The sequence below is a fragment of the Somniosus microcephalus genome, chromosome 7 (assembly GCF_052327205.1).
Source record: "Somniosus microcephalus isolate GS21.2 chromosome 7, FLI_Smic_1.0, whole genome shotgun sequence".
In the NCBI taxonomy this organism is placed as follows: domain Eukaryota; kingdom Metazoa; phylum Chordata; class Chondrichthyes; order Squaliformes; family Somniosidae; genus Somniosus; species Somniosus microcephalus.
The window spans coordinates 196,233,553-196,305,641 of NC_140993.1; positions in this window are offsets into that span (position 1 = coordinate 196,233,553).

The following is a 72,089-nucleotide window of genomic DNA, read 5'->3' on the forward strand; positions in this document are numbered from 1 at the left end:
TCGGCTGCTGGCGACTTTCTGTTGGCAAAGTGATAAAATCATTTGCCCAAGAAGCAAGTGATGTATGCAGCTCCTGAGAACAAGAGGAATACCGATGCTACCAATTTAGGGTGCTTAACAATAGAGTTAAACTTCCTATAATGGTAGAGATGAAAAAGAAAACACAACAGATTCAACTGGAAAACCAAAAGAAAATCTAGGTCGATCCAAACCAAGTCAAAATTTAAAAAAAATCTCACTCTTAAAGTGAGTTTCAAAATGTGCCAGTTTTTTACTTGCCTGGAGCGATGATTCTGCTTCTCTGGAGCAAACCATGCAAAATGAAGGGTAGGGAAATGTCTAATGTGCTTTTGCTCTGCTGCCATTGAGAGCCTCCACGGACAGCAGTGCAGCCTGATCCAAAAAAGCCAGCCTGCACAGCTGCACTATCCTGGCACTGAGTGGGTGCTAGGCTCACTCCCAGGAATTTCCAACTTCTCTGCTCTCATCACACACATGTGAGGTTTACCCATTTATGTTTAGAACTAAGCTTTGGAATGTGTGGTGACTTTTCCTTCATTTGAACTTAAAAAAATCTTTCTTCTAAATTTTTGGAATAGATAGTAGAGCAGAACCCAAGAAGAAATTGATTCAGTGTGGGTTGTGATGGAAGCAGTGCTCTGTAATGCCTCAAACAGGATAATTTATGTTTTTTTGTTTCATATATAACTTTAGATACAGCAATGCCTTTTAAAACTGACTTCAGTTAACTGTGGTCAAAGCATATTTTTATCTGGGGCCTCTATTCAGGTGCATGTTGGGCAATGCAATAATAGCACTTGCTCATCAATTAGTACACTGCACCTGCCTCTGTTTCCAGGTTCAGCCTAATTTGTATTGTGTAGGTGAGTCACAGCATCAGTGATGCCTTTTATTGAGAGCTCACCCATTAGTAGGCAGGATATTAGATGGTGCTACACTTTATAGGGTCAATCCTATTTCTGGTAGCAAAGGTCACAAATTTGTCTACAAGCACTTGTGCTGACAGCAGAGTGACAGCTTTTGGATGGTGAAATTGAGGTCTTGTCGAAGCAAGTGTGACAGAGGAAGGAGGGTCTTTTTCTCACTGATGGTCACCACGTGACCACATGAATGGCTCAGACTGTGTGGCAGGAGGTAGCCTCAAAGATCAATGTCAGTGTTACTTCTCAGTGGACATTGCTGCAATGCCGAAAGATGTTTAATGATGTCACCATGTCACTAAACTAGATCCTGCTATTACTTTATAATAATGTCATGTATTAAGCATGTATACCATGTTCAATTACCTCCCAGCTGGCCTGACAGTATTTGGAACATTTCCCACAAATGCCTATTATGCAATACAGTACTCTTTACAGCAGTTTCCTTCCCCTTTAAGTGATCCTTCTCTTGCTGTCTTAAATGCTAATATCCCTGACAAATTCTTCAATCACTGTGTCTGCCTAATGCATTTTCCTGTCCGCACATTGACTATTAACTGTACACTGATGCACAGGTATTATTGTATGTGCTCCTGGCAATTTCACATTTTCACCTCTTCTACTATGGTTGCAGGAGAAGGCTGCTCATAAGAAGAGGGAGAGATGTCATATGGGTGGATTCTCCAACCTCTATTCTCTGACCAGCTATGATTCATGGATACACATTTGTTGTGTGCAAGGGCATGTCTGTGAGTGCAATCAATAATGCCTTGGACTTAAGGAATCCTGCAATTTGAAAAAAAAATGCAGTACCCTCTCACGCTGTTGCTGAGTTTTCCACGAATGCATCAAAAACCTGCTTAATACATTTGCACACTGCAGATTGACTATGTTGTTGATATCTCCTGTGAAAGCCTGAAATGAGCTTGAGGCATAAAACTTCACGGCTGAATTGATCTTGACAGCCACTGGCAGTATTATGTTAGTGAATCTTATCCAATACATACTTTGTTCCTCTGACAAGTTCAGGTAAGTGCAATATGTGCAGTACACCCATATATGCGATTAGAAGAGTAATCATGGTGGTTACAATCTTCATCTGCTGCAATGTGATGTATCTGAACTCCTTTTTCCCCATCTTCTTTGTCCAAATAGCATAGTAACATCCATTTATAACAAAAATGAAACATTTTTGCTTAGTTTTAGCATGCTAGCAGTATATTTAATTCAGGCACACAACTGTTAATTAACATTTTTAATTACAAGTCACTTCTTGGGACAGACAAAAAATAGCACATGATTTTAAAAACTCTCGTTGACTTGTCATTTTTCATTTTTTCTTGTTAATTATGGGTCCTGAATTCCCTTGAGGCCTGGAGCATTCTTCTGGTTTAAAGCAGCCAGTAGTTCAGCAGAAGGGGCTGAAATTTAGGCAGGACCTGGAAGAGCACTCACTGGCAATTCCTACTGCATCTTGGGGTGGATGAAAGTTATAAGAAGAAGGTGGGTCTTCCTCCACCAGAATTCCTGTAGCTTCCCACTTCCTTAGCACCAAATGATCTGGGCAGCCAGATGGGGGACACAGTTGGGACCCTTAAGGCTCTCAAGGCTGGGGTCATGGCTTGGAAGACCCAAAATTGAGTCTCAAAATTTTTTGACATTGGTTCTTTTAATCTTTCTCTATAAAGCACCTTGTACATTTTGTACATTAAAGGCCCTATGTAATTGCAAGCAGTAGTAGTATTATGGGAACAAAAACTCATATTCCATCATTAAAAGAGTTACACAACGATTAACCATTAAAATTTAATTCTTGACAAAGAGAAAAAAAAATGTAAACTGTTTAAGTGACATGTAAATGTGATTCTGACACCACTGGCAATGACAAAAAATTGATATGTCCTCTGGGGTAGAAATTGGACTGGACTCATTTTCAGATCCAGACACAGTGCTGCATGACCAGCATGTGCCTGAAACAAGAGGCCTGAGGATCGATAGAAAAAATCCTGGGTCCTCATCAGTGTACTTGACATGGACTGTTGGCGTTAGTCGCACCTCCACAGGCGGCTCGCCTGATTGAAGACTTTAATTTCGGCCGCCTCCCTCGCCAGCAGCGGCCCTCAGGTAGGTCAGAGGAGGGAGGTTTGGAGTGGGCTACCTACCTTTGGTTGGCGGCTGTTGGGGCCACCGAAGACCCCTCATTGGAGACAAATTTCTAAAAGGTGTCCTCAAAGAAATGACCTCAATGGAAATGAAAATCGAGAGTGATGTATAATGGGCGGCTGATCCGATATCGCCCATTTTACACTATTGCCCAAAGTCAAAGTTACCCCAGAGAGTTGGGGCTTTAACTTTAGGAAAGCATAGACTTCGCGAAGTTATGATTGTGGTTCTTTAAAATAATGAAAGGATTAGACTTGGTCCATTTAGATTTGATTTGGATAGTTTAAGGAGATCTAGGGGAACATAAGAACATAAGAAATAGGAGCAGGAGTAGACCAATCGGCCCCTCGAGCCTGCTCCGCCATTCAATAAGATCATGGCTGATCTGATCCCAACCGCCAATCCACTATCACAGAACCATCTCCTGAATCTAACAGAATTAGACACACGAAATAGGAGCAGGATCAGGCTATGCGGCCCCTGGGCCCACTCCGCTACCCACAGGGCCATGACCGATCCGAACCTAGACTCATGTCCAAATTCCTGCCCGCTCCCCGTAACCCTTAATTCCCTTTACTTCTAGGAAACTGTCTATTTCTGTTTTAAATTTATGTAATGATGTAGCTTCTACAGCTTTTTGGGGCAGCATATTCCATGGACCTACCACCCTCTGAGTGAAGTAGTTCCTCCTCATCTCAGTTTTGAAAGAGCAGCCCCTTATTCTAAGACTATGCCCCCTAGTTCTAGTTTCACCCATCATCGGGAACATCCTCCCTGCATCCACCCAATCCAACCCCTTCACAACCTTATATGTTTCAATAAGATCGCCTCTCATTCTTCTGAACTCCAATGAGTAGAGTCCCAATCTACTCAACCTCTCCTCATATGTCCATCCCCTCATCCCCGGGATTAACCGAGTGAACCTTCTTTGTACTGACTTGAGAGCAAGTATGTCCTTTCTTAAGTATAGACACCAAAACTGTACGCAGTATTCCAGGTGCAGTCTCACCAATACCTTGTACAACTGAAGCAATACCTCCCTATTTTTATATTCTATCCCCCTAGCAATGAAAGCCAACATTCCATTGGCCTTCTTAATCACTTGCTGCACCTGCATACTAACCTTTTGAGTTTCGTGCACCAGGACCCCCAGATCCCTTTGTACTTCAGTACTTTCCAGTTTCTTGCCATTAAGATAATAACTTGCTCTACAATTTTTCCTGCCAAAGTGCATAACCTCACACTTTCCAGTATTGTATTCCATCTGCCAAATCTCTGCCCACTTACTTAGCCTGTCTATGTCCCCTTGCAGGTTTTTTATGTCCTCCTCACTCACTACTTTCCGTCCCATCTTTGTATCATCTGCAAACTTTGATATGTTACACTCGGTCCCCTCCTCCAAATCGTTAATATAGATTGTAAAGAGTTGGGGACCCAGCACTGACCCCTGCGGAACACCACTAGTTACTGATTGCCAGTCTGAGAATGAACCATTTATCCCAACTCTCTGCCTTCTGTTAGATAGCCAATCCTCTATCCATGCCAGAATATTACCCCCAATCCCGTGATTTCTTATCTTAAGCAATAATCTTTTGTGTGGCACCTTGTCAAATGCCTTTTGGAAGTCTAAATACACTACGTCCACTGGTTCCCCTTTATCCACCCTATATGTTACTTCCTCAAAGAACTCCAGCAAATTTGTCAAACATGACTTCCCCTTCATAAAACCATGCTGACTTTGTCCTATTAAATTATGATTATCCAAATGTCCTGTTACTGTCTCCTTAATAATGGACTCCAAAATTTTACCTACCACAGATGTTAGGCTAACTGGTCTATAGTTTCCAGCCTTCTGTCTACTGCCCTTTTTAAATAAGGATGTTACATTAGCAGTTTTCCAGTCTGCCGGGACCTTTGCTGAGTCCAGTGAGTTTTGGAAAATTATTACCAATGCATCCACAATCCCTACCGCCACTTCCCTCAAGACCCTAGAATCTAAGCTATCAGGTCCAGGTGATTTATCCGCCTTGAGTCCCATTATTTTACCGAGTACCACTTCCTTAGTGATTTTGATTGTGTTTAGCTCCTCCCCCCTTTAACCCCCTGTTTGTCCAGTGTTGGGATATTCTTAGTGTCATCTACTGTAAAGACTGATATAAAATATTCATTCAGTATTTTTGCCATCTCCATATTTCCCACCATTAATTTCCCAGTCTCATCCTCTAAGGGACCAACATTTACTTTAGCCACCCTTTTTCTTTTTATATAACTATAAAAACTCTTACTATCTGTTTTTATATTTTTTGCTAATTTACTTTCATAATCTATCTTCCCTTTCTTAATCAATCTTTTTGTTATTTTTTGCTGTCTTTTAAAGTTTTCCCAATCCTCTATCATCCCACTAGATTTGGCTACCTTATATGCCCTTGTTTGTATTCGAATACTATCCTTAATTTCTTTACTTAGCCACGGATGGCTGTCTTTTCTTTTACACCCTTTTCTTCTCAGTGGAATATATTTTCTTTGGAAGTTGTAAAATAACTCCTTGACTGTACACCACTGATCATGTATCGTCTTACCCTTTAATCTATTTTCCCAATCCACTCTACTCAATTCCACTCTCATACCTTAATAGTCTCCTTTATTCAAGCTTAGCACGCTTGTTTGAGATCCAACCTTCTCACCCTCTAATTGAATATGGAATTCAACCATGTTATGGTCACTCATTCCAAGGGGATCCTTTATTAGGACATTTTTAATTAATCCTGTCTCGTTACACAGGACCAGATCTAAGGTTGCTTGCCCCCTGGTCGGTTCAGTTACATACTGCTCAAGAAACCCATCCCTAATACACTCAATGAACTCATCCTCAAGGCAGCCCTGCCCAATTTGATTTGTCCAATTAATATGATAGTTAAAATCCCCCATAATTATCGATGTTCCCTTATTACAAGCCTCAACTATTTCCTGACTGATAGTCCGTCCAACAGAGTTGCAACTGTTCGGAGGCCTATAGACTATGCCCACTAGTGTTTTTTTCCCCTTATTATTCCTTATCTCCACCCAAACTGTTTCATTATCCTGATCTTTTGACCCAATATCATTTCTCTGTATTACAGTGATTCCTTCCTTTATTAACATAGCCACCCCACCTCCCCTTCCTTCCTGCCTGTCCTTCCTGGTCGTTAAATAACCTGGTATGTTTAATTCCCAGGCATTGTCACCCTGCAGCCATGTTTCTGTAATGGCCACAAGATCATACCCATATATAGTTATTTGTGCCATTAACTCGTCTATTTTGTTATGAATGCTACGTGCATTCAGATAGAGAACTTTCAAATATGTTTTGTGACACTTAGTTCCTGCTTTTGCCCTTTTTATTACTTTACCTTTTACTCCATACCTTCTGCCCCTTCCTGACACGCTCTGGTTTTTAATTTCCCCACTGCTACCTAAGTCTATGACCTTCTCTGTTGTCATTTTTATTATTTGCTCTCTCGGAACCTCCCCCCCACTAGTTAGTTTAAAGCCCTCTCTACTGCCCTATTTATATGATCCGCCAGGACTCTAGTCCCAGCACTGGCCAAGTGACGCCCGTCCCAACGGAACAGCTCCCTCCTGCCCCAGTACTGGTGCCAGTGTCCCAGGAAGCAAAACCCATTTCTCCCACACCAGTCTTTGAGCCACGCATTTAACTCTCTAATTTTATTTGTCCTAGCCAAATTCGCTTGTGGCTCAGGTAATAATCCAGTGATTATTACCCTTGTGGTTCTGCTTTTTAATTTGGCCCCTAGCTGCTCAAACTCCCTTAGCAGAACCTCCTTCCTTGTCCTATCTATGTCGTTGGTACCAACATGGACCACGACAACTGGATCCATCCCCTCCCACTCCAAGTTTCTCTCCAGTCCAGAGGAGATGTCCTTAACCCTGGCACCGGGCAGGCAACACAGCCTTCGGGACTCTCGCTCTCAGCTGCAAAGAACTCTATCTATCCCCCTAACGATACTATCCCCTACCACTACAACATTTCTTTTAACTCCCCCCACTTGAATGGCCCCCCGCTCCACAGTGCTGTGGCCAGGTTGCTCATCCTCCCCGCAGTCCCATCCTCACAGGGAGTAAGAGCCTCGAACCTGTTGGACAAGTGCAAGGGCTGCGGCTCCTCCAACACTACCTCCTGGATCCCCGTACCTGCCTCACTTCTAGTCACACCATCCTGACCCTGGCCACGGACTACATCTGAATTAATTAATCTAATTGGTGTGACTACCTCGTGATACACAGAGTCCACGTAACTCTCCCCCTCCCTGATGTGTCTCAGTGTTTGAAGCTCGGACTCCAGCTCTTCAACACGGAGCCGGAATTCCTCGAGCAGCCAACACTTACTGCAAATGTGATTACCGTGAGCATCAATGGTGTCTACCAGCTCCCACATATTGCAGCAGCAACACATCACCTGATCTCCCATTCTATGTAATTAATTAAATTTGATATTATTTTTAAATACCCTCTGTCCCGATTCTAGATGATGAATATCGCACCTTAGAAACTATAAACCAAAGAGATTTAAGCTTAAAAAGGGAGAAATACTTACCAACCAATCACTTACCCGCTTTCTGGTGACGTCACACTTGGATTACTTTTTACCTCTCTCCTTCCCTCCGAGTTCCCAGACTGGAGACTGGTAAACCTTACCTGGTCTCTGGGGCCTTTTATAGCCCCGCACTGCCGCTGAAATTCCCGCCGACGCTGTGAGGCCTTACCTGGGTCTCTGGGACTTTTATAGCCACGCACTGCCACTGAAATTCCCGCCGACGCTGTGAGGCCTTACCTGGTCTCTGGGACTTTTATAGCCCCGCTCTGCCGCTGAAATTCCCGCCGACGCTGTGAGGCCTTACCTGGTCTCTGGGACTTTTATAGCCCCGCTCTGCCGCTGAAATTCCCGCCGACGCTGTGAGGCCTTACCTGGTCTCTGGGACTTTTATAGCCCCGCTCTGCCGCTGAAAAGGACTTTGAATATGCATTAAGTCAAATCAGAGACAGATCAAAACCAGTTAGGCCTATACTTAAGGCCATCAAGTTGTTTGCATAAATAATTGGAAACAGCTTAGGGAAGCCATCAAGGCTGGTCAGGCCGATTAAGATGTATTAATAACAAAACAACTCAGACATCGGGTCAGTAGGTGCGATTACCGGCCATCTAAACACAGTTAGTTTAAATTGCTACAATTATTTAAACTAGCCCGCCAAGATTGGGACAAAGAACTACCTGATTTGGCGCGCAGATAAGGGCCATCTGAAGGAGTATAACTGTAGGCCCACTGGCAACCGACTCTCTCTCTGCTCTCTGCCCTTGCTCTTGGCCCCTGCTCCGGCCCCTCGCCCTTGTGGCTGCTGCTCTTCCCCCGTCCCGCGCTTACTGCCTGGCCACTGCCCTTGCCCTTCCCATCTCATCAGGAACACCCGGCATTGCACCAGGTAGACACGGACAAACCAGGCCAGGCCAGGCGGGACGAGATGAGGCGAGGTGGTGAGGAAGACGAATTGGGAAGACAATTGAAGAAACGCTTCGAATAATCGGGCCTTCAATCCAGCTCACCTTCGACTATCTTCATGCAAACTCCAACTGCCGGCCGAGGAAGAGGAACCATCATCCTTGCGAGGTAAAGTACCCAAGCAGAGACTTTAACTTTGGGGTACTTGTACCTGGACGACGCCCTTGCAGCACCCCGAGACCACGTGACGACGGCAGGCCCCGGAGAGCACAAAGAGCGAACCCCAAGCCCCACCGCTGTTTGAATTCAGCAGATCTGTGATTGGTGAGCATGAATTCTGGCCCCTCATAGCTTAATCTAGTTAGTTATAGGGGGTGGGATAAGGATAAGGGGATTATTAAGATAATCATTTTCTCTCGATGTGCCGTGTGTTCCCCATTCCCTGTATAAGTGTAGTTATTTTGTATTTGCCTGTAATTTTATATTAGTAACTTTTTCATAAGAGTGTTAATTTCTATTTCAATAAAATCTTGGTTTTCTCACATCCAAACCACCTGTCTACTCGAGTCGGGGTGCTGCAAGGGCCTGTACCTAAGTCCGATGTCTAGAACCCAGGGGCGTGGGAGCAATTCGAACCGCTCATAAACAGTCAGAGGCATAACTGACTGGGCGCACGTGCCACCCCACACCACCCCCTACAATTTACTGCAGGCATTCAAAAGGGAGCTGGATGAATTCCTGAGTGTGGCTGACATCACTACATATAGAAGATAGGTGGGTATTGGGGATGTGTCTCCTAGTTACCATGGTCTCCTGGAGCTTGCTTGATCATTTTTGGGTGTTGGAGAGGAATTTTGCAGAAGATTTTCCTCAATTGGCCTAAGTTGTTTTCTGGGTTTCTTTTGCCTCTCCAGAAGATTGTATGGCTGGTAGGTGAGAGGGAAGGCAGATGGGGGTTATAGCATGTGGGAGTTACACCTGACCGTAAAGGACAGGCTCGCTGGACCAGTTGTTCTTCTGTCCTTCATTTTCATATGTTCGTATATTCTGCCAGTGTCAGAGCAGTGGGAGGCACTCAAGGAAGAGATCCGGAGGGTTCAGACCAAATATGTGCCCTTCAAGAAAAAGGTGGGACTAACAAACCTAGAGCCCCCTGGATGTCTAGGGACATACAGGGTAGGATAAAGAAAAAAAGGGAGGTATATGACAGATACCGAGGGCTAAATACACCAGAATCTTTAGAGGAGTACAGAAAGTGCAGGGGTGCAATTAAAAAGGATATTAGGAAAGCAAAGAGAGAGCATGAAAACTTCTTGGCAAGTAAAATCAAGGAACACCCAAAGATGTTTTATAAATATATTAAGAGTAAGAGAATAACTAAAGAAAGGGTAGGGCCTATTAGAGATCATGAGGGTAATCTGTGTGTGGAGGCGGGAGACGTCGGTAGGGTTCTCAATGAATACTTTGCGTCGGTTTTCACAAAGGAGAGGGGCGAAGCAGACATTGCTGTCAGGGAGGAAGAGTGTGAAATATTAGATGAAATAAACATAGTGAGAGAGGAAATATTAAGGGGTTTAGCAGCTTTAAAAGTGGATAAATCCCCAGGCCTGGATGAAATGTATCCCAGGCTGTTAAGCAAAGCAAAAGAGGAAATAGCAGAGGCCCTGACCATCATTTTCCAATCCTCTCTGGCTTCAGGTGTGGTGCTGGAGGACTGCTAATGTGGTACCCTTGTTTAAAAAGGGAGAAAAGGATAGACTGAGTAATTACAGGCCAGTCAGCCTAACCTTGGTGGTGGGAAAATTATTGGAAAGATTTCTGAAGGACAGGATAAATCTTCATTTAGAAAGACACGGATTAATCAAGGATAGTCAGCACAGATTTGTTAAGGGAAGGTCGTGTCTGACAAACTTGATTGAATTTTTTGAGGAGGTAACGAGGAGGGTAGATGAGGGTAGTGCATTTGATGTAGTGTATATGGACTTTAGCAAGGCTTTTGATAAGGTTCCAGATGGCAGACTGGTCACGAAGTTAAAAGCCCATGGGATCCAGGGCAAAGTGTCAAGTTGGATTCAAAACTGTCTCGGAGGCAAGAAGCAGAGGGTAATAGTTGATGGGTGTTTTTGTGACTGGAAGGCTGTTTCCAGTGGGGTTCCGCAGGGTTCAGTACTAGGGGCTAGAAATTCAGTTGAGTGTGCGACCAGTTACCGCCCAAAGAGGGCTTCTGCGCCAGTAGAGGAGTTTGCGCTGATATTCAGCGCTGCGGTAATGGCGGCGGTAGCCGGTAGCGCTGCGCCGGCACCGATGACGTCATCGGTGTGCGCAGTGTCCCGGTTCCGCCCCGCTACCGGCCCGACCCCCATATTTAGTTGCGGCCGCCTCTTCCGCAGCGGCCGCAAACAACGTTGTGAAGACCGGGCCGTGCTGCAGCCTTAGTGGCGCTAGTTAAGGCGGAGGTGCGGCCGGCCGCTTTTTCGGCGGCCGCCTGGCCGCACCTCCTTCCCCGGCCTCCTCCACCCCCCCCCCCCGCGGCATTGCTGGCTGCTTTCCGTGAGCCCGGCACTTCCCCGTGGTGCAGGGCTCATTTGCCGGCACTATCAAGCGGCGAGCTCCCCGTTACAGGCACCTCCCCCTTAAGAGAAGGAGGAGGCCTGCAGTACCGCAGCCTGCCGCTCCGCAGGGGGTGGCGCAGCGGCACCTACAGCGCTGAAATTCAGTTTCAGCGCCCCAAGCGGGGGCGGGCACACCCTGGAATAGCGCCCGGTTCCGACTTGGGGCGCAAAAACTGAATATCTGACGGGCGCAACTGGCTCCGCGCGCAGCGCTAACTTTTCGGCGCTAGCCAGCTGGCGGGGCCTTACTGAATTTCTAGGCCTAGGTCCCTTGCTTTTTGTGGTATATATCAATGATCTAGACTTGAATATAGGTGGTATGATTAAGAAGTTTGCAGATGATACTAAAATCGGCTGTGTGGTTGATACTGAAGAAGGAAGCTGTAGACTGCAGGAAGATATAAATAAATTGGTCAGGTGGGCAAATGGAATTCAATCTAGAGAAGTGTGAGGTAATGCATTTGGGGAGGGCTAACAAGGAAAGGGAATACACATTAAATGGTAGGACACTGAGTAGTGTAGAGGAACAAAGGGACCTTGGAGTGCATGTCCACAGATCCCTGAAGGTAGCAGGCCAGGTAGATAAGGTGGTTAAGAAGGCATACGGAATGCTTGCCTTTATTAGCCGTGGCATAGAATACAAGAGCAGGGGGGGTTATGGCTTCAACTGTATAAAACACTAGTTAGGCCTCAGCTAGAGTACTGCGTGCAGTTCTGGTCACCACATTACAGGAAAGATGTGATTGCACTAGAGAGGGTACAGAGGAGATTTACCTCTGTTGGCAGGAGTAGAGAATCTTAGCTATGAGGAAAGACTGGATAGGCTGGGTTTGTTTTCCTTGGAACAGAGGAGGCTGAGGCGAGACCTTATTGAAGTGTATAAAATTAGGAGGGGCTTAGATAGCGTGGATAGAAAGGACCTATTTCCCTTAGCAGAGGGGTCAAAAACCAAGGGGCACAGATTTAAAGTAATTGGTGGAAGGTTTAGAGGGGATTAGAGGCAGAAACCCTAACCACATTTAAAAAGTACTTCGATGTGCTCTTGGGATGTTGTAACCTGCAGGGCTATGGACCAAGAGCTGGGAAGTGGGATTAGACTGGCTAGCTCTTTGTTGGCCAGCGTGGACACGATGGGCCGAAATGGCCTCCTTCCGTGCTGTGGCTTTATATGATTCTATGAACATTTAGGAAGTGCTGTACATCATTTTTAGGGACTTTTTGATCATTTTTCCTTAGAAAAAAATGTGACATTTAAATGCTGGGTTTTTAAAGCAAGGTATGTTCACACAAGTTAAAAAAGGTACTGATCAATTAATGGTTAAAAACCTAACTAGTTAAGCTTTGACATAAAAACAGAAAATGCTGGAAATACTCAGCAGTTCAGGCAGTATCTGTGGAGAGAGAAACAGAGTTAACGTTTCAGGTTTGATGTTGTTTTTCCACTGACTGTAAATAATAAGCAATTTGTTAACCTTCTCGGCAATCGATAAACACCTCAAACTCATTGGGGGGAATTTTAAACAGAGACACAGATGGGCAGTAGGGTTTAGCAAAGGCTTTGCAATCAGTCAGGTCTTGAAACAAAAAGCTGCGAGGGAAGGATTTGGCCAGGCTCTAAAGTAGTATGCAGGAAGTAACGTGACCCATCAATGTGGGGAAGCATAGCGTGGTCATTATTTTATATTATTTCGCAAGAACAAGCTGTACTGATTCAACTAATGAGTCTGTTCATAACAGTTGCTCTATGTGTTCACTTGCTGTGAAATAAAACCGCTTAGCACTTCATACCTCGCCTCATTTCACTAGTTTTCTCAGTCTGCTTTGCAATAGATTGAAAAATTACGAAAGACATGACTATCCTATTCACATCACATGGGGATACTACTGCTGCATTCCTGAGTTACGCTATTGTATAGTTAGGTATTGAGCTGTACAGGCACATCCCTAAGATGTTCAGCCCACTTACGAGAGTGACTAGAACAGCTGTACCCAAGAGAATATCTAAAACCAGACCTGAATTGTTAATAGTATCTCTTCTTGTTAAACTATATGAATGTATTTTCTACTGGCACTCTGATAGCTACATAAATACAACCTTACAAAGCTGAAAAATTCCAATCCCCTCTGACACATTCAGAGCTTGCCAGAGGGCCTCAGCAGCTCTACATCCAATGGGACGGGGTGGACAACTCGCAGAGAACGGTGTGGACGAAGGCTTAGTGGTGCATGACCCCAAGTCACTTTCTGCTCATACTTGTCACATTTACACTGGTTTTCAGGCAGACAAGTAATGGAATATCCAAGACTATTGTTACAATGTAGATAACATTCACAACTTCCATAAGTCCCTCACCATAAATTCTATCCCTTGCCACAAACTCCATACCTATTGCTAGCCAAGTTTTCAGGATAAACCAGCCTGTGCAGAACCTTGCAGTCCCGTTCATCCCTCAGCTGAGCTGAAAAGTTACTGGGGCCAACCCTGCTGGTGCAAGTGTGACAGAATGCAACCCTTGCCTGCCCTAACCAGATACCAGAGACTCAGTCCTAAATCCTGGCAACAGGGTCATTGGCATGACTGGGGCAGGCCCTTCAGTGACACCCACCCGGATATTCTGTGAGAAGGTGGAGCAGCCCACAGCCACTCCAAATTAGGTGCTCACAGGCTCATCTGGGCTGAAGGAAAAATTATTGAGAACATTTTTCAGCTCCCAGCGGAGCCATTGTCCGAACATATTAAGGTAATCAATCCCTCCAGGATTGATTATCTTTGTCTAGTAAATGTTTGTGGCCTTTTCTCAATGTGGAAATCTGTTGTGGCCTACTGACAATAATAATGGGAGGAGCTCCCCCAGACACACCTCTTCATATGAAGAGAGATGGTAGAGCATGCACCCTTGGACCCTCTGACTAGAATTTAAAAGGCCAGTGACAATTAGGCAAAATCTTGGTGTAACCGCGTTCTACTCCAAATTACTGGTTTCCCTGAATATCAGGAATTCTGGGGCTACTATTTTTATTATTCCTAAAAACATTTGTATGAGCCCATTGATCAATTACTTATCCCTGCCAGTGTGATCAGAACCACAAGTTACGTGTCACTTGATCTGTTAACATTGGCAGCCGTGCCTTCAGCCGTCTAGGCCCTAAGCTCTGGAATTCAATCCCTAAACCTATCCACATATCTCTACTGCTTTCAGACACTCGTTAAAACCTACCAAGCTTTTAGTCACACTTCCTAATATTTCCTTCTTTGGCTCAGTGTCAATATTTATCTGATTAGACTCTTGTGAAGCACCTTCGCACGTTTTCCGATGCTTAAGGTGCTTTACAAATGCAAGATTGTTGTTGTTGTATGCTTTTCTTACTGTGAAAATCAACGTAAAGAGTTTAGTTTTGATGGTTATTTGCTGTGGAGCACCTTTAATAAGTTTAGTTAACGCTGGTACAGTTTTATAGACCTTTTATTTTCCTCATCTGAAGAATCTTCGTTCTTTACCGTAGCTGAGATGAGAAGACATGGATACTTGTGAATCATGGAGAATGACTTCAAAGAGTAAATACGTGCAATTATAGAAGTTCTTCTTTGTTCTCACATCAGTAACTGAAGTTGCAATCTCAAAATTAGATACCAGGCCATCTGCTGCTTATAATTAATATTTTTTCCTTTTCAGTCGAGAAGATCCACTTAAAAATATTAAAAGGAATAAATCTCCTCTCTTTGACTGCCACCAAGAATTTTAAAAAGCTCACTTAATATACTAAGTAAAGCACTTTGGGATGTCCTGAGGTCATGAAAGATGCTACATAAATGTAATTTCTTTCAAAAGCAGCCTCCTGCCACCTGAAGTTTCAAAGAGAGGGTTTACTGTCTTTACCAGTCTCTTTAACCAGAACATTGCTGGTGTCACTCAGACAATATGCACTATTACCCTCCAATTTTCTCTTAAGGTGATTAACACTGTAGTTTGAGTTTTTCCTGCATTCAAAAGTAGAGTGATAATTGGAAGAACACAGGGCACAGAGGTGTGACAGCTGTAAGGAACAGCAACACAGACAGGAGTGGCAGTTGGAAGGATATTGATGAGGAGAGGAGAGACAAGTAGGAGGGATATAGACACAGAGAGGAATAGCAGCTGTAAAGACAGAGACCCAGAGAGAAGTGACAGATGTAAGCAATACCGACACAGGAGCAACACCTGTAAGAGACATGAATCCAGAGAGAGGTGGCAGCTGTAAGGAACATGGATTCAGAGTGAAAAAACAGTTGTAAGGAACATGGACCCAGAAAGGAGAGTCAGCTGTAAGGGACATGGACCCAGAGGAGAGTCAGCTGTAAGGGACATGGACCCAGAGGAGAGACAGCTGTAAGGGACATGGACCCAGAGGAGAGTCAGCTGTAATGGACATGGACCCAGAGGAGAGACAGCTGTAAGGAACATGAACCCAGAGGAGAGACAGCTGTAAGGAACATGAACACAGAGGAGAGACAGCTGTAAGGGACATGAACCCAGAGGAGAGACAGCTGTAAGGGACATGGACCCAGAGGAGAGACAGCTGTAATGGACATAGACCCAGAGGAGAGACAGCTGTAAGGAACATGAACCCAGAGGAGAGACAGCTGTAAGGGACATGAACCGAGAGGAGAGACAGCTGTAAGGGACATGGACCCAGAAGAGAGACAGCTGTAAGGGACATGAACCCAGAGGAGAGACAGCTGTAAGGGACATGGACCCAGAGGAGACTCAGCTGTAATGGACATGGACCCAGAGGAGAGACAGCTGTAAGGAACATGAACCCAGAGGAGAGACAGCTGTAAGGGACATGGACCCAGAGGAGACTCAGCTGTAATGGACATGGACCCAGAGGAGAGACAGCTGTAAGGAACATGAACCCAGAGGAGAGACAGCTGTAAGGAACATGAACACAGAGGAGAGACAGCTGTAAGGGACATGAACCCAGAGGAGAGACAGCTGTAAGGGACATGGACCCAGAGGAGAGACAGCTGTAATGGACATAGACCCAGAGGAGAGACAGCTGTAAGGAACATGAACCCAGAGGAGAGACAGCTGTAAGGGACATGAACCGAGAGGAGAGACAGCTGTAAGGGACATGGACCCAGAGGGGAGACAGTTGTAAAGAACATGGACCCAGAGAGGAGTGACAGCTGTAAGGGACATAGACCCAGAGGAGAGACAGCTGTAAGGGACATGAACCCAGAGGAGAGACAGCTGTAAGGGACATGGACCCAGAGGAGAGACAGCTGTAAGGGACATGAACCCAGAAGAGAGACAGCTGTAAGGGACATGAACCCAGAGGAGAGACAGCTGTAAGAGACATGGACCCAGAGGAGAGACAGCTGTAAGGGACATGAACCCAGAGGAGAGACAGCTGTAAGGAACATGGACCCAGATGAGAGACAGCTGTAAGGGACATGGACCCAGAGGAGAGACAGCTGTAAGGAACATGGACCCAGAGGAGAGACAGCTGTAAGGGACATGAACCCAGAGGAGAGACAGCTGTAAGGAACATGGACCCAGAGGAGAGACAGCTGTAATGGACATGGACCCAGAGGAGAGACAGCTGTAAGGGACATGGACCCAGAGGAGAGACAGCTGTAAGGGACATGAACCCAGAGGAGAGACAGCTGTAAGGAACATGGACCCAGAGGGGAGACAGCTATAAGGGACATGAACCCAGAAGAGAGACAGCTGTAAGGGACATGGACCCAGAGGAGAGACAGCTGTAAGGGACATGAACCCAGAGGAGAGACAGCTGTAAGGGACATGGACCCAGAGGAGAGACAGCTGTAAGGGACATGAACCCAGAGGAGAGACAGCTGTAATGGACATGAACCCAGAGGAGAGACAGCTGTAAGGAACATGGACCGAGAGGGGAGACAGTTGTAAAGAACATGGACCCAGAGAGGAGTGACAGGACCCAGAGAAGAGACAGCTGTAAGGAACATGAACCCAGAGGAGAAACAGCTGTAAGGGACATAGACCCAGAGGAGAGACAGCTGTAAGGGACATGGACCCAGAGGAGAGACAGCTGTAAGGGACATGGACCCAGATGAGAGACAGCTGTAAGGAACATGGACCCAGAGGAGAGACAGCTGTAAGGGACATGAACCCAGAGGAGAGACAGCTGTAAGGAACATGAACCCAGAGGAGAGACAGCTGTAAGAGACATGGACCCAGATGAGAGGCAGCTGTAAGGGACATGGACCCAGATGAGAGACAGCTGTAAGGAACATGGACCCAGAGGAGAGACAGCTGTAAGGAACATGAACCCAGAGGAGAGACAGCTGTAAGGGACATGGACCCAGAGGAGAGACAGCTGTAAGGGACATGGACCCAGAGGAGAGACAGCTGTAAGGGACATGGACCCAGAGGAGAGACAGCTGTAAGGGACATGAACCCAGAGGAGAGACAGCTGTAAGGGACATGGACCCAGAGGAGAGACAGCTGTAAGGGACATGAACCCAGAGGAGAGACAGCTGTCAGGAACTTGGACCCAGAGGAGAGACAGCTGTAAGGGACATGGACCCAGAGGAGTGACAGCTGTAAGGGACATGGACCCAGAGGAGAGACAGCTGTAAGTGACATGGACCGAGAGGAGAGACAGCTGTAAGGAACATGGACCCAGAGGAGAGTCAGCTGTAATGGACATGGACTCAGAAAGGACAGACAGCTGTAAGGGACATGGACCCAGAGAGGAGTGACAGCTGTAAGGAACATGGACCCAGAAAGGAGAGTCAGTTGTAAGGGACATGGACCCAGAGGAGAGTCAGCTGTAATGGACATGGACCCAGCGGAGAGACAGCTGTAAGGAACATGAACCCAGAGGAGAGACAGCTGTAAGGGACATAGACCCAGAGGAGAGACAGCTGTAAGGAACATGAACCCAGAGGAGAGACAGCTGTAAGGGACATGAACCCAGAGGAGAGACAGCTGCAAGGGACATGAACCCAGAGGAGAGACAGCTGTAAGGAACATGAACCCAGAGGAGAGACAGCTGTAAGGGACATGAACCCAGAGGAGAGACAGCTGTAAGGGACATGGACCCAGAGGGGAGACAGTTGTAAAGAACATGGACCCAGAGAGGAGTGACAGCTGTAAGGGACATAGACCCAGAGGAGAGACAGCTGTAAGGGACATGAACCCAGAGGAGAGACAGCTGTAAGGGACATGAACCCAGAGGAGAGACAGCTGTAAGGGACATGAACCCAGAGGAGAGACAGCTGTAAGGGACATGGACCCAGAGGAGAGACAGCTGTAAGGGACATGAACCCAGAGGAGAGACAGCTGTAAGGGACATGAACCCAGAGGAGAGACAGCTCTAAGGAACATGGACCCAGAGGGGAGACAGTTGTAAAGTACATGGACCCAGAGAGGAGTGACAGCTGTAAGGGACCTGGACCCAGAGGAGAGACAGCTGTAAGGGACATGAACCCAGAGGAGAAACAGCTGTAAGGGACATAGACCCAGAGGAGAGACAGCTGTAAGGGACATGGACCCAGAGGAGAGACAGCTGTAAGGGACATGGACCCAGATGAGAGACAGCTGTAAGGACATGGACCCAGAGGAGAGACAGATGTAAGGGACATGAACCCAGAAGAGAGACAGCTGTAAGGAACATGAACCCAGAGGAGAGACAGCTGTAAGGGACATGGACCCAGAGGAGAGACAGCTGTAAGGGACATGAACCCAGAGGAGAGACAGCTGTAAGGGACATGGATCCAGATGAGAGACAGCTGTAAGGGACATGGTCCCAGAGGAGAGACAGCTGTAATGGACATGGACCCAGAGGAGAGACAGCTGTAAGGGACATGGACCCAGAGGAGAGACAGCTGTAAGGGACATGGACCCAGAGGAGAGACAGCTGTAAGGGACATGAACCCAGAGGAGAGACAGCTGTCAGGAACATGGACCCAGAGGAGAGACAGCTGTAAGGGACATGGGCCCAGAGGAGTGACAGCTGTAAGGGACATGGACCCAGAGGAGAGACAGCTGTAAGGGACATGGACCCAGAGGAGAGACAGCTGTAAGGGACATGGACCCAGAGGAGAGACAGCTTTAAGGGACATGGACCCAGAGGAGAGACAGCTGCAAGGGACATGGACCCAGAGGAGAGACAGCTGTAAGGGACATGGACCCAGAGGAGTGACAGCTGTAAGGGACATGGACCCAGAGGAGAGACAGCTGTAAGGGACATGGAGCTGTTGCGGAGTGACAGTCCCAGAAAGGAATAATCCTTGTGCTAGATACAGTATTATTTTTCTCCAGAATTATATTATTATACTATGTTTATTAACTCTTCATTTTTTGCAGTTCTGATTTAATGTGTTATCTCAGTTATAGCAGCTTGTTTTTGCTTTTGATATTTTGTTCTTTTGCACCATTTGAATTGTTTTACATTTTGTGATTCTGCATTGTTAACACTGATACATAACACTTCCAAACACACATTGTGCATGTATGCCCTTGAATATGGATCCTGAGCTAGCTGATTACAGTTAGGATTGCTATAGGGAATTACAATTGGCCTTGGTGCACTGGACTACAAAGTGAAAAATCAGGCAAGGTCCCTGCTCAATTGTTATCCAAAGACCGTGCTTACCAGTGAGTAGGTGAGGACAGGGTTGGCTTGGTTGTGTTATCCACAAAATGTAAAACAGCCTGCCAATGTACACTGGGGTTGATAATGCAGTCCTAGTACATTAGGGCGAGGATCACTGCACATCAGGTGCTGGATGCGCCATGCAGTATAATGCAAGTTCAGCTAATTTAAATACATTTAGTGCATGATGTGCTGGGAGTACATTTTAGAACATGATATAATGGAATGTAACAGGAGCCACATTATAGAATGGGATAAACTAAAGGGATAAAGCCACTTAAAAGTTAAATGGTCATATGGAAGATCCTCTAATTTAAAAAAATATATATAACAGACCTGATTTTAACCCTGCTGGCCATATGGGAATGGGGCAAGTGGGTGGGTAAAATGGAGGTAGCGTGCTTCCGACATAGTACCGCCTGCCGCCGGGGACCTCATTAATATGCAGGAACAGTAGCATAGTGGTTATGTTAGTGGACTAGTAATCCAGCGGCCAGGACTAATGATCCAGGGGCATGTGTTCAAATCCCATGATGGCAGCTGGGGAATTAAAATTCAGTTAATTAAATAAATCTGGAATAAAAAGCTAGTATCAGTAATGGTGACCATGAAACTATTGGATTGTTGTAAAAACCAAAAACCCATCTGGTTCACTGATGTCCTTTAGGGAAGGAAATCTGTTGTGCTTACCTGGTCTGGCCTATATGTGACTCCAGGCCCACAGCAATGTGGTTGATTCTGAACTGGCCTAGCAAGCCACTCAGTTATACAAAACTGCGACAAAGAAGTATCACTACATGGACTGCAGCGGTTCAAGAAGGCGGCTTACCATCTCCTTCTCAAGGGCAAGTAGGGATGGGCAATAAATGCTGGCCTTGCCAGTGACGCCCACATCCCGTGATTGATTTTTAAAAAAAAATGTTGACATACTATGACACAATTAGGATCTCAACGCAATTTTTACGCTGGATCGCGCAAGTTGCAAACACAGTGAAACCATGCGGCAAGCAGGAGCTGAGTCAGAAGAGGCCCAGGAAGACAGTATTTAATTTTTTTTAATGGTTTCCTTGTAGGCCAGGAGTAGCAGGAGTGCTCCACCATGCTCCACAAGGATAACCATGGGCCTCGACGTCCCCCTCCACCTCCCCTCACCCTGATCAATGTGGTAAGTGTGGAATCACTGCGTCAGTTCAAAAAGGACCTGGATGAGTTCCTTACTCATGTCACTGTGTACAAAGGGCAAATGGGACGTTAGGTACGTGTCTCATGGTCACTGTGATCGCCTGAAACTTGTTTTGATTGTCCTTGGGGTTTGGAGAGGAATTTTTCCCCCTCAATTGGCCTAGGTTTTTCTATCTGTTTTTTTGCCTCTCCCAGGAGATTACATGACTATAAGTGGGTTGGTATACTGGGATTTATAATGCTTCGTTGCATCGTGATTATTTGGGACAGGCTTGACAGACCAGACGATCTTTTTCTGCCCATCTTTTTGTATGTTCATAAGGTTCATATGTACTACTCGTCAATGAGAATCCTCACTTGAAACACAAACTCAGAAAATGGTAATTTAAAAGGTTTCTTTCAATTAAAGAATTTCCAGGATCCCAGTAGCACAATCTGGCAAAATTAACCCCCTTACTATCTTTTAATATTTTTAAGCTAATATCTTTGCAATTTTATTTATGTATGCTAGGCAATTGCCTGTGGTGTTACACACAGGGAGTCAAGACGAAGTGCATTGTTCAAAGGGGGAGATGGAAGATAAAGGGAGGGGAAGGGGCAGATTGAGAGGGAGATAGCAGGGTAAGGGGGAGAGGAGGGGAGATGCGGGAGAGAAGGGGATGGGGAGCGGAAGGGAGGAGATGAGATATGTGGGAAAGTGAATGAGACAGTGGGCAGGGAAGATAAAGAGGAGGCAGACAGAGAGGTGAAGCTGGGTGGAGAAGGTGAATTGAAGGAGATGGGGATGGGGATGGGGATGAGTCTGGGGGCAACAAAGGCAGGGTAACTACCTCAGCATGAGATAGGTGGGGGCTACCCTTTCCACGACCAGGCCTGGATATTTATCGTAGTGGGGGGTGATGGTGGGAGAAGGAATGTGGTGAGCTGGTCTTGATTCCCATAGAGCTGTGGAGGGGGAGGGCTTTTGCTGGGCCCAGCTTTGCTACCATAGGGGTGGATTTGGTGTTCAATGATGGGGAAAGCTGGGCTTCATTACCTCATTGCGGGGGGAAGGGGTTGCAATGCAGAACCATTTTTGTTGCTTAGTGAGGGGAGGGGTGGTTGAAAGCAGGGCTAACAGTCATGCTCTGTGGGGTGCAGGGCCAAACTTGCTGCTAGTTGGGGGGTGAGGGGAGTGAAAGGCCAACCATGCTACTCAGTGGGGTGGGGGGAGGAATACAGAGTTCAGGCTCCCTCAACTGCTGCTCACTTGAATGGGAGATTGGTGCAGAGGATCAATCTGCCGCTGAGTGGGGTGAGGGGTGTTGGGGTGCAGCACCAAGATTGTTGTTGAAAAGGCTACGGTGGGGGTGCCAATGTCTGCTCATGGTGTGGGGCAATGTTCCCTTCAATTTTTGGGGGGGTCACGCGGCCCCTGTAATGAGCTACATGACCCATTCAAAATTCCGCGTATGTGCGGTTTTGTCAGTTTAAAAGCCGGCTCACCGGCTGCATGGGACCCCTGGAGCACTGCATGGCCAAGTGGCCATACAGCTTAAAGGGAATATTGTTGTGGGGCCAGCTGATTTATCTATATCCATCATGAGCATCCCCTATTTTAATCGCTCCACTATTGGCGGCTGTTTCTTCAGCTGCCAAGGCCCTAAGCTCTGGAATTCCCTCCCCAAAACCTCTCTGCCTCTCTAGCTCTCCCTCCTCCTTTAAGATGCACCTTAGAATCTATCTGCCCTCTCCTTCTTTCGCATGGTAGTAGCAAAGCAAATCAAATGTCAATATCTAAGTTGGATATCCAGACCAAAGCTTCCAGTGTAACAGTGTGGATATCTTGTAGGCTGCCTGTAAATTTCCTCTGAGGGCAGTGCTCAATGATGTGCTCCAGGGTCTGATTAGGAGCTCCACAGTCGCATGATGGGGATGCTTTAATCTTCCATCTATAGAGAAGGTGGCAGCATCTACCATGACTGGTTCTGAGGCAGTTGATGGTTGTCCACTGTTTGCGAGGAAGGTTTGATCCTTCAGGTTGTACTGTGGGGTCCTCTATAAGGAATCCATTCCGTATGTCGCAGTTCTTCCAAGCATTCTGCCATCGGTCATCAAGGCTGAGGGGAGATCGCTGAAGGGCTTTGGCGATGGTCCAAATGGCCTTCTAGATGTGAGACGAGTTGGTGGTAGGTTGTTCAAGTCGGCCTGGATCGACATGTCTTTGCTGTTGTAGCGGTTGTGTTCCCTGGAGGCTGCATATCTGCCCTAATACCTCCTTTGTTAAGTCCGTGAATGATTGAGACACGGACTAGCAGGAGTGAAAACAAACAGATCTTTACTGGTGAAAGGCAATAACGAAACTAACAAACAGAGGCTCTCTAGCGCCTTTTATACAGGGGTGGTCACTGCCGGTACTGCAGTCTGAGACCAGTTATTCTCTTAAAGGTACATACACAACAATTCCTCCCCTTTTAGATAAACAGTACATAACATTCATTTAACAACTAAAGGATAACGAATTACAATCACAATTACGGTTGCTAGATACATTGGTTAAGTTTAAGCAATTATAAGTTCAGTCTTTGAGGAGGCTTCCTGATTCTGTCTGGATAACGATTCTTTGGTTTCTCAGGTTCTTCTGGCAATGTTGAGTCGGAATCAATGTCGTTGTTTGGTTCATCTGCTTCCAATATTACCGGTTCTGCGGTAGCTGCAATTGGAACGTCGATTTCATTACCAGGTGTATCAGATCATGGTGTGGAGTTGACATTTTCCAGTGACTCTAGAATCTGGTCACCATGGCGTCTTACAATGCTCTCCCCACCATCCACGGTATACATGAGAGGTCCTTGTCGTGTACAAATCGTTCCTGGCTGCCATTTCTCAGTGCGGCAGTCCCGGGCCAAAACTGGCTGACCTATATTAAAACTCCTGGTCGGCCTTTCATTCATATTCTGAAACTGCCTGTTCTCCACATCTCTTCGAACGTTTGGCTTAACCAAATCCAAGCGGCATCGTAGTCTTCGATTGAAGAACATCATGGCTGGAGTTTGGTTGGTAACCGCATGTGTCGCATTCCGGTAGGCAAACAAGAAGTTGTCCACCTTGTGTTGTAGGGGTATATCTTCATTACACATTGCCTTGATAGCCTTCTTGAATGTTTGGACAAACCTCTCGGCCAATCCATTAGTGGCTGGATGATATGGGGCAGATGTGTAATGCTTAACACCATTGTTCTTTAAGAACCTCCGGAACTCTTCAGACACAAACTGTGGTCCATTGTCAGAGCAAATCTGTTCAGGCAGCCCATTCCTGGCGAATATGGTTCGTAAAATTGTGATAGTTTTTTCCGCGGTGGTTGAGGACATTTTTATTACCTCTGGCCACTTTGAATGTGCATCCGCCGCAATTAAAAACATCGAGTCCATGAAGGGACCAGCAAAATCAATATGCACCCTTTGCCATGGAGATGAGGGCCACTCCCATGGATGCAGAGGAGCTTGTGGTGGGGCGTTTTGGACCTTCTGGCATCCTGCACAGCTCTTGGTCATCTCTTCGATTTCTCTATCGATTCCCGGCCACCACATAAACGCTCTGGCTAAGCTCTTCATTTTTACCCCAACCAGATGACCCTCATGAAGCTCATTGAGCACTCTATCCGTCAACTTAGGTGGAATTACTACTCTGGATCCACACATCAAGGTTCCTCTGCACACTGACAGCTGTTCTCTTCTCGGCGAGAATGCTGGCAGCAGTGGTTTGCCATGTGCTGGCCATCCCTTCACCGTTAAATCATAGACCCGTGATAGTGTCGGGTCATTCCGTGTTTCCTTTTCTATGTTTGCATTCATCACAGGGAGACATTCGACTATGGTCGAGTGGAATAACTCCATTGGATCCACTGCAAGGTCTACTTCTCCCACCGTCGGTAACGGTAGACGTGACAATCCATCAGCATTTCCATGCTGTTTAGTTCCCCTGTACTCGATGTCATATTGGTGTGCCCCTGGGAAAAGGGACCATCTCTGTAGCCGTTGTGCTGTCATTATCGGTACGCCCTTCTGAGGGTTGAAAATGGAGACAAGAGGTTGATGATCGGTTAGTAGAGTAAATTTTTGACCGTGCAGATAGTGATTGAACTTCTTCACCCCCCACACTAGGCTGAGGGCCTCTCTGTCAATCTGGGCGTAGTTACGCTCGGCAGAAGTTAATGAGCGTGACGCAAAAGCTATCGGCCTCTCCAAACCATCAAGGAATTTATGTGACAGTACCGCCCCAATGCTGTAGGGAGACGCATCACACGCCAGCCTGATTGGGAGTGCTGGGTTGTAGTGAGCCAATACTTCCTTTGAAGTGATTAAGTCCTTACTCTTCTGAAAAGCACGTTTACAATCATCGCTCCATTTCCATGCTACCCCCGTTCGTAGCAGGGCGTTCAGCGGGTGCAGAATTGTCGACAAATTCGGCAAAAACTTATGATATTAATTCACCAACCCGAGGAATTACCTCAGTTGCGACACATTTTCAGGCGCTGGGGCCTTAACAACCGCTTCAATTTTGTCAGGGGACTTATGTAACCACACGTGGCCACAATACGATATCTGTTTCTTAAAAAATTCGCACTTGGGGTGGTTGGCTCGCAGCCCATGTTCCCGTAGTCTAGTGAGCACCTGTTCTAGGTTGTTAAGGTGTTCACTGTCATCTTCACCTGTTACAAGGATGCCGTCCAAGTAACACTGCGTCCCCGGAATCCCTTGCAGGGCTTGTTCCATCGCTCTTTGCCATATCGCCGGAGCCGATGCTACTCCGAATACCAATCGATGATACTGGTAAAGACGTTTGTGAGTGTTTATCGTGAGATACTTCCTAGAGGACTCTTCAACCTCCATCTGCAAATATGCTTGTGCTAGGTCAATTTTTGTAAAACGCTTCCCTCCAGACAGCGAGGAGAAGATGTCTTCTATCCTTGGAAGAGGATATTGTACTGTGTGAAGGACAAGGTTCACCGTCACCTTGAAATCCCCACAGATGCGAATCTTCCTTGGCTCTCCGGACTTATTGCTTTACGTTTTCTTCATGATAGGAACGATGGGTGTCGCCCACTCGCTCCAGTCGACCTTAGACAACACGCCCGCCTTCTCCAGATTCTCCAGCTCTGCCTCGATGGCTGGGCGAATTGCATATGGTACCGGTCTCGCTTTGAAAAACTTGGGAACTGCATTCTCTTCTATTTTTAACGAGGCCGTTACGCCTTTAAGCGTGCCCAGTTCTTGTTGAAATACCTCTTTGGTGTTAGCTAAGATTGTTGACAATCGTCCAGGAGTGACGTCTTCATCTTTTTTACTGTCCACCGTCATTGCATGAATGGAATGCCAATCTAAGTTTATCTTCCTGATCCATTCCCGTCCCAATAACGGTGGTCCACCATTTGGCAGTATGTAGAGATACAATTTCCGTATTTTCTTGCCATTGTATTCGACAGGCACCCTTATTTTTCCTCTGGGGTATACTTTTTGCCCCGTATACGTCATCAAGACGATGGATGTCTCTCTCAAGGGTATGTGTGAAAATAGCCGCTCGTAGTCTTGTCGATTCATGACGGTTAGCGCTGATCCTGTATCCAATTCCATTTTAACTTGGGACCCTGCTATCGTGAGAGTGACCCAAATGGTTTGGTGATCCTCTTTTGCGATTACATTGTGAAGTTTGAGACAGCTTAGTCTCCTGTTTCCGGATTCACTATCGCTCATCTGGTCTTCGGAACTACTGCCCGTCATCTTTTGTACTTTCTTGTACGGTTCCTTAGTAGCCTTTTTGTTGTCGCTGGTCTTCTTCCCAGACCTACAAAATCGTGCAATGTGTCCAATCTTCCCGCATTGTCTGCATATTTTGTCTTTGGACCAGCAGTCCTTCTGGTCATGGTTAGTTCTGCCGCAGCGATAACATTTTGCAAATCCCCGTGTCATTTCGTGGGTGCCGTATTCCTGTGGCTTTTGTTGAATTTCTGCAGCTCCCCTGGCTGCTGCTTCATACGATACTGCCACGCTGAAAGCCTTATCTAGCGTCAGCTCTTTTTCTGAGAGTAACTTCTTCTGTGTTCCTTCACTCAGGAGTCCACAGACAAATTTGTCCCATAGGGTATCTGCCAGTCCTGCTCCGAACTGGCAGTGCTTTGATAGCTTGCGTAGTTCCGTAAGATACTCAGCATTGCTCTCATCTTTGTGCTGAGTTCTCCTGTGGAATTTAAGTCTTTCTGCTATCAACAGCGGTGCAGGGTTTAAGTGTTCCTGTAGGACAGCAACAATTTTGTTAAAACTCTTCGCCTTCGGTTTGGCTGGAGTAATCAGGTCCCGCAATAGGCCGTAAGTTCTAGCGCCCATTAAGTTTAGCAATATCGATGCCTTTTTCCCCTCCGCTATATCGTTTGCCTCTAAATATACCTCGACTCTTTCCACATACGTGGTTCAGTCCTCTAATGTATTATCAAAAGCAGTGATACAGCCAGTCTTCGGCATCTTGCAAATCTAAAATGGCGCCTCCCGCGCTTTGCCTTCTTCCCCGATTTAACAAAATGGCGCTTCCCGCGCTTTGCCTTCTTCCCCGCTGTTGTTAGCGCTACTTTCCATGGTTTCTTGCGTGTATCCTTTTTCTTTTATTATTTTCCCGTCGTGGAGCAGATCCTCTGGGACACTTCCCTCCCTCTTCTTAGGTCCGAACGCTGCCCGGCTTCGAAACACCGGCCGCGCCCTGTGTGCTCCACCCTCTCTCTCTCTCTTTGCTTCCTGACTCACTGCCCGGCCCCGTTGAAAGAGCACCCGATCGAGCTTCAGCCCGCCGCAGCCCAGGAAGGATCAGAGCACTACCTGCCACCAGCCCGATTAGCTGGGAAACCACGGACCGAGGAACCCAGCCTGGCTCTGGAAAGTCGCTCCTGCAAGTTTTTAACCCGATGATTGACGGTCGACGCCCATTTCTCGAGTTTCAATGGACTCTATTTTTTTTTTCTTTCTTACCTTCAACAACGTCGTCGGAGCTGCTGCCGAGTTGCAGGTAAGTACGTTTCTTACTCGTCGCCAGTGTTAAGTCCGTGAATGATTGAGACACGGACTAGCAGGAGTGAAAACAAACAGATCTTTACTGGTGAAAGACAATAACGAAACTAACAAACAGAGGCTCTCTAGCGCCTTTTATACAGGGGTGGTCACTGCCGGTACTGCAGTCTGAGACCAGTTATTCTCTTAAAGGTACATACACAACATCCTTATGAGGCTCACTGTCAAATTTTATTTTATAATGCTCCTGTGAAGCGCCTTGTGATGTTTTGCTACATTAAAGGTGCTATATAAATACACGTTGTACTTCAAATACAAACTTACTTTAAGCAGTAAAAAAATAGAAGTGCCCCAATTGTTTCTGAAATATACATGAAAAATATAAATATCAAAAATATGGGGACCCAGCACTGAACTCAACACTGGGTCCTAAGCTCGCCATGAAAACTCAGTGTTCAGCAGACTCACAGAGGCACTGTCAGCACCTCTTAAAGGGATACACACATCTTTCAAGTAAATTTGCATTTAAGCTTTTGGAATGGATTTTTTTGATTTTATTGAAGTAGTGGCTTGCTGAAATACACGTTAAAAGTTTTTTAAGTGTGTATGGAGTTCTGCTGGACACTTGCAAGGCTTCGGATGGTAAAGGAAGGCCTTTGAGAAGACAGAAAATGCTGGAAATACTCAGCAGGTCAGGCAGCATCGTGGAGAGAGAAACAGAGTTCACGTCTCAAGACGCTGCCTGACCTACTGAGTATTTCCAGCATTTTATGCTGTCATTTCAGATTTACAGCATCCACTCGCAGAGGGAAGAGGAAGACACAAAAGAGGAAGAAGCCAAAGAGGAAGAAGCAGAAGGAAGGATGCAACCCAGACAGCTCCTTTCTGGCCGAGATATCCAGGATGGAATCAGCCGCCTGTGGTACCAGTGACCACAACCCCAATTCCCCTTTCAGCATTTGTCCCACACCTTACCTTCCCTCTGTTACTGACCATCACAGCGTCCTCTTGACCACAATGCTGAAATAAAAGCCACCACAAAGCAAACTTTCCAGTCCAACTTTATACATCTATCCATTTAATATGACATCAAGATATCACCTCATTACCCTTATGCATTCCCTTAGTGACTGTCTTGTGTGTGCCTTTGCCTATTCTACTGATGTCATGCAGTGCTACCCCAGTGGCTGCAGCATGGCTGGTGGAAGGCTGCTGACTTTCAGTGGGGGAAACTGCAAATGGCCTTGTTGGTCAACCTTGAGGAGCTGGTGGCTGGGAGTGTGAAATCTAGTGACAGTGTTTCTTCTTCTTCACTCTCCTCTCCCTCTTGGTCAACCATTGGCTGGGCAGGTTGCATTTCTTGGGTGTGTGAAATGAGGAAGGCACAAGGGTGGTGTTGTGGTGAGGGGAGATCGAGAAAGCAAGAAGTGCATGCAAGAAGGAGGCTAACATATGAGGATAGCAGCATCTTGTATCCTTTCTGCCCCGTTGCTGGCCAGTGGCTCAGCCAAGAATGGCCAGCACCGTCTCCTCCAATGGGGTGAGGTGTGGCTAGGAATGGGAGGTGTGCCTCGTGATTGGTCCAGATTGTTGGTAAGTGAGTGATTGGTGGGGTGGGGGCGGGGGGGGGTGGAGTCATGCACTGAGAAGTGTGTAAGGCTAGTGATGCAGTTGGTAGGAGACGGCTTTTGAAGATGCATTCACTGACCTTGACCAGTGGTCTGAGTTCATGAAGCTTCTTTGGGCACTGGAGCCAGGTGGTGGGGGCGACACTGCTGGCAGTGACAGCCTCAGTGATGTGGTCCCACATTGTTCATTCTGGAGGGCCTCCTGGCCCCTGTGGGTAGAGGACCTCTCTTGCAGTGTGGACTCCGGCACAAGGCTGGAGTGCTGCGTACAAGACCCTGGGTGCCCCTTCCCTGGCTTGCTGAGCCATTTGTGTTTGTGCTGAAGCACTTTTCCCATGTTTTGAGGTGCAGAAGGGAATTCAGCTTTAAGAGCTGAATACTTCCATTTGGGACTTCTTTTTAATGTTCATTTTTTGAAATGCAGTAAGGGCTGAAAACTGCATTCTTTTTGCTTCATTTTTATTTCCATCAGTTCAGAAGGCATTGCCATTTTAATACATTGCCCTTTTAATGTCCCACAGTGCCTAGCAATCACATTGCCTCAATTCCAGAGGCTGTTGGAAGATGGAATGCTGCTTCTGGATGCCACTTGGCTACCAATGCCTGCACTAACGCCACCAGAAGGACGTTACATGGTGAGTTAGCGCTGGGCTAAAAATCTTTAGACCCCAGCATGAATTTTTCTCTCCTACCGCAGCGACCATTTTCAGTGGCCGTTAACCCGAGGCCGCGGTGACACCAATGAATTTTGAGTGGCCACAAGTTTCTAGTCCAAAACTTTTACCACTCATGCACCCATGGAGCTTTATTTGCTCCTACTGGTAATGGGTGCTGAAGGAAGAAATAGCAAAGACAGCACAAATACCACATTACAGTGCTCTGTGTGCTTTTAAATACTTTTGCACAAAATCTGAAGCTTAATGAGATTTGTTCATGACTCATGTGCAAGCCCTTAGCACAACTGGTGCTTCCCCACTGTATTATACCGCTCAGGTCTCAGGCTTCTGCTCCGGATAATGTGACAAGCCAGCTGCTATAGGGCAGCAGTGCTATTGTTGCACATCAGTACACTATTGACCCAACTCGCCTAGAACTTGCACAGGAGTTCTCCTGATCATCCACTGCGATTTTCAACAGAGTGCTGAGAGTTGGGTGAGTCAGGGAGTCTTAACTGGTTGCTGAAATCAAACTTTTGTTTGTTCCACATTTACTGTGTACTGTTTACTGTTTAAAATCTAAATTTCCCAGCTTTAAGCAGGGTTAAAAATGGATAAACAAGTCCTACAACTCAGAGCAGCTGAAGGCAGTTAACAAGGGAAACTGGAGTAATCTGGTTAACCTGGTTCTGCTGTAGCTGGGCTCAGCTCAGCAAGTCTTTGTTTCAGGGCCTATAAAAACAGGCTTTGAAGTGCGATTTTCAACAGAGTGCTGAGAGTTGGGTGAGTCAGGGAGTCTTAACTGGTTGCTGAGAGTTGGGTGAGTCAGGGAGTCTTAACTGGTTGCTGAGAGTTGGGTGAGTCAGGGAGTTAGGTGAGGCAAGGCCTCAGAGCTACGGCGGGTGCTTCAGCGGCAGAGCGGGCCTACAAAGGGCTCCAGAGACCAGGTAAGGCTTACTTTACTGGTGGTATTGAACTAAGTTAACTTAAATTGATTAAAGGGGTAGGCCATGCCAGGAGAGCCCAGCCCCGTGATGTGCTCCTCTTGCTCTATGTGGGAATTCAGGGACGCTGCCAGTGTCCCTGACCAACACGTGTGCCAGAAATGCATCCAGCTGCAGCTACTAACGGGCCGTCTTACGGCGCTGGAGCTGCGGGTGGATGGGTTGTGGAGCATTCACGATGCTGAGAGGGTCGCGAATTACTCGTACAGTGAGTTGGTCACACCGCAGGGTAGGGCTGCACAGGCAGAGGGGAAATGGGTGACCACCAGGCGGAACAATAGAAGCAGGCAGGTAGTGCAGGGGACCCCTGTGGCCATCCCCCTTTCAACCAGGTATACCGCTTTGGATACTGTTGAGGGGGATGACTTACCAGAGGAAGGCAGCAGCAGCCAACTTCCTGGCACTGGGGGTGCTCCTGCTGCCCAGGAAGGGAGGAAAAAGAGTGGGAGAGCAATAGTGGTAGGGGATTCTATAGTAAGGGGAACAGATAGGCATTTCTGTGGCCGTAGACGTGAATCCAGGATGGTTTGTTGCCTCCCTGGTGCCAGGGTCAAGGATGTCACTGAGCGGCTGCAGGGCATTCTGGAGGGGGAGGGCGAACAGCCAGAGGTCGTGGTCCACATTGGTACCAACAACATAGGTAAAAAGAGGGATGAGGTCCTGCAGCAAGAATTTAGGGAGCTAGGTAGAAGATTAAAGAGCAGGACCTCAAAGGTTGTAATCTCTGGATTACTCCCGGTGCCACATGCCAGTGAGTATAGGAATAGGAACATAGAACAGATGAATGCGTGGCTAAAGAGTTGGTGCAGGAGGGAGGGCTTTAGTTTCCTGGATCACTGGGTCTGCTTCTGGGAAAGGTGGGACTTGTACAAGTCAGACGGTTTACACCTGAACCAGAGGGGGACCAATATCCTTGTGGGGAGGTTTGCTAGCACTGTTGGGGGGGGGGGTTTAAACTAACTTGGCAGGGGGATGGGATACAGAGTGGAGCTATAGTAGGGGGTGAATTACAGCCAAATACGGAGGAAAAAACAAGTCAGCTGGGAAGGCAGAGCAAATATGTGAAGGCAAAAGGGAATATGGCAAGGCTGGAAGGCATTTATTTTAATGCAAGGAGTCTTGCAAATAAGGTGGATGAACTGAAGTTGTTGTTGAACACATGGGAGTACAATATTGTTGCTATCACGGAGACATGGTTGAGGGAGGGTCAGGACTGGCAGCTCAATATTCCGGGGTATAGAATCTTCAGGCGAGACAGAGGGGGGTGTAAAAGGGGAGGGGGTGTTGCAATATTAATTAAGGAGTCAATTACTGCTGTAAGGAGGGATGATATGTTAGCGGGTTCCTCTAATGAGGCCATATGGGTAGAACTTAAAAACAAAAAGGGGGCAAGCACTTTGCTGGGAGTGTACTATAGGCCCCCAAACAGTCAGGGGGAGATAGAGGAACAGATATGTAGGCAAATCTCAGAGAAGTGCGAAAATAATAGGGTAATAATAGTGGGGGATTTCAACTTCCCCAATATTAATTGGGATAGTCAGAGTGTGAAAGGCTTAGAGGGTGCAGAATTCTTAAAGTGCATCCAGGAGAGCTTTTTGAGCCAGCGTGTAGAAAGTCCTACAAGAGAGGGGGCGGTACTGGACCTAATTCTAGGGAATGTAGCCGGGCAAGTGGTGGAAGTGTCAGTAGGAGAGCATTTTGGCGACAGTGACCATAATTCGGTGAGATTTAAGGTGGTCATTGGAAAAGACAAAGACGGCCCGGAAATAAGGGTTCTAAATTAGGGGAAGGCCGATTTTAATATGATAAGGCAGGATCTGGCCAAAGTGGACTGGGAGCAGCTACTTATAGGAAAATCCACATCAAAGCAGTGGGAGACTTTCAGAAGGGAAATAGAGAGAGTACAACGCCAACATGTTCCTGTAAAGTTCAAGGGTGGTACCAACAAGCAAAGGGAACCTTGGATGACAAGGGATATACAAACATGCATTAGGAAAAAAAGGGGGGCTTTTGGCAGTTACTAAAGACGGAGGAAGCCCTAGAGGAGTATAAAAAGTGCAGGGGCATACTTAAAAAAGAAATTAGGAGAGCGAGGAGGGGCCATGAAATAACACTGGCGAGCAAAATAAAGGAAAATCCTAAGATGTTTTATAAGTATATTAAGGGCAAGAAGATAACCAGGGAAAGGGTAGGGCCCATTAGGGACCAAAGTGGCAATCTGTGTAGAGCCAGATGATGTAGGCGGGGTTTTAAATGAATTTTTTGCATCTGTGTTCACTATGGAGGAAGACGATGTAGACATAGAAATCGGGCAAGGGGACTGTGATATACTTGAACATATTATCATCGAGAGGGAGGAGGTACTAGCGGTTTTAGCAGGCCAAAAAGTGGATAAATCCCCAGGCCCGGACGAGATGTATCCCAGGCTGCTGTGGGAGGCAAAGGAGGAGATTGCAGGGGCTCTGACACAAATTTTCAGAACCTCTCTGGCCACAGGTCATGTCCTTACCATTGGTGCCCAGAACAGGGTCGGCATCTCCAGTGGCAACGGGGCCAATGACACGGACTCCCATGATGCGCTCCACGCGCTGGTCTAGGTCGGTCAGCTCCTGGTGCCTGAGTCCTGCGGATAGCCAGGTTGTGCAGCATGCAGCAAACGACGACGAAATGGGAGACTCGCTCCTGCGAATACTGCAGGGCTCCGCCGGAACGATCCAGGCAGCGGAACCGTTGCTTCAGGACGCCAATTGTTTGTTCGATGATGTTCCTGGTCGCTTGATGGCTCTCGTTGTATGCCTCTTCAGCAGGGGTCCTGGGCGCGCGGAGCGGGGTCAGGAGCCAAGTACACAAAGGATAGCCTTTGTCCCCGATAAGCCATCCTCTTGGGTGAGGCTGTGCCTGGAACATGTCAGCCACAGTTGTCTGTCGCAGGACAAAGGCATCGTGGCTGCTGCCTGGAAAGCAGGTATTGACAGCTAGGATGCACTGCCTGTGGTCACACACCAGCTGTACGTTGAGGGAATGGTAGCCCTTCCGGTTGCGGTAATCCTCGGCATTCTCCAGAGGTGCCCGCAAAGCCACATGCGTGCAGTCAATGGCGCCCTGCACCATGGGGAAGTCCGCTATTCTTGCAAATCCCATTGCACGCTGCTGCTGCTTCTCCAGGGTCATGGGGAAGGAGATGAATTGACGTCTCCTTCTGAAAAGGGCATTGGTCACCTGGCGGATGCAGCAATGCACGGCGAACTGGGAGATGTTAGCAATGTCCCCAGAAGCGGATTGGATGGAGCCGGTGGCATAGAAGTTCAGAGTCACCTTCACTGCCACCGACAGAGACGTCCTGCACCTCAGCTGTGGCCGGAGATCTCTGTGAAGCAGCTGGCAGATCTCTGTGACCACCTCCCTTCTGAATCGCAGCCTCCTAACACACTGCTCGTCAGACATGTTGACATAGGAGAACTGCTGGCGGTATACCCTGAGTGGGTAAGGCCTCCCTTGCCGACGCCTGTTGCCCCCTCTGCGTCTAGCCAGGGCTGTCACTCTCTCACGGCGTCTGTGAGCCCTTTGGACGTAATGCTGAAAGCCGGTGTTGACAGCCCCCATAATATGCTGGCAAACAATGAAATCTCAATGAAGGCAAAGAGAATTACAAAGCTGTGGCCTGAAGCCAGAAATACCTGTCCTAGTGTTGGGCCAAAGCAGTAAGCTCTCTACATTGGTCTCTCTCCAAAAATCCGTCTCAAAAAAGTGAGTGCTGCAAAATGGCTGGCCTTTATAGTGCAGGGGAAGTGCCCTTTAATTTGCGCTCCCCGCGGCCCGCATCGGCTGTGCACCGTTCCACTCCACAGTCCTTAGGGCCACCAGGCGCACAATGGGGCGGCGCGACTGAAGTTCCGGTTTGGGGCGCCCAAAGGGCGTTGCACGAGGAAATGACGTCATGATCTGCGCGCGCAGCTGAGCGCGCGCGCAAAGACTTTGCGCCGGCACTAAATGTCTACTGAAGTTGGGGGGAGGCGCAGATCGCACTGCGCCCGGTCGCTAAGCGCCTAGCGCTCGAGATCTACTCCTCCTAAGGCGCTAACGGCTGGCGCATGCAACTGAATTTCTAGGCCAATGAGTGGTAGGGCCCTAGGAAGCACAGAGGGTCAGAGGGACCTTGGTGTACATGTACATAGATCCCTGAAGGCAGCGGATCAGGTAGATAACGTGGTTAAAAAGGCATATGGGATACTTGCCTTCATTAGCCGAGGCATAGAATATAAGAGCAGGGAGGTTATGATGGAGCTGTACAAAATGCTGGTAAGGCCACAGCTGGAGTACTGTGTGCAGTTCTGGTCGCCTCACTATAGGAAGGATGTGATTGCTTTGGAGAGGGTGCAGAGAAGATTCACCAGGATGTTACCTGGGATGGAGCGCCTCAGCTATGAAGAAAGACTAAACAGGCTGGGGTTGTTTTCCTTGGAGCAAAGAAGGCTGAGGGGGGACCTGATTGAGGTGTACAAAATGATGAGGGGCATAGATAGGGTAGATAAAGAGGAACTTTTCCCCTTAGTAGGGGGGCCAATAACAAGGGGGCATAGATTCAAGGTAAGGGGCAGGAGGTTTAGAGGGGATTTGAGGAGGAACTTTTTCACCCAGAGGGTGGCTGGAGTCTGGAACTCACTGCCTGAAAGGGTGGTAGAGGCAGGAACCCTCACAACATTCAAGAAGCATTTGGATGAGCACTTGAAATGCCATTGCATACAAGGCTATGGACCAAATGCTGGAAAATGGGATTAGATTAGACAGGGCTTGATGGACGGCGCAGACACGATGGGCCGAAGGGCCTCTTTCTGTGCTGTATAACTCTATGACTCTATGACTATAACTTTGGCAAAAAATCATCGGCAACCCCAGTAAAGCATATGAAACCAATGCTTACGTCATTTCTGAAAGGTTTCCACCGAAGTTACGATGGGAGAACCCCTTGAGAAATTCTACCTCACTGTGTCCAGGCTCACACATGAAGAACAGTTACTTGGGGCACGGCATTGGAGGGCTGCAACGGCAGCAGAACCACAACAACCCCTCAATCGGAGTCAGCTCCTTCAGAAGAGGGGAGAAAAGTGACGGGGAAAGTATGAAAAATATTTTTTTTTTTAAAAAGGTGATTGAAAGGAGCAAGAAATAAGAAAAGAAAAATTAGAAAACAATGCTAAGCTGATCAATGTGAAGAAGCAAAATATCAATCAGCTACTATACATTCATTCTTGATAACTTAATATTGTTTGCTGTAATTTCTTGTTCAGTGAAATTAATAATTTTCAGTGTCCAGGTTACATGAAACAACAATCCACATTAAACATAGTAATATTTTGCATCATGTCATGCATAGGCAATATCACAGTATTGGTTTTGATGCAGTATGGTAATAGAAAAAGTTATGATTGTGATTCATTGCCCATAAATCTTTCAATTGTAAATGAAAGTACACCTGAGAATATATTAATATCTGTGTTTTTCTACTAAATGAAGAATATAATTTTGTGTCAAAAGTGTTATTCCTTTAACTAAAGGAACAACACTTTCCCAAAAAGGTAAACATTTGCCTGTGTCTTTCTGTTTTGCTGGCTGTAGACAGATTGGATAATACACCAAAACGGGCGTGGGGATAGCGATGTGCGATTAACCCGTGTCTGTAGTCTGCGATGTAGGCAGCACGCCAAATTCGTTTTAAATGATTAGCATGTTCAGCCAGTGCTACCTGTGCTGTTCATTGGCTGCATGCATCAGCAGGGGCCCCGATATCGCGAGTGCCTAGCACTACTTAAAGCTAACCTGCACTGCTTAAAGCTAGCATGCACCTCTTAAAGGGGAGGTGCATTGTGGCTACAGGAGGTGGTGAGAGTATTTTCAAAAGTGTGTTGTGGAAGATTCAACAATGGCTGAACATGGTAGAGAGCATGCACCAAGGTTTTCAGACACTGCACTGAAGGTCTTGGTGGAAGAGGTAGAATGGAGAATAGATGTCCTGGGAGGCAGGAGGCCCTCCAAAAACATGCTCAGGAGGCAGTGGGAAGAGATAGCGGCAGAGGCCAATGACAGGAGTATAGCTGCAAGAACCTGGATGCAGTGCAGGAAGAAGTTTAATGATCTCACACAAGTTGTCAAGGTCAGTGAGTTTATCTTCAAGTGCAACACCCTACCAACTATACCACTAACCTCATCCACTGCTGAATTCACTACACACCCATCACTCATCTACCAACCTTCTCTATCAATCAGGACTCAACCTTAACATTCATATACTTACCTCACCATCACACACTTAGCACTGTGCAAGCCTCACACCCACAACTCACAGCTTGCGCACACTGGCAGCTATTCAACCATGACAGCCACGTAACCCAAACATATTGAACGACGCTTACTGACATACTTCCCTCTTTCTTGCAGTAGAAGGTAGTCCATAACAGGAGGCAGCAGGAATTAACTGGAGGGGCAGAAACATGCCTGCATGTTTTAACCCCCATGGAGGAGATAGTACTGGCCAGCATGTGGAAGGAGCATCACTGAGGCCATGGCCACCAGCGGGGCTGAGCGACTGATAATTAGGATATCTGCAAACCTAATCCTCCTTCTTTCATCCCACTTTTCCCTCATCCCACAATCTCTTCATAGAATCATAGAAATTTACAACACAGAAGGAGGCCATTCAGCCCATCTTGCCCGTGCCGGCCAACAAAGAGCTATCCACCCTAATCCCACTTTCCAGCACTTGGTCTGTAGCCTTGTAGGTTATGGCACTTCAAGTGCATATCCAAGTACTTTTTAAATGTGATGAGGGTCTCTGCCTCTACCACCCTTTCAGGCAGTGAGTTCCAGACCCCCACCACTCCTCAAATCCCCTCTAAACCTCCGACCAATTACTTTAAATCTATGCCCCCTGGTTATTGGCCCTGCTGCTAAGGGAAATAGGTCCTTCCTGCAGACACCTGCAGGTTTAGCTCTCAGTGCTGATTTGATGCAATTTTCATGGAGCAGTATATGTGGGCTCCTCGCACCCACTTCCACTGAAGGTGTGGAGTGCACTGGCCTGTACACAGCAGCACGTTGCAGGATGGCTCAGGGACTGAGGGAGAGGGGACATAGGTTCTTGGATGTGGCACTGGAGGTTCTGGTGGAGGAGGTCCAGAGGAGGAGAGCTGACAGTGGGGAAGGACGCCACCTTGCCTTCCTCGCCCTCCTGTCCCTCTCTCCTGCAGCAGCTGGTACTGCTCTGCCTGGCCTCATGTCCTCCTCTCACTCCTCCTGCAGACCAAGGGGGACCCCCAGCAAGATATCCATGTCCAAACATTCCCTTCCTCCTGGTGACTCCTATAAGATGGAGTAGCACAGTCACTTACTCTGTTTCGGTGAAGTCCTCAGAGAATTTCTGGAATAAAAGGACACATGATACAGGCATTTGGTCCCTTGAATATGTATATTAGGGGCCTAATATCTGTTAAAGGACACTTTTGAAAAAGTAGACACTGATGAACGGAACAAGCCTGCACCACTCCGGATTCTTCAGCAATCCCCAAAGTTAAGTATTTAACATTGACCCGGATATTGTGGTCAGTGACGTAACGAAGGATTACACCACCAGAATCCGAACCGAATAACTGCTGGGAATGCTCCACCGAGAAGTTGCTGTCAGACGCTGTGGAGTAGAGGGCAGAGTAGTGGCCCACCGATCCCAGGGGCAGCATGTGTGTAAGCGTACCTGGGATCACGTGGGTCGGTGCTCCAATCAGCAAACAGAAGGTCTCTCATTAATACTATTAGCGATCGTAGGGCTATTCTCCATTTAAACCTCAGTACTTCGAAAATATACTTAAATTTGTGATTTTGGGGACTGGGTGTGTGCAGAATGCATTGTTATTTTGTAAGTCATCTACATTTTCATTAGTTTCCTCCCAGCAAACCATATTCGAAACGTGAGAATAATGCTTTTATCAAAAATCTATTGGAAGACAGTTCTTTACTTTTCATGGACATTAAATACTTTTCATGGACAATAAATGTAACTATAATAATCCTGTGGGTCACATGTAAATGCTTCTATTTCCAGCCTCAGAATCACTCAGAACACCACCTACCTGACGGTAAGTTTGAAAGACTGGCTTGTAGTTTAAGCTTTTAAAATGAAATATATACTTGGATTTGTCAGGAGGTATCCCTTACACTGTGCAAACAGGCCCTGCACCGTAACATTTTCATACATACTTGCTGGGTAGTTGGTGGGCAATTAGCCCAACTCTGCGCCAGCAATTAGGATTTCAATGTTGGAACAGATGATCTGTCACGTCGGAACTTGACAGATCTCAAGTTCGTGATTTGGTGCATGGAAATCCGAACTTACTGTCCATTTCAAAGGCAGTATGACGACCTACTCTGAGAGTACGCCGTCATACCCACCGCAAATTCTGCCCCATTATTTGTAAGAAACACCTTCCTTTGGAGCCAGGAGGAGCACAAATGTTCCTCCAACTCCACAGGAGTTGTGATTGCCCCACTCCCGTGGCCTGCAACAACAACCCCTCCTGGGACTTACCTGAGGGTTGCTGCCATCAGGAGAGCTACCTGTGGAAGCATGGCCAGCACTGGCATCTCACTCCAATTATTCAGATGAGGTCCGAGGACCAATTTCTATTGATCCTCAGGCCTCTTGCTTTGGGCGTGCATCCGCAGCGCTGCCTGGGCCCATTCATGGGCTTAGACTAATTTCTACTCCTTTGTGTTTTGCTCTGGCTTTAATTTGCTCCTGGTTGCACTCTGGTGTCCAATGTATAGTTTAATCTCCATACACCTGAGTCATTGTGCATGGAATGCAGTAAGATAACCTTCCCAGAGAGTTTTGCTGGCTGAATGACTCTCTGAAATTGCTTGTGTACTTATCAATCCTCTTGTTTTCTTTAGGACGATATTTAATTTTGTAAGATTCTCGATGATCTCACGTGGCATTGCTCTTATTGAGTCAGAGATAGTGTTGTTGCAAGGGGGGTTACCTTAAGAAACCATTTAGCATGATTGTTAGTGATTCACACAGGCAGTTTAGAAAATAATCATTTGTTCAGCCCTTTTATTGCACTTGTCAACTGCAGTTATAGGAGATCAGCTAATATATGTTCTACATATTTTGATTTTCAAAGTTGTCTCTTAAATTTTGAAGAGGTGGAAGTGGGAGAGGGATGCATATTCCCACTGAAAGAATTTGGAAAGAAGTTTGTTAGAGATTTCCCAAGAGACACTGAAGTGTTTTTTGATTGGTACCTGGAAAAAAAATAGATATTAGTTTCCTCGACCACTGCAGGAAAATAAATAATTACATTTGTTCTCACGTACTATACTCACATAATATGAGGGAGGAGCTTATTGCTTTTACTATCAATTTGTTTAAGTATAGATTTTTATAGCAAACACCAAGAGATATATAGAACTTAAAAGATTAAATTAATTTGCATATTTCTGCAACAGCACTTTGTATTACAAAAAGTAAATAAATGAAGTAATCATGAATTCATGCTTTTATCCAAACTTGAATAATGGTAGTCATTCAAGAAGTTGCTACTGTTTATAAGAACAATGTTTGTTTCAGAGTTCCGAGTATAAACACACATAAGTAAAATAAACACTGCGGGCATAACTATTTAGAATACATAAAATTTTGGCCTAGAAATTCGGTGGGTTGCGCCACCAGTTAGCGCCTAAAGAGGGCACTCAGTGGCTTTAGCGCCACTGGCCACGCCTCCCGCGATATTTAGCTGGGGCGCTAATGGCGGCATTAGCCTGTTGCGCTGCGCCGCCACCGATGACGTCATCGGTGTGCGCAGCGCCTCGCTACCGCCCCGATCTCGATATTCGGTAGTGCCCGCCTCTGCAGCGCCGTTCGCAAATCGCGCCCGGTTCACGGGGCCTTCCTGTGGCAGCAGTGGCGCAAATTAAGGTGGAGGTGCGGGGCGGCCGTTTTTTTCGGCGGCCGCCTGCCAGCACCTCCGTCCCCGGCCTCCTGATCTCCCCCCGCGGCAGTGCCGGCTGTTTTCTGAGAGCCCGGCACTTCTCCTCGGTGCCGGGCACTTTTGCCGGCACTCGCGATCTCCGCTCGCGCTGGTGCAGGCCCCTCCCCCTTAAGAATGGGAGGAAGGCCTGCAGTACCGCAGCGCACAGTGCCGCAGCGTGTGGCGCGGCGGCACGTTGCGCTGTGATATTCAGTTTCAGCGCCCTAAGAGGGAAGTGGAGCACCTCGAGCCTCGCCCCGTGTCCCTCTTGGGGCGTTCAAGCTGAATTTCCGGCGGTCGCAACTGCTCCAATCGCTGCGCTAATTCCAGCGCCCAGGCGAGCTTGGCGCCCCGTTTGCGGCCCCACCGAATTTCTCCCCCAAAGACTTTTTTTTGCCTCTCCCAGGAGGTTACATGGCTGTGGGGGACAGGGGGATAGGAAGTGTCTTGTCCTGATGCTCCAGCCATCATGCATGATGGGGTAGGCTTGATGGGCCAGCTAGCCTTTTCCAGCATGTCATTTTCGTATGTTCATATATTAATATTGAGTCATTCCAGCCTGAGTCTTTCCCCACTTGGTTAGTTTGCTCCTCAATATATCTGTGTTCAGCCCTTTTATTGCACTTATCAACTGCAGTTATAGGAGATCAGCTAGTATATAGTCTACATGTTTTGATTTTCAAAGTTATCTCTTAAATTTTGAAGAGATCATGCTTTACCTTGTTCTGATGTCATAGAGTCATAGAGTTATACAGCACAGAAAGAGGCCCTTCGGCCCATCGCGTCCGCGCCGTCCATCAAGCCCTGTCTAATCTAATCCCATTTTCCAGCATTTGGTCCGTAGCCTTGTATGCTATGGCATTTCAAGTGCTCATCCAAATGCTTCTTGAATGTTGTGAGGGTTCCTGCCTCTACCACCCTTTCAGGCAGTGAGTTCCAGACTCCAACCACCCTCTGGGTGAAAAAGTTCCTCCTCAAATCCCCTCTAAACCTCCTGCCCCTTACCTTGAATCTATGCCCCCTTGTTATTGACCCCTCTACTAAGGGAAAAAGTTCCTTTCTATCTACCTTATCTATGCCCCTCATAATTTTGTACACCTCAATCAGGTCCCCCCTCAGCCTTCTCTGCTCCAAGGAAAACAACCCCAGCCTGTCCAGTCTTTCTTCATAGCTGAAGCGCTCCAGCCCAGGTAACACCCTGGTGAATCTCCTCTGCACCCTCTCCAAAGCAATCACATCCTTCCTATAGTGTGGCGACCAGAACTGCACACAATATTCCAGCTGTGGCCTAACCAGCGTTTTGTACAGCTCCATCATAACCTCCCTGCTCTTATATTCTATGCCTCGGCTAATGAAGGCAAGTATCCCATATGCCTTTTTAACCACCTTATCCACCTGTTCTGCTGCCTACATGCACACCAAGGTCCCCCTGATCCTCTGTCTTTCCTAGGGTCTTGCCATTCGTTGTGTATTCCCTTGCCATGTTAGTCCCTCCAAAATGCATCAGCTCACACTTTTCAGGGTTAAATTCCATTTGCCACGGTTCTGCCCATCTGACCTATATCGTCCTGCAGACTGAGGCTACCCTCCTCGCTATTTACCACCCCGCCAATTTTCGTGTCATCTGCGAACTTACTGATCATACCTTTTACATTCACATCCAAATCATTAATGTAGACCACAAACAGCAAGGGACCCAGCACCGATCCCTGCGGTACCCCGCTGGACACAGGCTTCCAGTCACAAAAACAACCTTCCACCATCACCCTCTGCCTTCTGCCACTAAGCCAGTTTTGGATCCAATGTGCCAAGGCACCCTGGATCCCATGGCCTCTTACCTTCTTGACCAGTCTCCTATGTGGGACTTCATCGAAAGCCTTACTGAAATCCATGTATACCACATCCACTGCACTACCCTCATCCACACACCTAGTCATCCCTTCGAAAAATTCAATCAAATTGGTCAGACATGATCTTCCCTTGACAAAGCCATGCTGACTATTCCTGATTGATCCTGCCTCTCCAAGTGGAGACTAATTCTGTCCCTCAGAATTTTTTCCAATAATTTCCCTACCACTGATGTTAGGCTCACTGGCCTGTAATTCCCTGGTTTATCCCTACTACCCTTCTTGAATAATGGTACTACGTTAGCTGTTCTCCAGTCCTCTGTATTATGTCCGTGTATAATTGAGACACGGACTGCAGGAGTTGATTATAACAAGTCTTTACTGAATGGAGACAACCTGGAAACTGAAACTACAGATGCCTGCTAGGGCCTTTTATACAGGGGTGGTCACTGCCGGTACTGCAGTCTGAGACCAGTTATTCCCTTAAAGGTACATACACAACAATTCCTCCCCTTTTAGATAAACAGTACATAACATTCATTTAACAACTAAATAATAACTAATTACAATTACAATTACGGTTACTAGATACATTGGTTGAAGTTAAGCAATTATAAGTTCAGTCTTTGAGGAGGCTTCCTGATTCTGTCTGGATAACACCTCTTTGGGATATCAGGTTCTTCTGGCAAGGTTGCATCGGGATCAATGTCGTTGTTTGGTTCGTCTGCTTCCAATATCACCGATTCTGCGGTAGATGCAATTGGTACTTCGGTTTCATCGCCAGGTGTATCAGATCGTGGTGTGGAGTTGACGTTTTCCAGTGACTCTAGAATCTGGTCAGCATGGCGTCTTACAATGCTCTCTCCAACATCCACGGTTTACATTAGAGGTCCTTGCCGTGTACAGATCGTTCCTGGCTGCCATTTCTCTGTGCGGTAGTCCCGGGCCAAAACTGGTTGACCTATCTTAAAACTCCTGGTCGGCCTTTCATTCATATTCTGAAACTGTCTGTTCTCCACATCTCTTCTGACGTTTGGCTTAACCAAATCCAAGCGGCATCGTAGTCTTCGATTGAAGAACATCATGGCTGGAGTTTGGTTGGTAACCGCATGTGTCGCATTCCGGTAGGCAAACAAAAAGTTATCCACCTTGTGTTGTAGGGGTATATCTTCATTACACATTGCCTTGATAGCCTTCTTGAATGTTTGAACAAACCTCTCGGCCAATCCATTAGTGGCTGGATGATATGGGGCGGATGTGTAATGCTTAACACCATTATTCTTTAAGAACCTCCGGAACTCTTCAGACACAAACTGTGGTCCATTGTCAGAGCAAATCTGTTCAGGCAGCCCATTCCTGGCGAATATGGTTCGTAAGACTGTGATAGTTTTTTCTGTGGTGGTTGAGGACATTTTTATTACCTCTGGCCACTTTGAATGTGCATCCGCCGCAATTAAAAACATCGAGTCCATGAAGGGACCATCAAAATCAATGTGCACCCTTTGCCATGGAGATGAGGGCCACTCCCATGGATGCAGAGGAGCTTGTGGTGGGGCGTTTTGGACCTTCTGGCATCCTGCACAGCTCTTGGTCATCTCTTCGATTTCTCTATCGATTCCCGGCCACCACACAAACGCTCTGGCTAAGCTCTTCATTTTTACCCCAACCAGATGACCCTCATGAAGCTCATTGAGCACTCTATCCTTCAATTTGGGTGGAATTAGTACTCTGGATCCACACATCAAGGTTCCTCTGCACACTGACACCTGTTCTCTTCTCGGCGAGAATGCTGGCAGCAGTGGTTCACCATGTGCTGGCCATCCCTTCACCGTTAAATCATAGGCCCAGGAGAGTGTTGGGTCATTTCGTGTTTCCTTTTCTATGTTTGCATTCGTCACAGGGAGACATTTGACTATAGTCGAGTGGAATAACGCCACTGGATCCACTGCCAGTTCTTCTTCCACCGTCGGCAACGGTAGGCGCGACAATCCATCAGCATTCCCATGCTGTTTAGTTCCTTTGTACTAGATGTCATATTGGTGTGCCCCTAGGCAAAGGGACCACCTCTGTAGCCGTTGTGCCGTCATTATCGGTACACCCTTCTGAGGGTTGAAAATGGAGACGAGAGGTTGACGATCAGTTAGTAGAGTAAATTTCTGACCGTGCAGGTAGTTATTGAACTTCTTCACCCCCCACACCAGGCTGAGGGCCTCTCTGTCAATCTGGGTGTAGTTACGCTCGGCTGAAGTTAACGAGCGTGACGCAAAAGCTATCGGCCTCTCTGAACCATCAAGGAATTTATGTGACAGTACCGCCCCAATGCCGTAGGGAGACGCATCACACGCCAGTCTTATCAGTAGTGATGGGTTGTAGTGAGCCAATACTTCTCTTGAAGTGATTAGGTCCTTACTCTTCTGAAAGGCCCGCTTACATTCATCGCTCCATTTCCAAGCTACTCCCGTTCGTAGCAGGGCGTTCAGTGGATGCAGAATTGTGGACAAATTTGGCAATAACTTATGGTAGTAATTCACCAATCCGAGGAATGACCTCAGTTGCGACATATTTTCAGGCGCTGGAGCCTTAACTACCGCTTCAATTTTGTCAGGGGACTTATGCAACCCCTCTTCATCAATCACGTGGCCACAATACGATATCTGTTCCTTAAAAAACTCGCACTTGGGGCAATTGGCTCGTAGCCCATGTTCACGTAGTCTAGTGAGCACCTGCTCTAGGTTGGCAAGGTGTTCACTGTCATCTTCACCTGTCACTAGGATGTCGTCCAAGTAACACTGAGTCCCCGGAATCCCTTGCAGGACTTGTTCCATCGCTCTTTGCCATATCGCCGGAGCTGATGCTACTCCGAATACCAGTCGATTATACTGGTAAAGACCTTTGTGAGTGTTTATCGTGAGATACTTCCTAGAGGATTCTTCAACCTCCATCTGCAAATATGCTTGTGCTAGGTCAATTTTTGTAAAACGCTTCCCTCCAGATAGTGAGGCGAAGATATCTTCTATCCTTGGAAGAGGATATTGTACTGTGTGAAGGACTGGGTTCACTGTCACCTTGAAGTCCCCGCAGCTGCGAACCTTCGTTGGCTCCTCAGACTTATTGTTTAACGTTTTCTTCATGACAGGAATGATGGGTGTCGCCCACTCGCTCTAGTCTACCTTAGATAACACGCCTGCATTCTCCAGATTCTCCAGCTCTGCCTCGACGGCTGGGCGAATTGCATATGGTACCGGTCTTGCTTTGAAAAACTTGGGAATTGCATTCTCCTCTATTTTTATCGAGGCAGTTACGCCTTTAAGAGTGCCCAGTTCTTGTTGAAATACCTCTTTGGTGTCAGCTAAGATAGTTGACAATCGTCCAGGAGTGACGTCATCCTTTTTACCAGCCACCGTCAGTGCCTGAATGGAATGCCAGTCTAAACTTATCTTTCTGATCCATTCATGTCCCAATAACAGTGGTCCACCATCTTGCAGAATGTAGAGATACAATTTCCGTATTTTCTTGCCGTTGTATTCGACAGGCACCCTTATTTTCCCTCTGGGGTATACTTTTTGCCCCGTATACGTCCTTAAGACAATGGATGTCTCTCTCAAGGGTATGTGTGAGAATAGCCACTCGTCGTCTCGTCGATTCATGATGGTTAGAGCTGATCCTGTATCCAATTCCATTTTGACTTGGGACCCTGCTATCGTGAGGGTGACCCAAATGGTTCGGTGATCCTCTTTTGCGATTACATTGTGAAGTTTGAGACAGCTTAGTCTCTTGTTCCCGGATTCACTATCGCTCATCTGGTCTTCGGAACTACTGTCCGTCATCTTTTGTACTTTCCTGTACGGTTTCTTAGTAGCCTTTTTGTTGTCGTTGGTCTTCTTCCCAGACCTGCAAACTCGTGCAATGTGTCCCATCTTTCTGCATTGCCTGCATATTTTGTCCTTGGACCAGCAGTCCTTCTGGTCATGGTTTGTTCTGCCGCTGCAATAACATTTTGCAAATCCCCGTGTCATTTCATGGGTGCCGTATTCCTGTGGCTTTTGTTGTATTTCCGCAGCTCCCCTTGCTGCTGCTTCGTACGATACTGCCACGCTGAAAGCCTTCTCTAGCGTCAGCTCTTTCTCTGAGAGTAACCTCTTCTGGGTTCCTTCACTCAGGAGTCCACAGACAAATTTGTCCCGTAAGGTATCTGCCAGTCCTGCTCCGAACTGGCAGTGCTTTGATAGCTTGCGTAGTTCCGTAAGGTAATCAGCATTGCTCTCATTTTTATGCTGATTTCTCCTGTGGAATTTAAATCTTTCTGCTATCAGCAGCGGTGTAGGATTTAGGTGTTCCTGTAGGATAGCAACAATTTCGTTAAAACTCTTCACCTTCGGTTTGGCTGGAGTAATCAGGTCCCGCAATAGGCCATACGTTCTTGCGCCCACTAAATTTAACAATACCGATGCCTTTTTCTCATCGGCTATTTCGTTTGCCTCGCAATATCCCTCGACTCTTTCCACATACGTGGTCCAGTCTTCTATTGCATTATCGAAGGCAGTGATATCGCCAGTCTTTGGCATCTTGAAAATCTAAGATGGCGCCTCCCGCGCTTTGCCTTCGTCCCCGATGGATCAAAATGGCACCTCCCGCGCTTTTCCTTCTTCCCCGCCGAGTTAAGATGGCGCCTCCCGCGCTTTCCCGCCGCTGCCGCTGCTGCCAACGCTGTTGCTGGCGATTATATTTATTTTACTATCCTGAAATGGCGACGCCCTATGGTCTTCGCGCGTCCCCGATCGCTGCTGTCATGCCGCTCTCCGCGGTATTTTTATTTTTCTATCGCGCTTCAATAATTGCTCCGTTAATTGAAGAACCGTTCCTGTCGTGGAGCGGACCCTCTGGGACACTTCCCTCCCTCTTCTTAGGTCCGAACGCTGCCCGGCTGCGAAGCACCGGCCGTGCCCTGTGTGCTCCACCCTCTCTCTCTTTCTTTGCTTCCCGACTCGATGCCCGGCCCCGTTGCAGAGCCACCCGATCGAGCTCTAGCCCGCCGCAGCCCAGGAAGGATCAGTGCACTACCTGCCACCAGCCCGATTAGCTGGGAAACCACAGACTGGAGACCAAGCCTGGCTCTCGACAGTCTCTCCTGCACTTTTCAATTCAAAGATTTGGAGGGCGATTGCCCACGGTCGACGCCCGTTTCTCGAGTTTCTTTGGAGCCTTTTTTTTTTCTTCTGGCTTTGACCTTCAATAACGTCGTCTGAGGTGCTGCCGAGTTGCAGGTAAGTTCGTTTCCTCCTCGTCGCCAGCATTATGTCTGTCTATAATTGAGACATGGACTGCAGGAGTTGATTATAACAAGTCTTTACTGAATGGAGACAACCTGGAAACTGAAACTACAGAAGCCTGCTAGGGCCTTTTATACAGGGGTGGTCGCTGCCGGTACTGCAGTCTGAGACCAGTTATTCCCTTAAAGGTACATACACAACACTCTGGCACATCCCCTGTGGCCAGAGAGGTTCTGAAAATTTGTGTCAGAGCCCCTGCAATCTCCTCCTTTGCCTCACACAGCAGCCTGGAATACATCTCATCCGGGCCTGGGGATTTATGCACTTTTAAGCCTGCTAAAGCCGCTAGTACCTCCTCCTTCTCGATGCTAATATGTTCAAGTATATCACAGTCCCCCTGCCCAATTTCTATGTCTACATCGTCCTTCTCCATAGTGAATACAGATGCAAAAAATTCATTTAAAACCCCACCTACATCTTCTGGCTCCACACACAGATTGCCACTTTGGTCCCTAATGGGCCCTACTGTTTCCCGAGTTATCCTCTTGCCCTTAATATACTTATAAAACACCTTAGGATTTTCCTTTATTTTGCTCGCCAGTGTTATTTCATGGCCCCTCCTCGCTGTCCTAATTTCTTTTTTAACTATCCCCCTGCACTTTTTATACTCCTCTAGGGCTTCCTCTGTCTTTAGTCCTTTGTATCTGCCAAAAGCCCCCCTTTTTTTCCTAATCCATTCTCGTATATCCCTTGACATCCAAGGTTCCCTGGGCTTGTTGGTCCCACCCTTGACCTTTACGGGAACATGTTGCCATTGTACTCTCTCAATTTCCTTTCTGAAAGACTCCCATTGCTCCGATGTGAATTTTCCTACAAGTAGCTGATCCCAGTCCACTTTGGCCAGATCCTGCCTTATCATATTAAAATCGGCCTTCCCCCAATTTAGAACCTTTATTTCCGGTCCATCTCTGTCCTTTTCCATGACTACCTTAAATCTCACCGAATTATGGTCACTGTCACCAAAGTGCTCACCTACTAACGCTTCTACCACTTGCCCGGCCACATTCCCTAGAATTAGGTCCAGTACCGTCCCCTCTCTTGTAGGACTTTCTACATGCTGGCTCAAAAAGCTCTCCTGGATGCACTTTAAGAATTCTGCACCCTCTAAGCCTTTCACACTCTGACTATCCCAGTTAATATTGGGGAAGTTGAAATCCCCCACTATTATTTGCACATTTCTCTGAGATTTGCCTACATATCTGTTCCTCTATCTCCCCCTGACTGGGGGCCTATAGTACACTCCCAGCAAAGTGCTTGCCCCCTTTTTGTTTTTAAGTTCTACCCATATTGCCTCATTAGAGGAACCTGTTAATATATCATCCCTCCTTACAGCAGTAATTGACTCCTTAATTAATATTGCAACACCCCCTCCTCTTTTACCCCCCCCCCCTCTGTCTTGCCTGAAGATTCTATACCCCGGAATATTGAGCTGCCAGTCTTGCCCCTCCCTCAACCATGTCTCCGTGATGGCAACAATATCATACTCCCATGTGTTCATCAACACCTTCAGTTCATCCACCTTATTCGCAAGACTCCTTGCATTAAAATAAATGCCATCCAGCCTTGCCCTACTCCCTTGTGCCGTTACATATTTGCGCTGCCTTCCAAGCTGACTTGTTTTTTCCTCTATATTTGGCTGTACATCACCCCCTATTATAGCTCCACTCTGTATCCCATCCCCCTGCCAAGTTAGTTTATACACCCCCCCAACAGTGCTAGCAAACCTCCCCGCAAGGATATTTGTCCCGTTCTGGTTCAGGTGCAACCCGTCCGACTTGTACAAGCCCCACCTTCCCCAGAAGCAGACCCAGTGATCCAGGAAACTAAAGCCCTCCCTCCTGCACCAACTCTTTAGCCACGCATTCATCTGCTCTATCCTCCTATTCCTATACTCACTAGCACGTGGCACCAGAGATTACAACCTTTGAGGTCCTGCTCTTTAATCTGCTACCTAGCTCCCTAAATTCTTGCTGCAGGATCTCATCCCTCTTCCTACCCATGTCGTTGGTCCCAATGTGCACCACGACCTCTGACTGTTCACCCTCCCCCTTCAGAATGCCCTGCAACCGTTCAGTGACATCCTTGACCCTGGCACCAGGGAGGCAACAAACCATCCTGGAGTCACGTCTATGGCCACAGAAACGCCTATCTGTTTCCCTTACAATAGAATCCCCTACCACTATTGCTCTCCCACACTTTTTCCTCCCTTCCTGAGCAGCAGAAGCACCCCCGGTGCCAGGAAGTTGGCTGCTGCTGCCTTCCCCTAGTAAGTCATCCCCCTCAACAGTATCCAAATCGGTATACCTGTTTGAGAGGGGGATGGCCAGAGGGGTCCCCTGCACTAACTGCCTGCTTCTACTGCTCCGCCTGATGGTCACCCATTTCCCTTCTGCCTGTGCAGCCCTTACCTGCGGTGTGACCAACTCACTAAACGTGTTACCCATGACCCTCTCAGCATCGTGAATGCTCCAAAACTCATCCATCCGCAGTTCCAGCGCCTCAATGCAGTCTGCTAGAAGCTGCAGCTGGATACATTTCTGGCACACATGGTCGTCAGGGACACCGACAGTGTCCCTGAATTCCCACATAGCGCAGGTGGAGCATAACACGGGGCTGCGCTGTCCTGACATAACTTACCCTTTAATTAATTTGAATTAATTCAATACCACCAATTAAAGATATACTCTAGGGCGCTTGTATGGCAGAAGTCCCCACTATATAAAAACAACAACTTTGCTTACTTTCAATGGTTTCCCTGGGATTTTCATTCTTAGCAATTTTCCATTGGAGGAATGGAGTTTACAAACAGCAAATCATATGTGAATAGCCAATCTTGCGGTAAATCATAAAACAGTCTAAAAGTTGTGAACACTAGTGCATCCTGCTGACCTGTTGAATTTCTTCAGCTGACATTACTGTGTCTAGAAACTTGCTTGAACTTATACATCAGGCTTCTCACGTAGACATAGGGCTCCAAGTAAATATTTATGTTACAGAAATTTCAAACATAGAAGATAGAAACATAGAAACATAGAAGATAGGAGCAGGAGTAGGCCATTCGGCACTTCGAGCCTGCTCCGCCATTAGTGAGATCATGGCTGATCATCCAAATTCAGTACCCTGTCCCTGCCTTCTCCCCATATCCCTTGATCCCTTTAACCTCAAGAAATATATCCAACTCTTTCTTGAATATATTTAATGAACTGGCCTCCACCACCCTCTGTGGCAGAGAATTCCACAGGTTCACCACTCTCTGGGTGAAGAAATTCCTCCTCATTTCAGTCCTAAATGGCTTACCCCTTATCCTTAGACTATGACCCCTGGTTCTGGACTCCCCGACCATCAGAAACATCCTTTCTGCATCTAGTCTGTCCAGACCTGACAGAATTTTATAGGTTTCGATGAGATTCCCCTCTCAACCTTCTAAACTCCAGTGATTATAAGCCCAATCGACACAATCTCTCCTCGTACGTCATTCCTGCCATCCCAGGTATCAGCCTGGTGAATCTTCGCTGCACTCCCTCCATGGCAAGAACGTCCTTCCTCAGGTAAGGTGACCAAAACTGCACACAATACTCAAGGTGCGGTCTCACCAAGGCCCTGTACAACTGCAGCAAGACATCCTTGTTCTTGTACTTGAACCCTCTCGCTATGAAGGCCAACATACCATTTGCCTTCTTAACAGCCTGCTGCACTTGCATGCTTACCTTCAGCGACTGGTGCACAAGGACACCCAGGTCTCTTTGCACTTCCCCTTCTCCCAATCTGTTGCCATTCAAATAATAATTTGCCTTCCTGTTTTTGCCACCAATGTGGATAACCCCACATTTATCCACATTATAGTGCATTTGCCATGTTTCTGCCGAATCACCCAACCTGTCCAAATCGTACTGGAGTTTCACGACATCCTCCTCACAGCTTACCCTCCCACCCAGCTTTGTGTCATCTGCAAATTTGGAGATATTACATCCAATTCCCTCGTCCAGATCATTAATATATATTGTGAACAGCTGGGGTCCTAGGACCGATCCTTGCGGTACCCCACTAGTCATTGCCTGCCACTCGGAAAACGACCCGTTTATTCCAACTCTTTGCTTTCTGTCCGCCAACCAGTTCTCTATGCAAGTCAATACCTTGCCCCCAATCCCATGTGCCTTAATTTTGCACGCTAATCTCTTATGTGGGACCTTATCGAAAGCCTTCTGAAAGTCCAAATACACCACATCCACTGGATCTCCCTTATCTATTTTACCAGTTACATCCTCAAAAAATTCCAGTAGATTAGTCAAGCATGATTTACCTTTTGTAAATCCATGTTGACTTTGTCCGATCCTGTCACTGCTTTCCAAGTGCTCTGCTATTACATCTTTTATAATAGACTCTAGCATTTTCCCCACTACCGATGTCAGGCTTACCGGTCTATAATTCCCCGCTTTTTCTCTACCACCTGTTTTGAATAGTGGGGTAACATTAGCTACCCTCCAATCCTTGGGTACTGTTCCAGAGTCTATCGAGTTCTGGAAGATGACCAGCAATGCATCTACTATCTCTAGGGCCACTTCCTTAAGTACCCTGGGATGTAGACCATCAGGCCCTGGGGATTTATCGGCCTTCAGTCCCATCAAATTTCCTAACACCATTTCCCTACAAATACTGATTTCTTTCAGTTCCTCCCTCTCATTAGACCCTATATTCCCCGGCATCTCTGGGAGGTTATTTGTGTCCTCCTTTGTGAAGGCAGAACCAAAGTATGTATTTAGTTGGACTGCCATTTCCTTGTTTCCCATTATAAATTCCCCTGATTCTGACTGTAAGGGACCTACGCTTGACTTCACCAATCTTTTTCTCTTCACATATCTATAAAAGCTTTTACAGTCAGTTTTTATGTTCTCTACTAGCTTACTCTCATATTCTATTTTCCCTTTCTTAATTAATCCCTTTGTCCTCCTTTGTTGACTCCTAAACTGCTCCCAATCCTCAGGATTATTGCTTTTTCTAGCCAATTTATATGTCCTCTCCTTGGATCTTATGATATCCCTAATTTCCCTTGTTAGCCACGGTTGAGTCACCTTTTTTGTTTTATTTTTATGCCAAACTGGGATGAACAAATTCTGTAGCTCATCCATTCGGTCTTTGAATGTTTGCCATTGCCTATCCACCATCAACCCTTTGAGTGCCATTCCCCAATCAATCCTACCCAACTCGCTCCTCAGACCTTTATTTAAATTGAGGACCCTTGTCTCTGAGTCAACTACTTCATTCTCCATCTTAATGAAGAATTCGATCATATTATGATCGCTCCGACCCAAGGGGCCTCGTACAACAAGATTGCTAATTAATCCTTTCTCGTTACATAATGCCCAGTCTAAGATGGCCTGATCTCTGGTTGGTTCCTCGACATATTGGCCCAGGAAACCATCCCGTAAACACTCCAGGAATTCCTCCTCCACAGTATTGTTACTAATTTGGTTGGCCCAATCTATATGTAGATTAAAGTCACCCATGATAACTGCTGTGCCCTTATTGTACGCTTCTTTAATTTCTCTTTTAATGCCATCCCCAACCTCCGCCTTACTGTTTGGAGGTCTATATACCACTCCCACTAATGTTTTTTTCCCCTTAGTATTTCTCAATTCTACCCATACAGATTCCACATCATCAGAGCTAATATCCTTCATTGCAATTGTATTACTCCCTTCTTTAACCAGTAATGCTACCCCACCTCCCTTTCCTTTTTGCCTATCTTTCCTGAATATCGAATACCCCTGGATGTTGAGTTCCCAGTCTTGGCCATCCTTGAGCCATGTTTCTGTAATCCCAACCAAATCATATTCGTTTACCTCTATTTGCGCAGCCAATTCATCCACCTTATTACAAATGCTCCTCGCATTAAGACACAAAGCCTTCAGGCTTGTTTTTTTAACGCTCTTAGACCTATTAGAATTATTATTTACTGTGGCTGCGTTTGATTTAAACCGTTGATTTCTCTGACTGCCACTTTTGTTTTTCTCCTTCCTATCTTTTGCTTTTATCACTGTTTTCCTTTCCTCTGTCTCCCTGCTCAGGTTCCCAACCCCGTGCCATTTTATTTTAAACCCCCGCGAACAGTGCTAGCAAACCTCCCCGCAAGGATATTTGTCCCACTATTATATAGGTAAGTTTAATCATTTTCTTGTAACGTTTGTAATTTTTAAATCTTTATTATGCTGCAAAGCTTATTTCTAACAGTAAGTGCTCAGTTTGGTGGAGAAAGGAAGATGGTGACCAAAAGAATAAAAATATATATATATTTGCATCAATTTGATTAATTCCCCTTTTCCTTTATTGGTGGATTTTGCTGAAGGCTCATGCTTGATTCAGCCCTGGCTCAGTGTGAATGCTCTTGCCTCTGAGTTAGAAATTTGTGGGCTCAAGCCCCACTGCAGAGACTTGAGCACACAATCTAGGCTGACACTTCAATGCCATTCTGAGGGAGTGATACACTTATGGATGAGACATTGGCCTGGATTTTGCAGTAAAAGTAACGGTGAGCCCTCACCGTTATTAAAGAGTAAACCTGACAGCAACATCCGGTGACCGCACATGCGCAGTTAAGTACAGAAATCCAGAAGCTGTTGTCCAATTTGTCCTGCTCCTCCATAAGCTTCGCTATAACAGTATCTCGCTGAAACACTCGCCATTGAAACACACGGAAGGGTGTGAAATTGCTGTACTTACGTGATAGATACCCACTCAACACTCCAGAATAAATTGGGGCTTGTCCATTCCAGTGTAAGTAAATTATTAATGGTGTGATAAGTCTTAATTACTGCCAAACAACATCTCTGAAAATCTACTTTTAAAAGTGTGGAGTCTCATTCCTTCAGATTTTAATTATTGTTGGTGATTTAAAAAAATTTTAAAAATTAAATAATTCTATTTCTAACTTTTTCTCTGTCTGTTTTATCTCCCTCTCTCTTAATCTCACCTTTCTTTCCCTCTCTTTATTTCACTTTCTGTACATGTGATGACATTGAATTAACTATTCTATCTTACACTTCCTGGTTCAGACACTGCGGGGGGAATTTTAACCCTCAAAAACGTGCGGGTTTAGGTCGGGTGGGAGGTTAAAGTGGTAGAAATCTGAATCCCGACCCCAACTTGCCTCCAACCCACTACTTCAGTTTTAACTGTTTACCTCCTTTGTGCTCTGCTCCCCGGCTGCGGCCTGGTGCTGCAGGTTTACCCGCCCGACAACCAGCCAGCCTCTCAATCTGGCTGACTGCGGGGCTGGGGGGGTGGGGGGGACAGTAGAGGGTGGGGGGGGTGCGGAAACAGAGAAAAAAATGCTAATCAGGCCCTGCCATTAAATTCGGTAGCGCCTGAGGGAAACCTGTTCTCCCGGGTTTCTCAACCATAATCCAGCCCCACGGCTCCCTACCTGTCTCCAAGTTAAAACCCTACTCTACGTGCCTCGGTAAGGATTCTTCAATCTGATTGGTTAAAGAGATACACAGTTGCTTTCCCTGTTCATACAGGCCCCAGATCCCCTGTAAAGGGCGCTGTGCCGAAATGGCTTTCTAATCACAGCGCAAAACCCCACAGAAATTCTGCAGGCAAGTGTAATGAATGGCTGGTTTGTCGCTGACTGCAAAATCCGGGCCATTAAATTGAGGCCCTGCTGGCCTGCTCAGGTGAATGAAAAAGATCCCACGACATTCAAAGAAGGGGAGGAGACTTTTGGTGTCCTAGCCAACATTTATCGCTACTGCTGTGGGAGGTGTGCAAAGAAAGAGTGCTGAATTGAAGGAAACCAGCAGAAAGCTTCAGAAAAAAAACACCAGTGTGGCGGTACCACCGGGTGTCCCTTACTTATAATACATAATTCCCTTTAACTTAACTATGTATATATATATATATTGCTTACCTGTTTGGGCCGTTGCCCCTTTAAGAACGCGCACTGACGTCACATCGCGTGTCACGTGACTCACCTAGATGCGAGCCGGCCCAGCTCGGCCTTCCACTCCCGCGATGGCCGGCAGCATAGCTTGGCCTCCCGCTCCTGCGGTGGCCGCCGGTCCAGTTCAGCCTCCCGCGCCCGCGATGGCCGCCGGCCCAGTTCAGCCTCCTGCTCCCGCGACTTCGGCCGCAACGGCCAGCTACAGTGCCGGGTAGACGTGCCGATGTCACGACACGGGTCACGTGACCGCCCAAGCGCGGGCAAACGTGCTGACGTCACGACGCGGTCACATGACCACACAAGCGCGGGAAAACGTGGCCGAGTGTGATGGCGTCATCACGCAATCCACAGGACTGCGGACTCAGTCCTCGTGGCGTCCCCGCTGAGGAAAGACCTACTCCTGCATCCATCTCTCGTACCTGCTGTATTTAATCTGTTTCCTGTACGTACCTGTTGGAATTTGGTTATTCTTGAATTAAAGAACTTCTTGATTGTTCTCCTGAAGTTGAACTCGATTATTTAGTAGGAATTCGTCCAATACCTACTTAGGTGAACCCGAATACCTACAATTGGTGACCCAACGACGTGAGGATGAGAGCTCACCTATACCTACATTGGTGACCCCGTTTTCCATGAACGTTTTTCATGGAAGCAGCGCACAGCCTGAACCCCATCTCTGTGAACCATTTCACAGAGGAAGAGCACGGCGAACAACATCCGACTAGCAACAACCGACGAACACCGATTCCTACATTGGCGACCCCGCTTTTGCGAACGTATTCGCAAAGGAAGCGCAGCCTGGAGGTGAGCCCGTTTTTCACGAACGAAACGCAGCCGGACCCCGATTTTTGTGAACGATTTCCACAAAAGAAGCACGCCATGGAAGCATCAGCCGTTTCGCTGTCGCTACCGCAATACATGGAGCAGCAACCACCCTCGTGCTTTCTTCAGGTAGAAGCCCCGTTTGCCAAGAACATCGATGCGGTGCAGACCACGCACCTGCTTACAGTCTCCGTATTCGACATTTCTACCGCCACACGGATCGTCTGGCTCCACGAGATCTCCCAACGCAACTGCAAGCATACATCCCCCCCAGGCGCGGGTTCCGCAGGTTTTCAGGCCCACAAGATCGGAGCGCGCCCCCGCGGAGATGCCACGAGGACTCGCTCCTCGCGACCCACGAGGACTCGCTCCTCACGTACCACAAGGACACACTCCTCGCGACCCACGAGGACCCATCCTGTAGGATTCGCAAAATTGAACTTTATATTATAAAGGGTCAAATGGCAGAAGAGGCTATGATTTTTAAAGACTGTTTTCAAAGAAGCCCAGAAAAAGGGGCATACAAAATGGCTGCCATACCACGTGACCGGCTTATTGGGACATTTTAAAATGGTTCCTGCGAATCCTCAGACAGCTTTGTGGATTCAACCCACAGTAAGTTCTGGAAGCCGTTTCTGAGAGAACGAAACCAGACCCCCACATATATATATGGATTAGATGCAGATCCAGTCAAGATCGGCCTGGAGACAGAAGCCATCTAAACGCTGACCCAGACAAAAGGGGACAATTTCATATTCATGAGAACAGCACCAAGGACTAGATAACGAGATCAGCAGGACATTAAAAACAATGAAGGTCATTCCAGACCAGAGATGGGCCTTTACCAGCCATCTAAAAACATTTAAAAATATTATAACTACCCCGCTGTGCTCCCAGCCCGCCAAAAGTTAAACAAAGACTAACCTGATTTTGGGCGGGAAGTGGAGGCTCCCGAAGAAAAGGTATAATTGGAGGAGTTGGAGTGGTACAGACACTGGGAAAAAACGCAGGAGACACACACTCGGAGAGAGACACACGACCGAGTGGCAGTGGAACAAGAGGAGTTGGTTTGGGAGAAGCTCAACGAACTCCTCTCCACCATCGGAGGAGGAAGAAGAATTAAGCCAACATCAAGAAGGCCGTTCGAAGCCGGCGTCCCGCCCCGGGGAAAAACATCGGGAGATCATCGACCATCCCCGGGCCGTCGCCGAAACAAGAGGCCATCGAGCCAACTTGGGAGAAGAGACAAAAAAATATAACCCCGAGAGAAGAAACCTTCCAGCCACTCCGGCTCGGGAAGAGACGAAAATTAAACTGAAGGAACCTATATGAAGACAAGCCCAAGGCTCCTCTGACCAGGATCGAGCCGACGATCCACAACCCCGCCGACATCCAGGCCCGCCAGTGTCCAGCCGCCCCGACCCCCACCTCAGGAGAGAGGTGTGGCGCAGCTCACAGGGGTTCCATGAGGAGACGGGGCGGCTGAAGGGATCAAAACACAGACTTGCTTTCAAAACCTGGTACTTCCTAGTTGGATTGGTGAGCATGCTTCTGGCCCTTCACAATCAGATCTAGATAGGTTTAATAAGGGGGTGGACATTTAAGGGTACAATTAACATGAGTTGTTGTCCCTCGATGTTCCGTGTGTTTCCTTATTTCATGATGATTTTTGTAGAGTATAAGATGCCTGTATTTGCCTTAGTTAGTATTGCGTCATTATGATTTGTTTGTGTTTTTCCCTCCCATGTATTTTCTTATCTGCTTGCATTTGATTTATTTTTCCTTATGCAATAAAATTTCATTTCGTTTCATCAAACTTGGTCTACAAGAGTTTTCTCTACATTGTAGTTCCTGCCCCAAAGACCAGAGTATAGAACCTAAGGGGCGAGTGGGTCAAACCACTCAAGGTTTTACTGTGCAAGAGAGAGAGGCCTCTAGAAAGAGAAACCGCTGCGGTCTAAAACCCCTTACAGAAAATGGCGACCACGGCAGGACTCTGGCAGCAGGATTGCAATGTAGTAGATCAAAGTTTGAATGGTCAAAATGCAATGGATGAGAGGATAGCGGATTATGTCTTGGGCAAGGTAAATCTCACTAAGCAGTGGATTTCCGATCTCTTACTGGATGGGCGTCCGGTGGACGCAGCCATCAGATGGACAGAGAGCAAAGAGCATAAGAAGTCAGTGGAGAAGGCAGTGTGGCTGATGTGTTACAAGAAGCAGGTCCAGATCTTGGACCGGGTTGTTGCAGCACAGGCAGCCAAGATCACAGCCCAGGCAGCAGAGATAGAGGAAAAGGCCATGGGAGGGGAAAAATTCATCATAGCGCTTCACGCTCTGAATCAGGAACGCCAAGTGGTAGCTAGTCAACATCAGGCTAGGATAGAGTACCTGGAGTGCCAGGTTACTGAGGCAAAGATTAATGAAACGAGGATACGGGAGAGAAACACCCGCCTCGCACAACAGCTAAGAGCGCAGGAGGAGAGAGCAGTGGAGGTTAAGGCAGCTTACAAGCTAGCCCTCGAGCACGGGTTTGAGAGCACAGACCACGGCCCCTGCCAAAAGGCCATAGAGGACCTAAGAACGGCCCTGGTTAAGGCAAAAGGCATGGTGTGTCTCGTCAGCCAGAAAGCTAGTTACATGGACTTTTTAAAGGAATCAAAACAGCCGATTCCAGCTGAGGTAATTGAGGTACCAGCCACCGAGCCCTCAGCACCGCCGAGCTATAGTGAGACTTGGCCGGAAAAGGAGGGGGTAGTGAAAGAGGAGGTAGCCGAGGTGGAGTGTGAGGAAGAACCACTGGTAGCAAAGCCGGGACCGGCACCGATGTGTCCCGCTCGGCACCAGAGGTTCGGTCCCAACGCTGCCGATGGTGGTATCGGACCCCACCAGAACCAACTTGTGGTGCCCTACGCTGGCCCGCAATTAAGGTCCATGGTGAGCCACCTTGCACGACTCACCATAAAGGGAGATCCCTCGATTCATTTCAGGGAGATAGAGGAAACAGCAGCCATTAATGACTGTGATGAACAGGAACAGGTGAAACTGTTGCTTTTCTCCCTGGATTGCACGATCCTTCAGTGCCTCTCAGAGGATAGTAAGAGGGGACGGAAAGGGTATACGGATCTCGGGGAGGAAGTTTTAGAAGTAATGGGAGTGGACGACGGTAGTCCGTTCGACCATGTGGAAGGGACCGTGCAGCTATCTGGAGAACCCCCACGGGTTTTCGCAAAAGGGCTGTGGCCAGTGTATCGACGCAGCTGTCCGGGTGTGCCTGAACGGGCTGCAATGAATGACGAACAGCGGGTTCATTGGCTCCGTTGCTTGGTTACCAACAGCTTGCCAGAGATAAGGGCCCTAGCCAGATCTTGGTTTGATCCCCAAGGTCCCGGCGTCACGGAGGAGACGGTACTCTGTCAGCTAAATGTTGCGTACAAGAATTGTAGAGGTCAGGAAACACCTCCCCAGAAGGGAAAGGTGCATGAGGCAAAACCCGCAGCCCCAAGCAAGAAGGAGTGGTGTCAGGAGGGGAATCGCCCTGTCCAAGCCAAGCTCAATTGCTACGGGTGTGGGAAGGATGGACATTGGCGCAAGGACTGTAGAAATCCGTGGAAGGATAATAAAGGGAGATTTCCCGCAGCCCAAGCCCAAGCCCAGCCTGCCGCCCCAGCACCAGCCAAAACCCAAGCCGTAGCTCCTGCCCCAGCACAAGGAGCTGGTGCAGTTATGGATCCCACTGCGATTGAATCAATTATAGAGACAATGCGGTCTCTAATGATTTCGCAGGGGAAAATAGCTGTCACCACCGGTCTTGTCGCTCCCGAAGCCCCGACCGCTGTGCCCAAATGACTAGAGCCGGTGCAGCCCGTTTACTTGTGTGCGCTGCGATACGATATATGGAGGCGACCCCTCATGGAGATGGAAGTGCAGGAGGTAAAAGGGACCTATTTGTTGGAGGTAGCCGAGGTGGAGTGTGAGGAAGAACCACTCGTGCACCGTGATCCACACAGATAACCCCACCGCCTCGCCTCTGTCCATCGGGGTTCCATATATTCTGTCGGGTTTCACAGGCAAGGAACAGGCTGGCGCACATTCCATTCCCCTCTCCATTCATTTAGGACCACTCCGCACCAAGTGGAGGTGTATACTGATGAAATGGGAGGTGGAGAATGGGAAAGGGATCCTCGGGTCCGATTTCTTGGTCGAACACGGGATCCTCGTGAACCTAAGAAACCATTGTCTTTGGGGAGCGGGTAAGGGTGAGCCGGGCAAGGTAGTCGTCATCCCAGGGGAAGGAGAAAGAGGGACCCTGTGTACCGTGCAGCCAAAAGAGGGCTACGACCTCGAGCTCATGGTCACAGGTGTCCCACAAGATTTGCAGGCATTCGTGTCCGACCACCTGACTACGTTTGCCACTCACAAGCACGATTGCGGGAGGGTCACCGGGTTTGAGGTCAGAGTAGACGGAGACCCCATGGCCCGACCCCATAAACAGTACAACATCCCCCGGGAAGTGGAGCCCGACATGGAGACAGCAATATCTTCACTGGTGCAGCAGGGCGTGTTGAGACCGATAGTCACACATGTGAACTCTCCGTTATGGCCGGTGAGGAAGCCGGACGATTCCTGGAGAGCCACGGTGGACTACAGAGTCCTCAATAGCAACATCCCAGCCTGCGCGCCGACAGTGGCAGCAGTTGCCGACCTGATAGGAAGTATTCCAGACTCCGCGACCACGTTCACGGTGCTGGATATTTCTAATGGGTTTTGGTCCATCCCTTTAAGGAGGGAGGATTAATACAAGTTTGCCTTTACATTTAAAGGGCAACAGTACACCTGGAACTGCTTGCCACAGGGTTTCCACAACAGCCCCAGCATTTTCCATCAATGCATGGCAGGGAGTTTAAAAGAGTTCAGCCAGCCCAATCAACTAGTGCAGTATGTGGACGACCTGCTCCTGTTCACAGACTCGAGAGAGGAGCATGGCCTACTATTGGCCGAGTTATTGGAGCTGTTAGGAAGAAAGGGTTTCAAAGTAAACCCAAAGAAGGCACGGATCGGTCAGCAGGAAGTGAAATTCCTGGGTCTGACCATCCGCGCCGGTGAGAGAGCCATAGATAAGGCCAGGCGGGAATCGGTGAAAGATCTGCCGATCCCCAACACCGTAATGGGTGTGAGGTCCTTTCTGGGACTGACCGGGTACTGCAGAGACTTTATTGAGGACTATGCAGCCACAGCAGCCCCGCTGCTCCGACTCCTACACAAGGGAGTGGAGTGGTCCTGGGATGAGGGTTGCCAGGCAGCATTTGAGAAACTCAAGAGAGACTTGCAGACCGCGCCAGCCCTGGGGGCCACAGATGGGGGAGAGGAGTTTTTCATGGAGGTAGCGGCTAGCGGGGATAGCTTGAGCGCTGTACTGCTTCAAGAGCGACACGGCAAGCTGAGGCCAGTGGTCTATTCCTCCAGGGTGTTCACTGCTGTGGAAAGGAGCTTTTCCAATTGCGAGCGGCATCTCCTGGCCACGCATTGGGCTGTGAAAAGATCTCTGATCTTCACGGGCACCTCTCCCATCACTCTCCTCACCCATCACACACCTACCCGAATGCTTCTCGATGGAAGGATTAAGGATAGGACAGTAAGCAGTGCACGCATTGCGCGCTGGACCCTCCTCCTTTCACAGATGGAGCTGAAGGTGAAGGGTCTCTGCGAGCCCAAGCTCGCGGCCAACATGGTAGATCCCGGAACAGCCCATCGGTGTTCCATAGAAGGGGTATGGGAGGTGGACGTAGGTTTGCGGGCCGGGATACAACCCACGGGCCGCGAGATCTACGTGGACGGGTCCAGCACGGTATCAGCTGGCGAATGACTCACAGGGTGTGGAGTTTATGACCCCGCGGCAAACATTGCCCTGGCGATTAAGCTCCCCAGCACCATGAGCGCCCAGCAGGCTGAACTGGCTGCGGTGGTGTACGTCGTTACACACCCCGAGATCTTCCCCACCCCCTACACGGTTTGCTCGGACAGCATGTTCACATGCAACTCGTGTACAGAGTACCTGGCCATCTGGTCCCGCCGCGGATATACCTCTGCGGACGGGCGACCCTTAATCATGAAGCCCCTGTTAGAAAAGATCTTAGCTGCGGTGGGAGAGAAAGGGGAAGTCTTTATCCACAAGGTAAAGGCCCATTCCTCCACGGAACCCCGCGGCGAGGGTAATCAGCAAGCGGATACACTAGCCAGGGAGGGTGCCCGCACCGGTACCTTTTGGGATCCCTATGGGTCCAAACCCGTGGCAGTGATCCAAGGCAGGGATGGGACTCGGGGAACAACAGGGGTAACACTGCCCCCAGACCTCAAGACCGTCCAAACCCTAGATCCCGCCCTAAATACAGTCCTCAAGGCCATCACTGAGGGCAAGGACGTAGAGGGTCCATACGGTACAGCAGCTCTTCTTCAAGGAAGGCATGCTGTTCCGAGAGGAACAGTGGGTTGTGCCACAGCAGCACCGGAGGGAATTCCTTCAACTGGCCCACGAGGGTCCAGGAGCAGGACACCCCGGGCCTGAGATCACCTGGCAACGGGTGGAACAGGCGGGGTGGTGGCCGGGACTTCGGGACGATGTCCGCGAGTTCTGCGCCAATTGCCTAGTGTGCGCTGCAAACAATCCAGACCCCCAGAAAAGGAAGGTGCCCATGGGGCACATCAGGAGAGTAGAGGGACCATGGCAGTCGATACAGGTCGACTACATCGGGCCCCTGCCCACCGCCCAGGGAGGCTATATGTACTGCCTTGTCCTGGTGGATGTGTTCACCAAGTGGGTGGAAGCCTTCCCATGCCGAACAGCCACGGCACTTAGTAATGCCAGGATCTTGGTCAGGGAGGTGTTCTTGCGGTGGGGACTACCACGATTTGTGGAGTCTGACCAAGGGGCTCATTTCACTGGCCAAGTGATGCAGGACACCCTCATGCTCTAGGCATTGAAGGGAAGTGGCACGTGGCCCACAACCCGCAGTCATCTGGGATTGTGGAGCGCATGAACCGCACCTTAAAGGAAAAGCTGAGGAAGGAGACGAGGGTCTCGCCCCAGAAATGGGCGGAGGCCTTGCCTCTAGTCCTCATGGGGATCCGGGCTAGCCAGTCTAAAAGTACGGGGTACTCCCTGCACGAATTAATGACTGGAAGAGTCATGCGAACCCCCACCCATGTACTAGCCCCGGTGCTCACTGAGGGGCAGCTCCGAGAGGTGAATCGGGACAAGTTTGCCCGGACCCTCTTAGAACGCCTGAAACAGATCTATGGGCAAGCGGCTGGGAACATGGGGAGGCAGCATCAGGGCAACTGATTGCTGCTTGAACCCCGAAAGACAATCGAGTGCGAAGTTGGAGATCAGGTCATGGTGAGAAACTATGCCCGAGTAGGGAGTTTAGAACCACTGTACATGGGGCCCTACAGCATTGTAGACAAGGCCAGCCCCATGGTATAAGCAGTGAAGTTGCCCCGGCGCACTAAATGGTTTCACATCAATCAGTGCAAACTGTTTAAACTGGGTGCAAGAGCATCAGCAACCAAAGCCAGGTCTGAGGATAAAGATCCTCAGCCTGAGGCGTGCGATGAGTCACAGACCACACAAGCTGGCATTGTAGCCTGCTAGGAAGGAGAAGCTGTCCCGCCCACCTGGGGGGAGGCTTCCCCTATGGCCCGGGACTCGGACGAGGAGGGGCCCGAACAACAAGGTCCCGCCCTCGACACAATTCTGGAGGAGGTGGAGTCGGAGGACGGAGGTCCCGCCCTCGACTCAAGCGTGGGGGAGGTAGAAATTGGGGGCAGAGATCCTCCACCTGTAGGGACAGGTGAGGAGGAGCCATCTGCCACAGATCCAAATCCCGAAGGGGCGGAGCCTGAGGGGAGGGAGCCGAAGCCCACAGTCGTGGAAGAGCCACGGGCTGTGAGAGCTAAGGTCCCACCCGAAGGTCCACTCGCTAAGGGGGCCACGCCCAAAGTACTTCTTCGCAGGTCGACTCGAACGCCTCAGCCAGTAAAACCTTGGCCCGAGTCCCCCGTTCTCAGCAAACGCCGACTTGAGAAATCCCTGACAAAACGCAGTCCCTGATTAACAGCAAAAGGCTGCGGGGAACCCAAGCCACAGGTCACTGCAGCCCCGCCACAGGGAGTGGTGAGCTGCAGTCCAATCAGGGATTAGGCAAGCTGCCCGGGGACGGGCGGCGCTGTACATAAGTAAAGTTTAGGTTTAAGTTTAAAGTGTGTAAATATTAAGGGGATCAGAGTTTAAGTAGTTTTGAAACCTGCCCAGTATGTGTGTATTTTTGGATCGAGGTCGAAAGACCCGATCATGCCGTCACCTAAGCCAGAATCTCTCGGGAGCCTGGCTATATTGTGTGATCTGTTACAGGAGCCATAAAAGATGAGAGGGATCCTCGTCTTGTTCATGACGATCGGATGGAGCTGGGCCTATCGGGGCCGCACCAAGGACTCCACGATTTACGGGTGCTCTGGCAACAGAGGCCCCATCGCGACTGACGGAACCGGCCCACGGGACGCTGAAGAGACTGCTGTCTACTTCCATGAAGGAAGGTGGCCAGGCTGGCTGGGGTCGAACTCTACTGAATACTCCAGCCAGACGGGGTTCGCATACAGAGAAACGTCTCTGATGTGCCCCAGGGTGCGGATCATTGCACCCAGGATCAGCGTCACCGTGGGAAAGAAGATTTGTTTGAACTGTCTGGGACATGTACCTTTGGATCGTTGGTGGTGAGAGTTGAGCAGCACCATGAAGAACTCCACTATGGAATGGGAGAGACTGGGTAACAACACCCATCGGACTATTACAGGACCTCATGGGGGGGTTGAGTGTCTGTTGGGACAAATGGTGGGAACCAGATGAGGGGATCTACATCTGTATGTGGGGTTCAGAACGCGCTTGCCCCACAGGCGTCTCCATCTTTTTCCAAAGACAGTGGCAGGATGCTGGACAAGGAATGAGGTTGCACGTCAGCACACGGGCGTGCGGAGTCCCTTACTCTCAGATCCCAGTAAACACCACTGAGCTCATCACCCGACCCCGCAAGCCCCTGCCCACAGTTCCGGTAGCTAAAGCCCTCAAGGAAGGGTGCCCCACCACAACAAAGGGACCCGGGAACGGATTGGTATTGGTACCCACAGGTCAGGTACTGTACCAAGGGGTGCACTACGCGGTGGCCTCGGTGATTTTAAACCTCACCGAGGTGCGATTGCCAGAGTGGTGCCCCAGGGAAACGGAGCAATTATACCAGGTCCTGTTAACAAACATGTTTACACAGTTTTACGAATTTGACTTTGCCGATGTTGACAGAGCCGAATTGTACACCACACCACATGAGGTCTTGGACAGAGTAGGGAGACAAAGAAGGGGTGCAGTAAATGATATTTTCACAGCTTTTAATACAGGAACTTCCGTCATCAACACACTGGATGATGTGGAGCTGCAAACCCATATTAATGGTTTAAAAACACAGTTAAGAAAGATACTGACTGACGAGAATAAGGTAATGGGTTCTGAGTTGCATGAGGACCAGGCCATGACACTACACTTAAAAGAGATAATAGCTGAGCTGGAGAAACACGCCAGAACGGTAAATGCTCTCATCAGGGAGGATCGGAACGCGTCCAATCAGGCTGCGCAGAACGAAGCTTGTGTGCTGTATGGGGCGTGGTTACTGGGCAAGGGCCACAATAATCTGTAGGATTTAAAGCAAGGTTTAGTCCCCTCCTGGATCAGCAACAAGCACCTCGCAGCCCTCCACCCTTTTGAGAATACATTGAGTCCGTGCCAGCTCAGACTAGCTTCAGAGGCCTACCCAGTCCCAGTGGACTGTGGACGGTCTAATCACACCATTATGGGTATAGTGGTAAGAATGCCGGTGATGGGAAAGACAGCTAAACCCGCCCCGGTATACAGGGTGGAGAACATTGGAGTCATTCAGGGGGGTGCGCACATTCGCTACATAGGGATCCCACCTTACATCATTCGATGGGAGCATGCAATGACGGGTAACGACCTCTCGGGGTGCCGGAGCTGGGGAGCACACATCATCCTGTGTCCCCAGCACTTGAATGCCCATTCAAAACCACAGTGCGGGTTCAGAACTGCTGGCGCGGCCTATAAATTGCACCATGGAGGCAATGGCACAAGGCCATGTGCCCCCGCAGGTGGCATATATAGGAGGTAGGACATACTGTGTCACCACTGCAGCGCCCCACTAGCAACATGGAAAGCACGGTTGGTGTCCGGTTAGTGACAGCAGCTTTTGTTTGAAGCCCAGGGCAGAAGTTCAAGTGGCCCAAGAGCGAATTGTCCCCATTCCTGAACCTTCCACTGTTCACATCACTGTTAAAGAGAATTTCACCGATCTGCAGCCATTCGTTGCACATTTTGGATATATCATTCCCCCTCTCCCTGAACACCTCACCAAGATATTAAAAGCCGTTGTTGTTTCACAGAAACACTTCTACACACTGGAGCAGAAGACTTTAGAAATAGGGGCAGACATATTGGACATAGTGACCCCACCGTGGTGGGACCTGTTCACTAATATAGAAGTCCCTTCTTGGATTAGGATAGCCTCCCACATTCTTGTAGTGTGCCAGGTTGTCATTGTAGTTTACTTACTGTTTGTACACTGTAAAAAGGTCAAACATTCGCAAAAGCATGAGAATAGAGGGGTATGGAGGGAGCATTATGTGCGGGTAGAAGAGACACCCGTTTTAATTTTTGCTGCTTTGTATAAAGATATAACTTTCCCTCCCTCCTCTGTATTATTTTGATATGTATTCATGTGCATTTTGATTTTTCGTGTGTGTATTTTCTTTTCTTATTGCATTTGAATTAGATGTGTTGTTATTATTAAAAGATAGTGTGTATGCACTAGGTGATGCAGGGGTATAAGGGCCCCCTCCACGCCTGGAAGTAAGTTGTTAGATTTTTAACTCCAAAGTATTGCCATCTGTAGATGCTCAATGTACACTAGATTATTCTGAAATGGGAAATGCATGTGTCGTGGGGTCATAGATAGGTAAATACTGGGGATGCTTTGATCGTGGAAAGTCAGAAAATTTTGCTCACCCAGAATTATGATACTTCAAGCAAGTTACAGTATCATCAGGGGGGAGTGTAGGATTCGCAAAATTGAACTTTACATTATAAAGGGTCAAATGGCAGAAGAGGCCATGATTTTTAAAGACTGTTTTAAAAGAAGCCCAGAAAAAGGGGCATACAAAATGGCCACCATACCATGTGACCGGCTTATTGGGACATTTTAAAATGGTTCCTGCAAATCCTCAGACAGCTTTGTGGATTCAACCCACAGTAAGTTCTGGAAGCCGTTTCTGAGAGAACAAAACCAGACCCCCACATATACATATGGGTCAAGGTCAGCCTGGAGACTGAGGCCATCTAAATGTTGACCCAGACAAAAGGGGACAATTTCATATTCATGAGAACAGCACCAAGGACTAGATAATGAGATCAGCAGGACATTAAAAACAATAAAGGTCATTCCAGACCCGAGATGGGCATTTACCGGCCATCTAAAAACATTTTAAAATATAATAACTACCCCGCTGTGCTCCCAGCCCGCCAAAAGTTAAACAAAGACTAACCTGATTTTAGGCGGGAAGTGGAGGCTCCCGAAGAAAAGGTATAATTGGAGGAGTTGGAGTGGTACAGACACTGGGAAAAACCGCAGGAGACACACACTCGGAGAGAGACACACGACCAAGTGGCAGTGGAACAAGAGGAGTTGGTTTGGGAGAAGCTCAACGAACTCCTCTCCACCATCGGAGGAGGAAGAAGAATTAAGCCAACATCAAGAAGGCCGTTCGAAGCCGGCGTCCCGCCCCGGGGAAAAACATCGGGAGATCATCGACCATCCCCGGGCCGTCGCCGAAACGAGAGGCCATCGAGCCAACTTGGGAGAAGAGACAAAAAAATAAAACCCCGAGAGAAGAAACCTTCCAGCCACTCCGGCTCGGGAAGAGACGAAAATTAAACTGAAGGAACCTATATGAAGACCAGCCCAAGGCTCCTCTGACCAGGATCGAGCCGACGATCCTCAACCCCGCCGACATCCAGGCCCGCCGGTGTCCAGCCGCCCTGACCCCCACCTCAGGAGAGAGGTGAGGCGCAGCTCACAGGGGTTCCATGATCCAAGAGGAGACGGGGCGCCTGAAGGGATCAAAACACAGACTTGCTTTCAAAACCTGGTACTTCCTAGTTGGATTGGTGAGCATGTTTCTGGTCCTTCACAATCAGATCTAGATAGGTTTAATAAAGGGGTGGATTTAAGGGTACAATTAACATGTGTTGTTGTCCCTCGATGTTCCGTGCGTTTCCTTATTTCATGATGATTTTTGTAGAGTATAAGATGCCTGTATTTGCTTTAGTTAGTATTGTGTCGTTATGATTTGTTTGTGTTTTTCCCTCCCATGTACTTTCTTATCTGCTTGCATTTGATTTATTTTTGCTTATGCAATAAAATTTCATTTTGTTTCATCAAACTTGGTCTACAAGAGTTTTCTCTACATTGTAGTTCCTGCCCCAAAGTCCAGAGTACAGAATCTAAGGGGCGAGTGGGTCGAACCACTCACGGTTTTACTGTGCAAGAGAGCGAGGCCTCTAGAGAGAGAAACCTCTGCGATCTAAAACCCCTTACAATCCCTCGCAAACCACGAGGAACCATCCCTTGTGAAACACGATGACTCATTCCCCGCCGACGACGCACCAGCCCGTCAGCCTGCTGGTTGTGTTACCTGTAGTGTCCGGGTATCAATAATACTCGGACTGCAGGAGAACAATAAAACAGGTATTTACTGAACAGAGGGGAACTCAAGACTGAAGTACAGAAGCCTGCTATGGCTTTATATACAGGGGTGGTCACTGCCGGTACTGCAGTATAGAATCAGTTCTTCTCTTAAAGGTACATACACAACAATTCCTCCCCTTTTAGATAAACAGTACATAACATTCATTTAACAACTAAATAATAACTAATTACAATTACACTTTTCTCTGTACTGTATACATCAACTGAAATAATCATTTATAAGTTCAGTCTTTGAGGAGGCTTCCTGATCCTGACTGGATAGCGCCTTTCTCGAGTATCCTGTTCTTGCGGTGGAGTTGATTCTGGTTCATTGTCATTGGTTGGTTCGTCAGCTTTAAATACCACTGCTTCTGAGGTAGACGCAATCTGTACTTCGGGTTGATTACCAGGTGCACCTGCTCGTGGTATGGGTTTGGCTTGTTCCTGTGACTCTAGAATCTGGTCAGCATGGCGTCTCACGATGCTCTCTCCAACGTCCACTGTGTACATTAGTGGTCCCTGCTGTGTGCATATCGTTCCTGGCTGCCATTTTTCTGTTCGGTAGTCGCGGGCCAAGACTGGTTGCCCTATCTTGAAGCTCCTGGTTGGCTTCTCATTTATGTGCTGGAATTGCTTATCCTCAACATCTCGTCTTATGTTTGGTTTGAGCAAATCCAGGCGACATCTTAGCCTTCGGTTGAAGAACATTATGGCTGGAGCTTGGTTGGTGACTGCATGTGTCGCATTCCGGTAAGCAAACAAGAAATTATCCACCTTGTGTTGTAGTGGTATGTCGTCATTATACATTGCCTTTATTGTCTTTTTAAAGGTCTGAACAAACCTCTCAGCCAAACCATTTGTGGCTGGATGATATGGGGCAGATGTGTAATGCTTCACCCCATTATTCCTCAGAAACCTCCAGAAATCCTCTGGCGCAAACTGTGGCCCATTGTCGGAGCAAATCTGTTCTGGCAAGCCATTCCTGGTGAAGATGGTCCGTAGGACTGCAATAGTTTTCTCCGTGGTGGTGGAGATCATTTTGATGACCTCTGGCCATTTCGAATGGGCGTCCACAGCGATTAGGAACATTGAGTCCATAAATGGACCAGCAAAATCAATGTGTACCCGTTGCCATGGAGATGAGGGCCACTCCCATGGATGTAGCGGGGCCTGTGGTGGAGCGTTTTGGACCTTCTGGCATCCTGTGCATCTCTTGGTCATATCCTCGATTTCTTTATCGATTCCCGGCCACCACGCAAACGCCCTGGCTAGGCTCTTCATTTTTACCCCAGATGACCCTCATGAAGCTCATTGAGCATTCTATCTCTCAACTTGGGTGGAATTACCACTCGGGATCCACACATCAAGGTCCCCCGGCACACTGACAGCTGTTCTCTCCTTGGTGAGAATGCTGGCAACAGTGAGTCGCCATGTGCTGGCCATCCCTTCACCATCAAATCATAGACCCGAGAGAGTGTCGGGTCATTTCGGGTTTCCTTCTCTATACTTGAGTTTGTAACAGGTAGACATTCGACTATGGTCGCATGGAATATATCAACAGGGTCCACTGCAGGTGCTTCCTCTATCGTAGGCAACGGTAGGCGCGACAGCCCATCAGCGTTTCCATGCTGTTTCGTACCCTTGTACTCTATGTCGTACTGATGTGCCCCTAGAAAAAGTGACCATCTTTGCAGCCGTTGCACCGTCATCACCGGAACGCCCTTCTTTGGGTTAAAAATGGAGACCAGGGGCTGATGATCAGTCAGTAGGGTGAATTTCTGCCCGTGCAGATAGTGATTGAACTTCTTCACCCCCCACACCAGGCTGAGGGCCTCCCTGTCAATCTGGGCGTAGTTACGCTCGGCTGAGGTTAACGAGCGCGACGCAAAGGCTATTGGCCTCTCTGAACCGTCAGGGAATTTGTGTGACTGCACCGCTC